At 38.9% G+C, this 72,089-nt stretch overlaps 3 protein-coding genes and 1 long non-coding RNA gene across 7 annotated transcripts in view; 2 read left to right on the forward strand and 2 right to left on the reverse strand.

The window, feature by feature from the left end:
- The first annotated feature begins 5,787 nt into the window (after positions 1-5,787).
- LOC122879875 (protocadherin-20) lies at positions 5,788-10,295 on the forward strand. The gene is made up of 2 exons (XM_044204378.1): positions 5,788-5,960; positions 6,406-10,295. The coding sequence occupies exons 1-2, from the start codon at positions 5,913-5,915 to the stop codon at positions 9,025-9,027; spliced, it is 2,670 nt and encodes an 889-aa protein (XP_044060313.1). The 5' UTR covers positions 5,788-5,912; the 3' UTR covers positions 9,028-10,295.
- A 14,827-nt stretch (positions 10,296-25,122) lies between these two features.
- LOC122875357 lies at positions 25,123-28,743 on the reverse strand. Its single transcript, XR_006377811.1, has 3 exons — positions 28,384-28,743; positions 28,206-28,252; positions 25,123-27,851 (listed from the first exon to the last, which is right to left on the reverse strand). It is a non-coding gene; the product is annotated as an uncharacterized LOC122875357 (long non-coding RNA).
- A 1,598-nt stretch (positions 28,744-30,341) lies between these two features.
- Positions 30,342-46,556, reverse strand: tdrd3 (tudor domain containing 3). 4 transcript variants are annotated; one of them, XR_006378255.1, is made up of 14 exons: positions 46,334-46,556; positions 45,245-45,329; positions 43,902-43,967; positions 42,978-43,138; positions 41,689-41,830; positions 41,439-41,510; positions 37,713-37,862; positions 37,034-37,186; positions 36,094-36,271; positions 33,581-33,706; positions 32,004-32,971; positions 31,385-31,510; positions 31,040-31,213; positions 30,342-30,557 (listed from the first exon to the last, which is right to left on the reverse strand). XR_006378255.1 is itself a non-coding variant. In XM_044198998.1 (14 exons), exons 1-13 carry the CDS (start codon positions 46,369-46,371, stop codon positions 31,063-31,065), a joined length of 2,382 nt encoding a protein of 793 aa, XP_044054933.1. In that variant the 5' UTR covers positions 46,372-46,556; the 3' UTR covers positions 30,342-30,557; positions 31,040-31,062. The 4 variants fall into 4 exon arrangements, 3 of the variants coding, with proteins under 3 accessions (XP_044054933.1, XP_044054942.1, XP_044054949.1); XM_044198998.1 differs by having other exon boundaries at positions 31,040-31,179; XM_044199007.1 differs by having other exon boundaries at positions 30,342-31,179.
- Positions 46,557-53,796: 7,240 nt separating this feature from the next.
- The window catches only part of LOC122875815 (protein diaphanous homolog 3-like), a 183,962-nt gene continuing 165,669 nt past the window's right edge, over positions 53,797-72,089 (forward strand). The window contains exons 1-5 of the mRNA XM_044195365.1: positions 53,797-54,400; positions 61,042-61,074; positions 61,531-61,713; positions 62,425-62,529; positions 71,786-71,916. Coding sequence (XP_044051300.1) covers positions 54,278-54,400; positions 61,042-61,074; positions 61,531-61,713; positions 62,425-62,529; positions 71,786-71,916 — 575 coding nt within the window. The 5' untranslated portion in view covers positions 53,797-54,277. The remainder of the gene's footprint in view (positions 54,401-61,041; positions 61,075-61,530; positions 61,714-62,424; positions 62,530-71,785; positions 71,917-72,089) is intronic.

Consider the following 72,089-nt stretch of genomic DNA (forward strand, 5'->3'; position numbering starts at 1 on the left):
TCCTGGAAATTCCATTGTATACCTTAATTGATGTACTCAAAAACCTCAAATTGAGGCTTTGAAATAGTCACACTGTTAGCAGGCAGAAACAAGAACCTGTTTGTGTGCCAATCGATAGAAACTTCATTACTGGGAAGGCTGGCTAGTAATCTCCTTGGCTGCAGCTGTGAGGGGCATACATTCTACCACAGCACCTGTTCACAGTGATATATCCAGCCTGCACCTGCAGAGGCATAAAAGCTACACTCACACCATACTAAGGTTTAACACTCTTGTACTATCCTACCATCTCTTTCTCTGTCTGCCTATAAAATACAAGCTCACAAGGTTTTCATGTTATTTTATACTTTACCCCTATTTCTGTCTCACCCCTCCAGATGAGCTTTGTCACATTTGTGCCAGGACGCATCTTTAGCAGTTGTCAAGAGCAGAAAGGGAGAAAACTGATGAGAGAAAACAGTGGAGAAGGGGAGCAGCAGGGGAAGTGTGAGGAAGGGGAAAAAGGGAGAGCAGTTGAGTATTTTTTCAGTTAATAGAAATAGACCTTTGGGGTTCAGAAATTGTGTAGTATAATATTATGTTAGGACAGCTCCATTTTACACCAAAATTGGTTCCATGATGGCTAGCCACAGAGACATTTTTAAGCAGTTTTCCTTTGTACCCTCTTTGAGAAAATTGGGTTTCCACAGGAAAAATGACAAATCATCTACTTATCAGGAATAAGTACTCTTACAAGTTTTCAACCCTGGACTCAACTCTCACATTTGTACTAATCGAATCCTGCTGAAGAACAAAAGCCAATGAAAATAAAACTGTAGATTTAGTCCCAAATTGCATTTTGGACCCAACTAGAAAAAGGTAAGAAAAGCTTTATGAGTCTGGACCAGTAGTGTGACTGAAACACTACTTGTGTTTTTTTCTTTTATGTCAACTCAGCCAGTAGATGGCAGTGACAGAGCAAGAACATGCATGACTGGCTTTACAGATTAAAGTAAACCAGTACACACTTTACAAAAAGAAAAGTTAATTATATCTCTACAGAGAAAATAGTTGTCCTGGTTATTTACACTCCATCCCATTTTGCAGAACTAATCAAAAATCTACTCTTCTCTCCCCCTGCTTGCTGATAGCTGCTCACACAGTGGGGAATACTGACGTCTGTCCCCTTGAGACTGACGGATGCAGCTGCAGTGTGGCTGACGCATACTAGAGTGCAACGGGCTGGAAAATGTTGTTCCAAGACAGAAATAAAGAAAGAGGACAGGTTATTTATTGTCTTATACCCTCTCGTATGTGCCCATCTTGGTGCTGAAAGTCAATACTGGGACTTTGTCAAGAGAGAATATCTATATGCTAATATTGCCTATTATACATGCAGGTATTGCAAAGTAGGAATAACCATGAAGACTATCTCCCATGACCAACTCTCAGCTCTGAAATAATATATGAGGACTGAACAGTGGTAGTACTCCATTAAACTGAAATCTGTGTTCAATTTGCAGCACTTATTGTTTTGTTTAACACAAGAAATGCAGGTTTGATTAATTAAATGTTATAAAACAAGTCTTTCTGACTGCAGTGTATAGATTTACCAAGAGGCAATTCTACAGACATTTCATTATAACTAACAACACAGCTGTGATGTATATTTCTGGAACTGTATAATACTATAGAAGCAGCGATTCCAGCTGGCTCAGTAACTGCTCATTAACTAACAAAATTTACTGGCTTCTGGTTTTTGGCATTATTAAAATTACTGTCTAAGGAGAATACAACATTGTTTTTAACCATTTGGTTCATTTGTACTGTGTGAATGTCACATACAATATATCTCACATCAGACTTTTAAAATTTAGGGAACAGTGCAACTCCCTAGTATTCTGAAGCATTTACCCAATTACACCGATTGGCCCAAAGGGAGACTGACCAGGGCAGGTCAAACAATGTGACAGATTTTTCATACAGTGTGTTATGGCCCTAAAGGAAACTTCATTAACTAATCAGTATTTCGTGTTGTATTTTTCTTTTTTTATGTTGTTTTAATACGTCAGTTAGTTCAGATACACACAAGATGTTATTTTTGGAAAGCTGCTCCTGCAGATTGGCAGTGTAAAACATGTATTTTCTAATTTTGAAAATGGTAACTTGCCATAAACAAATATAATGTTTGTAATAATAATGTTTTTAATTTTATTTAAAGACAGTGTGGTTAGACTGGTGTTGCACAGATTGTTTTTAATGCTTCTACACAGATTCCAGACTAAAGTTTTTAAGCTACTGTATCTCCTGACACGACACTTTTGTGTGGTCGTATCCATCTTACTTAACAGCCATGGAGCTGTCTCGTAGCTATCAAGCTAGCTTAGCAGGACTTTGATTAAATGAAAAGACCAAGGTTAACAGGACATCTGTCAGGAAATCTGGGCAGAGATTACCCAGCCTCATCTCACACAGACTCAGAGCAGCAAATGATGTAATTAAAACCAATGTATTACTGCTTCTTGGCTTTATTTAACCTTTGTAGTGCTTTTTTGTCTGGCCACCACAATTTTCACATACTGTTATATTTGAGAATTCCCTAAAAAACAAGAAACCATACAAAGTTTAGTTGACATAATGCACTTGACAAGTTGTGCAGCTGTTACAAGAAAATTTGTACAAATTTTGAAGAGGAACTTATAAACTTATATTAAAACTTATTTAAAAACTACTTAGATTTTTCAGACTATTGTATGACTTTTTTTCTTTATAAGATATAGAAATAGTGGGGTAATAGTTTTATAATAAAGAGGTAATCCCATATAATTACCAAAGTAATAACCAGGTAATAGCTTGGTATTAACAATGGGTATATCTAGGTAATAGTAGACTGAAATGTATGTAACAGGGAAATAAGGGGCCAAAAACAAAGGGTAATAATGAGGAGACACGTTTAAAGAAAGCAATGAAGTCCCTCCCCTTCCAATGTCCCCCATGGGACCTTATTTTGTAAAAAATATGTACGGTAGTCAATGGCGAGAAACAAATCATTTTTTGATCCCGTTTGAATTGTGCCATGAATTACACATATGATGTTTGTCAATTTAAATTGACAGTCACAGTGTGCGGTAGGTTGGCTGTCCCTTGTAACATTAGCTTACCTGATGTGTTTTATCTAGTGACTCCAGATCCTTTTATCAGCCGGGAAGCAAAAGAATGAGCAAGTGTGAGTGTGTGTGTAAATCCGGGACTTTATACATCCATATTGTAGCTTCAGCAGTTCTGGGTAGCTTGTGGAGAGAGAAAGACACAACGCCACTTGTGAGACTTTTAGGTGTGTAGTCTTTCTATTTACAAATTTTCACAGTCTTATACTTCAACAGTTTTATGACAAACTACAACTTTCTTGACATGCAAAATCATCTTTTAAATTGACAAACATCCTCTGTGTAATTCATGGCACAATTCAAACGGGATCAAAAAAATATTTGTCTCTCACCACTGACTACCATACATATTTTTTACAAAATAAGGTCCCATCGTGGTCCACCGGAAGGGGAGGGACTCACAGCTTAGCTAACTAACATTAGGTTATTATTGCTCTTTGTTTTACACTAGGTGCTTGGAAGAGCTGCTCACAAGACAGTGTACATCAGTCATTTTCATTTTTGGCATCTCTTCAAAGCACTGAGGATAAAAACGAGCCTCAAACAGACACAGAGGTCACAGTATCAGGTTGACAGACACAAAGCATCACTGTCTTTTGTGTTACAGCTCCTTGTAATGCAACTGCAACAGAGTAAATAATGTTAAGCCAACAATAGCCTGTAACATATAACATGTTTAAAATGGTATGTTGTCCTAGAAGTGCTCTTTTGTGATCCTTGGGCCTGTTTCAACAGATTTCCAACATCCGAATACATTAGTATCCTCACCTGTTCATTTTGACACATTTAACAAATCAAAACAAACAACATACCTGTGACTAATGCAGGAGATTTTGAATGCCCTGTAGGACTCACATTATCTGAAAGTTGCAAGCCAGAGTCTTTTGTGAAATGTGATGTTGCCACTATTTGTTATGTAAGCATTATTATTGCATTATTGTTGAATACAAAGAAACAGTGTCACTTTTGATTACACAATACCAACTCAATGATCAACAATGATCAAACATCACACATATTGTAATACATTTTATTCTTATGGTCTCTTATGTTAATAGATTTAGTCTACAAAAGAAAAGAAATTAAATGCTGTGAGATGCATCACCTTTGAACACCATCTCAAAATATTAATATGCTGTATTTTTATATGTTGCATTTAATGACTATTTTCCATCAGATTAATTGATCTTATGAAGCTAAATACTTAACTAACAATGTTTCTGTTGTGTCATCTAAGGTAACTGCTCTGGACTGACTCCTCACTGATGATCAACAGCTGAACACCTAAGACCCTCTGCACCCCAAGGCAGCTTTCAAATGACTCTCATGTCCCTGTTATGCTGCTTTCCCATGCTCTAAAGCCTCCCACCTACAGTCTGTGTTTACAGAAATATTTCTGAGCTCAGCACATGGTCCAAAAAAACTGGATGCAAGATGGATTTGTAGATGATCCATATTAAAATACTGTAACTATGTCACTGAAATATACTGTATATTATGCAAAGTGCCTTATAAAACTCCTAGGGATTTGGTTTATTTCTATAATCTCATCAAATAACAAAGGAAATGCATGAAGTTTAGGCCCCAGTATTGTCCATCCACCAGACCCTTATGATGAGAAATGACAGCAAAGACCTTACACAGTATGAGACAAAATGAGTGGCTGTGACTGTCTCAGTCTGCCCTTTTCCAGAGAACTTCAATCACTCAATTTCTCTAAGCAGTATGCTTCCAATCCCAGCAAACAGCTGGCTCGGCATTTAGAACACATGGGGATTAGGGGTTTGATTTAGTTAAAGGCTCAATCCAGAATCAGACCATAGCACCACTTATGATGCTCTCTGCTGGCTTTGTTTATATTTTCATGCTTTTTGTATTGATTTCATGCATATACAGCATATATGTAGAAGCTAAACATAAAATTTCACAGTTTGATTATGGTTGCAATGATTGTAAACTGAGGAACGACCTCTTTTTGAAGTCACACAGATAATTCTATCAATCTATCTATAATTTAGAAAATCAAAAGTCAAAGTTCAGGGGTTGTAAGAAACTCATTATATCATTATACATTTGCTTTAATTCATTCTGTACAGTTCGTACATTAAAGTAATCTCTAGGCTGTGGATATTTTACGTTTTGCTTAGTCCCCCGTGTTGTTATAAGCTTGGTTGGTAATCATATGCTTTCACTCTGCCACAGAAACGTGAGTAAGTAAGTAAAGTTAATTTAGTATAGCACCTTTTACAGAGCAAGGTCACAAAGTGCTTCACAACAGTAAAATTATTAAAAATACGACCATAAAAACAGTAAAAGAAACAACAATTAAACATAGGCAATAGCACCATAAGAAACAATAAAAATAATCCAAAAAAATAAAAACATAAGCAACAACAGACCTTAAAAACACACAAGATTACAAATACTAGACATAAGAGAATACAAGGTATGCAGCTGCTTGTGACAACATGGGTGTGTAGAAAGTGCAGGTGCATGTCAATGTGCTTTGATAGCATGCATGAAAAAGGAATGTGTGAAGTAGATTTCCCAGTGGCCATCGGCTCTCATTGGTTAGGATGGGAGACTGATTTGCATATGGTGGGAGTGTCCTGAGCCAGCACTGGGATGAATGACTTGTTCAAGTCAGATAGCAATAAGGCACAGCACTCAGCAGAGGTCTGCGCTGCTCAACGCTCAAAATGCCTAGGTTACTTAAGATGTTACTCTTCCTGCTATAAGTGGAAAGTGCTGGACTAGGACATAAACATGTTCAACAGCAGACACCCCAGCCTTAGCAAAAGAGGAGGAATATGGGTAAGTTTTATGATCATTCACTTTACAGATAGAAACACAACTACAAGTACTTTTTATGATACTGTGAATACTATTTTATATCATCAAGGCAGAGACATGACTAGGCCCCTCTTCCTCTATACTCTTTTTATTCTCATGTCCTTTAAAAAAATCTTGTTCAAATAAGCCTTAAACTCTTAACAAATCTAATTTATGGATTGATTGGCTAAAATGATAATCATAATGGGAGTTAAGTTAATATGATTACAATATGATTATTATGATCACAGTTCAAATTACAGTTCATTGTTGCAGGTGTCTAAAGAGCTCTGCAACTGCTAATATAACTAAATACTAATGTTCACACTAAACAATAATACTTTAGGAATACCTAATTTTGCAAATATCATTCTATTCTGCAACTCTTTTATTAAATTGTATTATCTTTAATTATCTTGTATTACAGGGATTGTGCATCCTCTTGCTTTACACCAGCCCTCTTTCCTGTTTTGCAAATTTCAGCCACGCAAAAGAGCTCATCTATAAGATAAAGGAGGGATTACCCAGGGGGAGCTTCATAGGAGCCATTGGAGTAGACTTAAATTTGGATTTCACTCTTGAACCCCCCTTTTTATTTAGTCTTCCACAAAAGAAGGTCAGTGAACAGTATGTGAAGCTAAATAATACCACCGGGGAGCTTTACACATCTGCTACAGAGATTGACAGGGAGACCCTTTGTCCTGATAACTCGGAGCGACAAGGATGTGTCCTCTCACTGGATGTGTTTCTTTTGCCTCAGCAATACTTTCAGCTCGTCAAAGTTAAGATCTTTATTGAGGATGTGAACGACAACAGGCCAAAGTTCCCTGTGGATGAGATTTGTATGTCTGTCCCAGAAAACACACCCATCAATGCTCGTTATGCGGTGGAGCAGTCTGCAGTTGACCCGGACCTGGGTCTTCACAGAGTGCAGACCTACTGGCTTGTTAATGACTTTGGCATGTTCACACTGGATGTTGAGGAGAACGAGGGAGGTGAGCTGACACCCTTCCTCATTGTGACAGAGGCTTTGGACAGAGAGACCCAAGCTGAATACATTACAGATATCATTGCAGAGGATGGAGGGACCCCTCCTCTACTCGGCGCGGCTACTTTAAAAATTGTCATCACAGATGTGAACGATAACTGCCCCCAATTCACAGAGACACTAATTAATGTCACTCTGCATGGGAATACCACCAAAGGGGCCCATGTGGCACGTCTGCATGCTTTTGACCCTGACTTTGGTGCTAATGCTCAGATCAGCTATACTTACAGTGAACGTGTGCCAAGGGACACCAGGAGATTGTTCCATTTGGACAGAATCACAGGGGTGATCAAGCTGGCAGAGAAATTAGACACTGGAACAGCCACGTTTTACAAACTCACTATTCTGGCTAATGGACCTGGTTGTATCCCTGCTGTTGCCACTGTTACTGTCCATATCATCAAAGTTGTTACAGGACCCCCTGCTATCATACCCCGGTACATTGCACCAGAAAAGGATGGGGTGGTGACAATAAAGGAGTCTGAGCTAGCATTTTCTCCAATAGCTTTTTTTACAATCAAAAACATTGATGTGAACCAAAGGGTGGACTGTCATTTAGATGGGACTGGTCCTTTCAGGCTTGGCCCCTATCAGCTGTTCAAGAACGAATACCTACTAGAGACTACAGAGCCTTTGGACTATGAGAAGACACAGGAGTATGAGCTAATTGTGGTTGCTAATAATACTCGAGAACTTGTCATCAAGACCTTCCTCAAGGTGCAGGTATTGGATGAGAATGATAACGCACCAGTGTTTCAGCAGTCTTTGGTGAAAATATCTGTGGAGGAGAACAATCCGCCAAATACTTTTCTGACCCAGCTCCAAGCCACAGACCAGGACAGCGAAACCCGAGGGGAAGTCATCTACCTCCTTGGAGGTGACGCCCCAGGGATTTTTGTTGTGGATCGCATGACAGGTATCCTGACTGTGACCACATCGCTAGACCGTGAGGAGAAAGAGACATACCGGTTCATAGTGAGAGCAGTGGACCAGGGGACACCCAGGAGAGAGTCGATTGCAACTGTGGTGGTGACCGTGCAAGACCGTAATGACAACAGTCCACGCTTCATCAATAAGGACTTCACGTTTTTTGTGCCAGAGAACTTCCCGGGGTATGGTGAGATTGGGGTCCTCTCTGTGACAGATGCTGATGCTGGGGAAAATGGTTGGGTGGCCCTTTCCATCCTCAACGGCAGCGACATCTTCATGATCGACACAGGCCGAGGGGTGCTAAGGGCCAAGACATCACTGGACCGTGAGCAACAAGGGACATACCAGCTGTGGATTGAGGCCATCGATGGTGGGGAACCTGCGCTTTCCTGTGTTACTATGGTGACCGTGCTGTTGTTGGATGTAAATGACAACCCACCTATTGTCCTCTTTCCTCAGTCCAATCAGTCTTACATGCTAGTACTACCCAATACACTCCCAGGAACATCAATCACAGAGGTCTACGCTGTGGATAAGGATACAGGTATGAATGCTGTGATCGCCTATAGTATCATTAAGAGGAAAGGTGGCGAGCCAGGGTCATTTGCCATTGACCCAGAAACAGGAAATATCACATTAAAGAGGGAGCTCAGCAACCGGGGCCTCTACAGCCTTCTGGTGAAGGTCACTGATCATGGTCAGCCTGAACCGCTTTACTCAACAGTCATGGTTAACTTTTTTGTCAATGAAACAGTGAGCAACGAGAGCTACATCCAGAGTCTGCTGACCAGAGAGGCTGACATTGAGATAGAGGAGAGGCCCTGGTACATTGGCCAGATGACAGAGGGGCCTGAGAGGTATGCGTTGTTCCCCTGTCAACCTGTCCTCATTGCTCTGTCAGTGGCATGTCTGGGGCTGTTCTTCTCAGTTGTTACACTGACATCTTACATATGCTGTAAGAGATTTAAAAAGCACAGAAAGAAAAGATCAGAAGTAGAGATACCTTTAAAAATGAAGAATGACTCAATGCAAGTACTGAACAGAAAGCGCAGGCAAATCTCAAACAACTGATATTCAGTTGTCCACACATCCAAAACCATCATTGTTTACATGAATGTTTACAAAACTCACTGAGAAGTGAGGTTCTTACATGAAGTTGCTCTTTTTGCTTTTGTCATATGATTGTTGTTACTGCAATATATTGTGATTTGACTTATATGCCATGAGTTTCTGTCATTAAAAAGGGCACCCAGTACCATTCTCGATTCTGCTTTTTATAATTTCTATGAACCACCAAAGTAAGAAATAAATTAGTATTGGTGTCAAAGTAACAACAGCTTTATTACAAAGTAATAAGAGCAACTCGTTGAAGATTACTCATTCTAAGGTCCTATGTAAATATTGTACAAAATGTTTTGCAACTTTATATAAAACTTTTGCATTGCATGAAAAGGCACAACAAATGTTTCTTTCTTCATTATTGTTTTGGAAAAATTGCATCTCTTTACACTACCTGTCACAATTACAAATATCATTGATTACACTTGTAAGTTGGATACATCTGGAATCTAAATCTGTTTATTTTTAAAATTACATTTTTAGCTATATTCATAAAGTAAACACACATTTCTAAATTGATTGATACAGAAAATAATGTCAAAATGTATAACTTTATTTAAGGCATTGTAATCCTGTTATATTTGGAGAGCTCACTGTGTGTCAATATAAATCACATTCTATAGTTGTGTTGTATATATGCTTACACACAAATGGCCTGTCAAAGAATTGCGTGTGATGAGCATGACAATTCATTTTTGAAACTGAAAAAAATTGATTGACCAAAAAAAAAATCTTAACTCAATACCCACTTACCAGTTTCTCCAGAGCTTTCAATTGCATCTCACAGTCATCTTAGCTCAGTTGTAATGGAGTGATATGCATTCCATGATATATACAATGATATATGAGTGATATACCATTAGATGAGGTTGAAAGCTCTGGAAAAAAGCTAGTAAGTGGACCTTGAGTTAAGACTTTTCTCATAAAAATGAGAGCCAGGGTTAACCAGATGCCCTACTTTCTGTGAAGGCTCACAGTAGTTACTGACCATGTATGTAAAACCTTTAAATGCCATCTCAGTATAGCAAAAAGTCACATATTTTCACCACACTGAACAATTTGAATTGTGTCCAAACTTCTTTGTCATAAGACTGCCTCAAGTTGCATACATCACCCTTCTTTATACAATCATCCAATTCTCAATGTGTCTGTGAAAACATGTTAAGTGTTTGTGAAAGAAAATCAAAGTAACTATTAAAGATACTTTATTTTTTATAATACACTGGATTTTCTTCTGTATTGATATCATCTATACCTACATATTTTCAAATGTGTGTGTATAAGAACTCTTTGTGATATATATTATGGTTTAAATGTGCAATCCATTCTATCACTCTCAAATTTATTGGCAGGTCGTTTAATGCACATTGTAACACTAGACAACAGCTAAATATAATTTACACATCTTGCTGTTTAAGTTTTATTTATATCGATTACGTTTGAAAGCACAGCAAGAAAATAGGCCTATACTTTGGATTTTACAAAATTGACACACAAAATGGAGATTTTCCATCTGTGATTCAAACTCTACAATTATGTATGTCAATATTCCTCAAATGTGTGATATATGGTCAAAGCCATACTGATTGGGTAACATCACATGAAAAAATATCAATGAGAACCTCTTTCAGTAGTGTATAAATAATTAAGTGCATTATTAGTCAAATTGAGTCATGTTTAGATCGAAGATTAAGTCTGGTGTATAAATGAACTACTGCATTGTAGGTCAGAGTGAGGTGAAATAGTTAAAGATCAAAAGCCTGACAGTCTGTATTGTTGTTGGCATCACCTGCATAGGTCAGAGCTGGTGAGGTAACACCCAGAGTCACACTTAGAATGAAAAATACTGTGCTGACTTGTAGCTACAGCTGCTCCTGTCTGTGAGGATACACATCGAACATGTGAGGATCAAATCAATTTAGTCCAACTAACAACTGTACACTGTACTCCTAGCACAACCACAACTTTGTGAAATGTCACCCAGGAAATTGTGAAAGTGGTTTTGATGCTTTCTCTTTGACCAGATGAACCCGTAGTGCCTTCTGCTTTAAAAAGCTGATATTGCTTTGCCCTATGCCTGTTTGTGTGTTTGCTATGAAAGCTGTGTAGACAGGAAGGCTTAAGGACTCTTTGTATTCCTGTTAACTATGCACACTCCCAAGTGAGGAACTCAGTTGTTATTATATATAATTTGAAACCTGTTCAGGTATGTCTCTTACAAAAAAGGAAACATGCAAACAAACCTGTGCTGAGGATGTATTGACACATCCAGCGTCTCAAGTTATAATTAGCATTTCAGTACGGAAGCATGTACATCATGTAAGCACAGACCACATCAGGAGCTAGAGACAGCTCAGTGTAATCCTCAGTAATCACCTCTGGTCAAACTGTGCATTACACAAATAGGCTGAAAGATGAAAATCATACATATATATGCACACAGTACATACTTATATGTGCACATGTATTTCAAGACACGCAACAACATAGGTGCTATTAATAATTTAGAATTCATGACAGGAAAGGAAATGCAATTCATCTGTCTTATGTGATAGAACAAGTGTAACTGACTTATGGTGCTGATTGTAAAATCGCTCACGCAAATTTCTTGGAAGAACAGTCGCCCATGCAATATGATTAACATCTTGAACAGGTTCAAAGAGGTTCTTACTTTTCTGTCAAGCTGTTTGAGATCAATAGAACAAACTGTGTTTAGCATGTTCGTACCTATAATATGTGTGTTTGTGTATGCTAGCAAAAGAGAGAGAGAGAGAGAGAGAGAGAGAGAGAAAGAAAAAGAGGGATGCCTTTACTAACAAGGGCAGTGAGCAGAAACAAGTTCAATATGTTAGCACAGCTTGCTGTCTTGCCTTATAAAATTCAACTCTGTGTGGAAAAGACACCTTTATTTTAAGTTTACATTAATCATTTCATCTTATTTAATAGTGCTTTTGTCAGGATAAGCATTTGAGGTGTCCCTGACTAAAGGAATTTGAAACAAATTTGTTCTGAAGGTTTGCCCTCATGTAGCAGCTTGATTCAGTCATATAGATGATTAGATGATTTTTTTGGATTAAGATTGTTCGTCCAAAGATCAAAGCATATTTGTGGATATTCTTGCTATGCCTTCACTGTGCAGGAAAGTATCCAGAAAACTTTGTAAAAAGTTGTAAAAGTTTTTTTTTGTGGCTTGTGGGAACAAGTTCAAATGCTGCACCCTTGGCAAGCCAGGTGCTATGTCATGATCAAACCTCCCCATTTATCAAGCAGAATCAATACTGAATCAATACCTTGGTGATGCATTCCATATCTGCTAACAGTAAATAAGTCAGCTGCCCAGGCAATGGCCGTTTGCAGCCAAGTTAAATATTAACATGGTTTCTGCACAATTTTACATTGTTTTTTTTACACTGAGCAAACAATTACATCATATGATTAATTGCAGTAATAACAATGGAGGTTTTATTTCACTGTATCACCTTTCTCTTTCACCCATTCCGACTCTTTCAATTAGTCATTTTCCCTCAGCAAGCTGGGGCAGGAAACACACAACTGTCATGCAAGCCCTTTAGGCCTGTTATGGCTTCAACCCAGCTGTTATGATGATAGAGTATGCTTCTTCCAATAACAAACAATGGTTCTGGTTATTAAAGGGTAAGGTTTGATCATGACATCACACATCTTCTGCACAGTGTGCAGATACTTTTGCATTAAAATTGCAGTAATAATCCTAAATTCAACAATGAAATAATATGCTATTTGTGCTTTTATGAGTTATTTGGGCCCTTTTTTATTTTGTTGGTTACAAATTTCAGCAGCCGCAAATATGGTTACATTTATTAACATTTATTATTAGTATTTTGATACACATAGGGTGGACAAAATAACAGAACTATACCTTCCTATACACCTTCTGTGTTTGTGCAGTGTTCTGTAGTGGTGTGGTCTACAGCAACACCACAAACTACTTGATGAAAAAATACCCATGAATCAACTGTTTTTAACATGACTAAGAGTCTACCTCAGTCTGCCTGTTAGCAGCTCTGTGACAAAGTACTTGAGCTAAATGTTAGCATGAGCATGCTAGCATGCTAACAATGACAGTGTTAACATGCTGATGTTTAGCAAGTATGTTGACAATGTTTACCATTTTAGTTTAGCGTGTTAGCATCATACCATTTGCTACTTCTGCACTAAACACAAAGTACAGCTGAGGATGATGAGAGCATCATTTGTTTTGCAAGTATTTGCTCTTAAGTCTAATGGAAATATGAGAAATGGACATTTTGACCATATGATGGCCTTAGAAGAAAAATCAGGGGATCACCAAAGTTATTACAAATTGTCCTGATGGAAACATAAATGTCTGTACCAAATTTCATGATAATCCATCTAATAGTTGTTGAGATGTTACGCTCATAACCACACGTCAACTAGATTTGACTGCTGAAATTCAAATCTGATGCTTGTGTCAGCAGCCCTAGCAATTTGTTCTGCAGTCAGTAAGTCAGGATCCTACTGTACAGTATCAAATAGCAATTTGATCTATACATTCCTCTATCCAACATGATCCTCCAAATGACCTTTAACCCAAACGTTAATTGTCTTTAATCTTCAAGAGTGTCATTTAGGGTGAAGGGGGTCACCCAGACAGACACTTCACAGCTTTTCTACATGACTGATCACCTCCTGCTGCAGTAATCTTGCTTCGAATTTGGATTGAAACTAATTTCTATTACTTTTTAGATGCTTAGTTAGAAGGCTGTTGTGGATTTGAGTTTCCAGTGGCTTTATCCAATAGATACAATTTTTTTTTAAATTTTCAATTAAATTGGCTTTATTGGCATGACCTTTTGGATCAAACATGTTGCAGTTACATATAAACAATAGAATATAAATAGTACACACAATACAATAAAAGAAATAGTATCTTACATAGAAATATGTCTTGCAGTAACATATTCTCCTGCCAGTTCTACTGTAGTGCTCTACTCTCCCAGAAGGGTCTGAATTAGTCTGTCTCTTGGAAGGGTAAGAAAGTCTGGGATTTTCTGGTTAAATTTGATGAAGAAATCTCTACTTTCTCTGTATTTTGGACAACTTGTGAGAAAATGAATTTCTGTCTCAACTTCTGTTCCACAATGGATACAAATATTTTTTATTCTTTCTAGCCATTCTCTCTTACGGCGACCAGTTTCAATGGTTTATGGTCACTAAGTCTGTATCTAGTTAGGGTTTGTCTTTTTATAGGATGTTCAGTCAAGTATACCATTCAAGTTTATTTACTGACTGTTTTCCACTGCTAGAAATATCTTAGTTCTTATCTTTGTCTATTTGTTTTACTTGTGTATGTGTATATGACTATGATTTCCTCATTTGTTCCAATCCAGGTTTTTTGTCTGGGTTCAGATAGCTCTGCTGTTCTAAGTCTGATCTGTGTCGGTGTGAATCTGAATCTAACTCTATCAAGTGGTTCCAAAATTGGATTGTTTTTTTTTTTATTTAAATTGAGAGCGGCTCTGCTCTGCACCTGTGGTTTGGCCAGTTTCTATGGACTCTCAGTATGTTTTTACAGAAATTTTAAGCCAAATCTTTACTGGGGGATTTAATTTGAATAGGAATTTTCTTATACTGTTATAAGCTCTATGAGCTTTATCTGCCAATGCACATACAGCATTGACAAAATGCCCTGAAGCAGTGATAGTTAGGCCTAGGTATATATACTCCATTGTATGACTCAATGTTGTCTCTCTCAAAATAAATTGATATTTTTTAGTTTGTGATATAGCTTTTTTTTAACATCATAATTTTTGTTTTATCTAGATTTACTCTGATTGCCCAATTTTCAAAGTAATCATGGAGTATGTTCAAATGGCCTTGCATTCCTTGTTCTGTTTGTTATAGCAGCAATAGGTCATCTACATAAAAAAGTCCTAGGGCTGGAGAGTTTTCAAGTAGTTTTGATAATTGGTCAATGTATATGTTGAAAAGTGTTGGGGATGTATTGCAACCTTGATGGACCCCACAACATTGTTTGAAAAATGTTGTTCTTTTTTGTCCAGTTTTTACAGCACACTCATTTTATAGTATTTACATGTAATCAAGTCATATACTTTGTCTCACATACCATTTTCAGAGTAATTTAATACCAAATTTAGTCATTTTAGTGCAGCCATTTTAAGTTTACTGTTGTTAGTGTGTTTTAACATTTCTGTCCTGATACACTCTCTCTCTCAGTTCAATTCAATTCAATGGGGCTTTATTGGCATGGGAATGCAAACTACACGCCATCTTGGACAGTGTCTCCAAACTACACGCCATCTTGGACAGTGTCTCCCACCCGCTCCATGACGTGCTGGTCAAGCAAAGGAGCACCTTCAGCGGAAGACTCATCCCACCAAAAAGCACCACAGAGCGCCACAGGAAGTCATTCCTGCCTGTGGCCATCAAACTATTTAACTCCTCCCTCTAAGGGTTAGTCTGTTTGACACTAGGTCACTAAACTGGACATTGAGCATTACATCTCCGCCATAATTAATAATAATTGTGCAATATTCTGTTTACTACTCCCGTGCAATATTAGTTTTCCCTTGTTAGTTTTTCTTATTTATTGTTACGGATACTATATACCTCAATTACTCTCGACAGTACATGCACCTCTGCTTATTACTATTATTTATTACATAATTAGTGACATTGTATTTTATACTGTACTTCACCATCAACCAGTAAACCCACTTGGTACTCGACACTTAGTTTATCTTATACTTATACCAACATGATACTTAATTTATTTCTGACCTGTTTATAGTGTTTATAGTGTATCATATCGTTTTCTAGTACTTTCTCCTGTGTGCACTGACGTAAAGGCGAGCTACTGTAACAAAGAGTTTCCCTACGGGGATCAATAAAGTATTTCTGATTCTGATTCTGATTCTGATTCTGAAACAGACGTTAACATTGACAAAGCATGTGTGAAATAAAAACATATACACAATTTCTTTCTCTCTCTCTCTCTCTGTCTCTCTCTCTCTCTCTCTCTCTCTCTCTCTCTCTCTCTCTCTCTCTCTCTCTCTCTCTCTCTCTCTCTCTCCAGGAAAGTATCTGAAATTACATTAAATTCTTAATGGTGTAGACAGCAAGTAATTACCATCAGTCAAAGCCTGATCCCATTTCCAGATTGGCTTTATTGTAATGTCCCTGCCTTGAAATCAAACAAATAAAGACACAATGAGAGGCCCAGGTTGGGTTACACAGGTCTGCTGAATAGGAGAGGCTACATTTCCCAAGTTATGACATCAAATACAACCCCCCCCGCACACACACTTTGTTCGCCATCTTCAATAATGCATCTCCATATTCTCCTGCTGAAAATCACTGCCTTTGATCTAAAACATCTTTCATTTGCTGTGATGCAACAAAATATAATCCAATCGCACTCTTTTGATCCTGCTGTGGATTACGTTACTAATTTGCTTTATTCCTCCATCCCTATTTTTCTTTCAGTTTCATCCGGTTTCATCTCAGCAAAACACAGAGGGGCTTCCAGGGAATTAACTGCAGCAATGTATTTCTGAGCAACTTATTTTTTCCCACAACTGCTAACAATTTAATACCATCCTGTTCTACCACTGTATTTATCCACCCATCCCAACCCTAAGGCAGTTCATGTGGACAATGTTGTTTCAATAGTTTCTGTTCCCCTGATAATTATGCTTCAGGATTAGTGTTTGGGACTATGGTACACACTGAAACAAAGATTTTGTGTTGATCATATGGATTCAGTACTGTACTGTTACTTTTAGTATGCAGTAATAGCACAAGCAAACACTTTGGGGGGTTTCTAACTGCTCATTTGTTTATCGTGTAGTGATATACTACCCAGAATGTACTGATTCCAACCTTCGTGCAGACAGTCTTCACTATACAGCAGCTTCCTGGTAAACAGCCAAATCAAGGCCATAATTAAACGTCTTACGTTCTCATTTACAACATATCCATGCAATCATTTACAACATATCCATGCAATCCATGCAAAGGATGCAATCCATGCAAAGGATTTTTTTCAATCTATTGTGGGCCAGCGACATGATGTCACTCAAGTGTTGGTAATGTGCATTTTGTCTTCTTTTTGGACACTTATATGTATTATGTGAAGCAAGATAACCATCATGTATTTAGATCAGTTATATCCAAAGGAATGTTTTTATAACAGTACTGTGCGGAAATTCACAGGGACAATTTCCAAACCAGTAATAAAGGGTGTCATACATGACTCCCCAGATCAAGAGGAATGTTTGCAGGTGTGTGAGTAGTTCCTCTTCCATTTTCAACACTTGACCATTGCGTGAATGTGTGTGTGTTTGTGCAATTGTGTGACTGAGAAAGAAAGTGTGTGAGTAGTTCCTCTTCCATTTTCAACACTTGACCATTGCATGAATGTTGTGGATTACAGAAGCAGCCCAGCCACACCCACCCCCATCACCCTGTGTGACTCTCCTGTGGACACTGTGGAGTCCTTCCTCTTCCTTGGCACCATCATCACCCAGGAACTCCAGAGGGAGCTGAACATCAGCTCCCTCACCAAGAAAGCCCAGCAGAGTAAGAAGGGAGTGAGTGACCTCACGCCACAAAAACAGTTTCTTTATGTCTGCAGCTGGCCTCATGAATAAGGCCCAGGACCCCCTCTGACACTGACTCTCATGCCGACCAAGAACTGGGAAAATGTGCTTTCTAAAGTTACTTGAGGAATGTGATTATGATGATGAAGCAATCTAGAAATCCCTCCTATAAAAGTTGTGCATGCACAATGTGCCTAAATCACCAGAAAGTCAGGCCAGTTACTTTTAGGGCCTGTCCTTCCATACCCTCATCACCAATAAATCTCCCATCAACATGCACAGACACACTCAAAAACTGATGTGGCTGAAAAGAATACCTTTGCCAGTTATAAATGTCAGAACCTTTTCATAAAGTGACATTAAAACAACAGCTTTACTCTCTCCCTGCCTTTAAATGTTCTTCAGCCCAAAATCACAAGTTTATCCCAGAAGGTTTTACCATCTGTACAGCAAATGTCACGTGTCATGTCTATGGTTAGACCTCAGACTGAAAAAGAGAAACTACCAATTCAACTCTAAGTTTATTTTACAAAATTCTATGTGAATAATATTAGAAAGTTAATATGTTGCCAGCCCTAATAAAGCTGGTTGAAATGTGAGTCAACCTGCCATTCCTTGGAGCTACGATGTTCACTTACACCAACTGTGGAACTGGTTTGCTTCCAAAATGATGTACTTTATGCATGCTTGTGGATGCTTGTGTTTAATTGGAGCGGGAAATATATTTCTAAAAGAGAACTTTAACTAACAAGTAGAGAATTTTTAATGAAATAATATTCTCTGGTTAGTTGACTAAAAGGGCAGCTGGAACATCAGTATTTGTGTTTTCAAAGACCACTGACTCCCCCTCCACTTGCTCTTCTTTATTTACCCAACTCTATTTCTCCGTTGGCTCTCTCCAGGCTGATACAGAACAGAGATACATGGACCCTCAAAGAAACGTCAGCAGAACTGATAAAGGGGAACGTAGTGATCATTTTCAGTTGCAGACTGTGATAGGTCATTTCAAAAGCTTCAAGGCCATGTTTTATTTAACTGCAAACTGATGGACATATTTAACAAACTGTACTTTTTGTCTGTTTATTTTCTTTCTTTATTGGTTTGTTGAACTTAATTTGCTCCCTAAAGGTCAGGATTACTGCTTCTTTCTGTTTTTTGATTCAGCAGTTCTTAGGCCATCTCAGATACACTAAAAACTAGCTGTTGCCAGAGTTCCTCAGATGCCCTTTAACAGGACGTGAGGTGGCACAACTGACATAATTTTCAATTCTTATATTTTAATGTAATTTGGTCAATATTTTTTATGTTATAAGAATGCTATAAGAACAACCCGAATACCAGTGGCAGCTCCATTGTGTACAGGAACTCCCACAGGATTATAAGTGTGACTATTAAGGCGGCTCTAATCCTAGTCTACCTGTCATCCAGTTTGATTTCCTGTTTACTCAGTTATTCGTTATGTACTCCTCTCTGACTGTCAAGATTGGAAATGCTTTGTATATTGATGGAATTAGTGATTATGTGTGGGGTGTCTAGTCTTTGTAGTTTTCAAAAATCTTTAGGTCTGTCACCAGCTTTAACAGAGTTGGCATAATGAAAAGGATAAAATATCCTGTAGAAAATCTCAGATCCGTAGAACATATAGGTAATGCCTGTAAATGTAGGTATTTGGAAGAACCTTTCAGACTGTACTTGCTATTCCTATATTATAATTTTAAACATTTCTCCCATAAATGACTTCAGTTTTCTTCATTTTGTGGAAGTCATGCTGTATAAGTATAAAAGGCTTTAAAGGGAGGTGCCCTACATGGTCTGACTGTCTGGCTGTCTGACTGAGCTGTAGCATCAGACTGAGTTAATGAAGTGCCAGATGAGCACTGCTTGTTAATATCAGCCACTCATGCATTCCAGGAAGCCGTTCTTTCTGTCAAGGGGAACTAAGTCTCCTAACCTAATTTGGTGAAGAAAATGTGTAACAGTTTTTCAAGAGAAAAAAAACTGTGTATCATCATCACTCTCATTTGCCCTCTTTGATTGATGCTGATCACTGACCTGCTACCTATCATAATTGAAAAGGCAAGCTGTGTTTGGAGGTGGGTAGAGCAGAGGCACAAACATGTACTCTGTTTGTGTGATGTGTGAATGCATAATTGCTATACACTAAGCTAATCTGACATACTTAAAATCTCGTGCTAATTTTCTAGAATTTCAGGAGGTACAAAGGCAATAAGAGTTGTTAGTAAGATAGAAAATGTACCTAAGAGAAGAAGGCTAACATACATTACAGATTGAATGGCAATGATAATCGGAAAATAAAAAAGAGAGAGCACATTAATCCCTGTGCACCCTGCTTGTGGTTTCTAACCTCACAGTTGTAGGCAAAGAAACTGAGGAAAAAATGCACAAAAATACAGTTAGAGACAAAAAGACAGGCAGAGAGGCAAGGAAGTATGGTGGGAAGGTTGATTAAAGGACAGAATATGAGCATGTGGGCAGAGAGATAAGTGCCCAGGTCGTGGCTCGTTTGGTCTCAGGTTTTTTCTATTAGTAAGGGACAATGCTCATCTGCCAGGGTTCCTGGCCTAGTTCAGTCAACTCCTAAAGTGTTGTCATAAGGGTTTCATCTTTGTTTCTCATTTGAACACAATTAACTGTCAAACAGAAACCTTTCTCAGTGGTTTTACCTTTTTTATTTCTTTTTTTGGGGGGGTAGTTCCTCTCGAATCCCTGAGGTCACAATCAAACTATTGTGTTCTTCTCTGCACAATTACAAGCTCTTTGATTCAGTGGTTTGTGTTCATGCATGTTCAAAATTGGGGCAGCTATTTACTGTTTGGAATCCCAGGGCTGGAAACAAAAATCTGGTTGCAGAGAATTGAGTGCATATTTTTTTCTTCTCTTCAACAACTACAAACTGATTAGTTAGAAGCAGTAGGCATACTGCTTTGTATGCCAAAACATCCACCCGACGTCCTCCCTAACCCCTTTTTTGGCAGTATACAACAAGTTGATGTTACTTGAGACTTGGCTACTGAGAGAGAACAATCATTACTCACACCACCACAAGAGGTGGTTGTCAGGACAACATAAGTATTTATTAAAACTACCAACACAGTTGTTTCTCTTACAGATTACAGTTACAGATGCACCTATCTGTCTTTAAAATGATCTTATTATTAATACTCATATACACCCATCATTTACATTATATTCAAGTGTTATGGTGGCATGTGACTGTTGATGACACTTGTGACATCTGTGATCTGTGTGACGGCCCATCCTCTGGCTTCCCTCTTGTTACAAGCCTGAGCCAAGTTTGTAACAATCTGTATGACTTGCAGTCCTGGACATGGGTAAACATGAATGCAAATGCTGTGGAACAGTCTGTATGGCATTACAGTACATTAATGTAATTTGAATGGATACAGTTTCCATCCTTTGCCACCTAAGAAACTTGAGTATCAACTGAAAAAGACTGGGTAAAAGCGTGCATGCTTTGTGCATATATTGTTTACTGCGTAAAAGTAGATAGTGACTGATGTGAATACAGCATACATAACAAAAGACAAAAGGCATTCACAATAGTATAGGTAGATGCAAACACTTAATTTCAAAAGAACTGCAGGTAATATAAACTTGTTTTACCCCTGAAGGTGGAACACAGTAGGCAGACAGACAACACAACTTAACTGAGATTCATTTCAATATATCATCCTGTTGCAGATCGCTCATAAATAAAACATTCTTATCAACTTTTAGTGCAAAGTATCATGTCATTTTTTACTGGTAACTAAGGGCAATAAGTGAGTACGTGAGTAGCATTGCACTCATTTTCACCTTGTATCTCTGTGTTGGCAATTTTACACATCTCTGATTAGCAAAGAGTGCCAAGTTATTCCTGAGCAGACATGAGCATAAACACATGCAATAGGCCTGAAGGACACCAAACAGCTTTAAGCTTTGCTGTTGTTTTCACAATTGGGTGCTCTGCCAGACTGGATGAGATACTACAGCAAAAAAAAAAAAAAAGAAATCTATGTCAATAGCTCATAAAGCCATTTGGATAGCAGTAATTACTGTTATGCATTTTAAATGTATAGATATTGCCTTGGTATAATTTAACTAAATACTGTCAGTGTTATGGATGAAAAGATGTTAGATCCATCAGTTGCTTTTATTCACCTGTATGTTTTTGTCACACAGGAAATGTCTTTTAGGCCTTAAAAAATATCTGAATATTTTTTATGCCTCTGCCAAAAAATATTTACAGTTGGATCCCATTTTCATCTACAGTATGTGATTCTTGTCTTTAAGAAGTGCTTTACTTTTTCATTAGAAATATTGTAATATTGTAAAATTTTCTATTATTTTGCCCACCAGAGAAACCTTTGCCCTTCACCACATGCTTCATAATAGTACTGTAAAATCCATATAACCAGACACAGGAAGAAATAAATAACCCTCCATAATTTATAAGCCTCTTACGGAAAGAGACGCCTTATGGCTCTCATCATCTCTGCTGATCATGGGTGTGTGGCTGCAATGCAAATCTCTATTGTCCACAGGTTTATCCTGGGATTTAAGGGATTTTAGGTACTTCATTGGACAAATTCAGCTGTGATGAGCACAGATGACACATTGGACCCTAATTTATGACTGAGCCTTTATGCTGGTGAGGTGGTTTTTCAACCCAGCAACCATTAAGTGTTTAGGTGACTCACTTGGGAGGACGAATTAGAGCCAAAAGAATTTTTTAGGTGTCAAAGACTCCAACTTGCCAGCACCATCCACGTGCTGAGACTAAATAAATTGCACAAAGTACAGTTGTGATAGTGTAGTCCCTCATTCGTCCAGGAGTGTTCTATCGTAGTAAAGGTTTCAGTCGTAGTCATCTGGACACTGTTTTCAGAATCAAGACGTTTCGGCTGCCATCCGGAAGTCATGGGAGTTCTCGGACCATTTTTCGAAACAATATATTAATGTAAGGCAAATGCAATACAACAGCCCTCCATTTCTTGCAGGGCTATTGTACTACCCTCCTTCAAGTGTTGACATTTTGAGACTTACATTGTGTTTTTGCATATTAATGCATTATATATTCCATTATATCGGAAGGTGTTTCAAATAGTTTGTCCACCTCATTTACATACAGTGTATGTATGTAGAAGCAAAAATATTCAAAAAACATATTGGAAACATTACACATATAAAAATACCACAAAACCATAAAATAGTGGCTAAAAAGTATAATAGAGTTTAATCAACACCTCTATGACACAATGCCAACAACAATTAATATTTATTACAGGACTGTTACATTAGATTGCATGGCGGTATCTTTCTGGTCACTTAAAGTATCACATCCCTGCTGTCCTCACTGCTTACAGGATCAAATTCAATATTCTGTTAATCATGTACAAAGTTATTTATAATCAAGTCCCAGCTTAGTTTCATGATCTCCAAACTCCATACTGTACAAGTAGGACAAGGCTAACAAAGCTTTTGCAGTTCAGCCTTCAGGATCTGTAACACCCCTGCTAGGTTGGTTTGGTCAGCAATGTGGACCATTTTTAAGTGTCTGAAATCCTATTTGTAAATACAGGCCTTTTATTGATGTCTTGGTGTCTCTTTATTGATTGAAGTATGCCTATGTCATTTATTTTGCTTCATTGACTTGTGAAGCACTTTTGACTCCACAACAGTACAACATACAGTACATAAACTTAACCTCAACATAAATAAAGCTTGATTGATTGATTATTCTCCTTGGATGTATTAAAGAATCCTGAGGCCAAGACACATTGTAATTTAAATAAGAAGGGGCAAGATATCACTACATTGGCACAAAGCTCATAGAACTTGGCTTATTGTTTTTGAGTTGATAAGGGTCACTGCTGCATCCCATAACCTGAATAATTTCAAACCTCTTTAGTATGATTCTGTAAATGTTGTTTTAAACAGCATCCTTCTAAAAATTAAATGTATATCAATTAAAATAATATTCAGATGAAGTGCAGGTCAGGAACTATTTCTAAAAAAGGAGTCAAATAGTCCCCTCGTCCTCTGGGTCAAAAGGAGATCAGTGTTCACAATTCACTACCTCCACAACATACAGTAATCGCCTAATTAGGAGAGTCATGGAACCAGAGGCTGAAGACATAACACAAGGCCTAGTGGCTGTTTTGTCATCTGACCAGCCTGACAGACTGGGATCTTTAAATCTTTTTCTGTTACACAGTAAATATGGCAATTGTTTCATATCTCTTCATATTAGAGTCTAATGTCAAGGACAACTGAGTTACATTAATCATATTGAGCTTATGTTTAAATAAATACCATGAAGTTTTGAGTTGGCCCTGAGCTAAGTTTTTTTGGTGTGTGGCAAGACCTTCCTTCATTTTCTATTCTTTTGCATTGCTGCTAACAAAATTTTACAGCTGTGTAGAAGATTTCTGCTTGTGCCCATTGTTCTTGTTTCTTCTTTCTTTTAATTGATCACAATGTTAATGAAGTAAGAGTATGGGTGGAGAGGGGAATACACCTACCTAACTTTAGACTAAGACTTAAGCTCATAAATCTTTGCAACGATTGATGATTGACCATGCTTTGATGGAAATAAAATGTTTTTGACATTTTCTCATACTTTTTTTCTCATTCATTAACTTCATAAAGAAGTTAAAGAAAAAAATTAATTAATTTTTTTTATGTGGATGTCCAGTCAGTGTTGATGGTAAATTTAGTCAACTGAAGCAATACATTCGAGTTCTTCCTGCATCCAATGATGTCATTTGACATCATTGGAGGCAAGCAAGAACTACAGGTTACTTCAGCTTGGATTTCTAGTCTCTGCCTGCGGTGGGAAAGTTTAGAAGAGGTTATTGTGGTGATATCCACGGTAGAAGTGCAGCTAGACTAGGTTAGTTTTGTTGTTATACGGAAGCTCACTGGGTGAGTGTGGCCGTCAGAAGCACAATGCATCCTAGTACATGTAGGCACTGACAGCACAGCTCAGCCAGCAGTGCCGCTGAGGAGAACTCAGTTCTCTCTGTCAATATAGCACTCACTGAGGAATTTACAACACTGACTGGACATCCACACAAAAAATGCAGAATTTTCCCTTTAAGCCAAATGCATCCTTTCAATAATGCAAAATCTAAATGCAGTGATTACTTTTTGTGTGTTGTTATGGGAGCTTGTCCTCTTGTATATCAATGATACCATTAGCAGGAGAGACAATGAAGTGAAACAATTTTGCTCAGTTTCACAAAGTGCTTAAAAAATTCTTCCTCTTTGAATTTGTAGTTTATTTTCATTGTGTTGTTACATTATGGCGTATTGTCATTATGCAGCAACAAAGAGATAGAAATAGACAAATAGAATTGAAAATCTTCCTTTAATACCAACAGCATTTACAAATGTACAATTAAATACCTAATTTTAAGAACAGCTGGTTAACATCTTGCCATCTTGCTGTAGGGGTAATCACTTCATTGGGGTCATCAGGTGGGCACCCTTCTTCACTGGTGTTAGGCCCATGACACCTCCAGAGGGCTCAACAGCAACACCTGGCACCCCAGGTCTCTTCAACCATAGCCAGTTGCTGCTACACTCGGCAGCCTCTGATAATGACCTGGTAGCTTGCCGAAGGGCCCGCCCTCAAACTCCCATCTCTTTCAGGAGCCTGGTGGTTGGTTTTGGCCACAAAACCTCTGCAACCCACCTCCACTGGTAGCACTCATGCTCTCCAGCCCCGCTGCCCTGCTTCATATGCTATGTGTGCATATTTCAACCTTTTCCATTCATATGCTTCACCCACTGAAGCCTCCCAAGGCACAGTAAGCTACACAATGCACAGGGAGCTCTGTGAGGGAGATTACAGGTCTGGCCTGAGATTTGTTGTCATAATCTCTGACAGAAAGATGAGCTTCTGGTCTAGATCTATCTGCATCTTCCAGTCACAGGTTGTGTCAAGCAGGACTATGGACAGGACTATGGACAGCATAACCAGCTCTATTAGCAACAGATGATGTGAGCAGCAACCTGGCCAAAGTGTTACGCCGAGACATGGGTGGATAGATGCACACAGATAGCATCACTACAGTTGTTTACGCCTGCAGATACAGTTTTATCCTGTAATAACTGGCTTCACAGCCCACTTTAGTAAAAGAGAAAATACTTGACTACCACAGTATGAGTAGTTTTGTTTGAAAATGCATAGGTTCAGTGACATAATGAAAATATGACACTGCAGGTCTTGTTTGTAAGTGGCAATACTAGCTGGATGCAACAGTTCTTCATGTGGTGTGTAGCCATTAGGTGGAGCTGGACAGGGTCCATAAAAGTGACTGAGAGGTACTTTACTCCATGTTTGTTCTGCTGCGTAGACCCATATGTGGTAATGGTAAAGATCAATATCCAGCTGTTGATTCATTATTCACCCTTAGTCCATACTGTCTTTGGTTAAGCTAACTGGCCCCATTTGACCATTATATTGTCATGTGTTATGAGTAACACAAGGGGTGCTTGGCAACAAATGTTGGCAGGATGTTTGAAGAATGGCTCTTGTAGGTCATGGTCTGCTGCACACTGAAAACAGCCATTACCACTGACAAGCAGCACCTATCTTGCTCATTAAGTGTTGAGCTTCTCAACTGCAGTTCAAGCAATAACACTGATGTTTGAGACTTGGCCAATTCTTTTTTATTTTTTTTATAAGGATGGTTGCATGAATGTGTCAGCTAAATTGATCAAATGAGCAGTATTACCGGTCACAAAAAAGTAATAATATTTGGTACCAGTGGTTTAAGAAAAGCAACTAGAATTTCAGATGGCTTTTCCCACTGATCATTCAACAACAACAGTGAGTAAATAGGCATTCCGCAGTGAAAAGCATGGCATTATGTAGAGTATATATTACCTGCATACAACAACCAAAAAAAATCCAAATTTTCCATAGCTTATAAACACAAAGTCTAGCATGCCTAAAATTTAGATCCAATATACCACCCCACTCTGTTTCAAGCAACAGGGTGGTAGATCATATGCAAAGGCTGGAAGTGTCTTTTCCAACACTATGGCTGTTAAAATTTCACCCATATGAGTAAGTGTTTTGCAATACAAATTACATTTGCCTAGAGATCTCAACAAAGCATACACATGAAGGCATCTGTTTTGCATGTTAGTGGTGTAGCCATCTACCAGATGGTGGTTTGACTTTAAATTCTTTGATTCACATGCAAACAACAACCCTAAGCCTTCCACAACTGAGAAAAAAAGAATAACCAGAGACAACCAACAGACAATTCTAGAGACTGGAACCCCTTCAATATCCTGTGTTGACAGTTTCCTGGGATTTTAATCTTTTCATGAGTAGTTAAAGCTGCCATTTCCTTCTTTTGTGTTTTCTTTGTACAAGGCAACCAAGCACTGGAATTAAGGGAGTTTTGGTTTCAAATCTGACTTTTTGAGGAGAAAAGGTCTGATGTTATTATATGGCTAAAATGCACATATGTAGCTGCCTATTTCAAGGATCATATTCTCTTTACTCACTGCATATTTTCTTTTTAAATAGAAACAATCAGACTTGCTGTTCTTCCATTCACTCAAGGTGTAACATTTCTCATCGCAAAACATAACATATGCAGAGTCTTTGAATTAACCTGTAATTTCACTAGCTGATACATCCAATACAAAAGCCCTTTCTTATAAAGGTAGTGCACTAAATCCTGCTGCGCCCCGTCTCTTTGTTTCACCAGGTACTAAATATGCTAGCAAGGAAATTCGCTCTCTGCCCAGTCAAGTTCATGTAACCTCCTTTCAGGTCTCCTTTTTCCCCATCTACAAGGGAAGAAAGGATTGGGTTGTTGAGGCCGATGTTGAAATTATGTAAGAAAGGACACTTTTAACAGAATCACAGGGTTCAGATGTCACTGCCACAAAGGTACCATGGTGGAGAGATGGAGGGTGAGGGGTCAGGTAAGCAGAATGATAATGGATAACAGCTGTGAATGGGGATACGAGGAGAGGCAAGCAGGTGGGAACTGAAGGGGTAGAGCAAAGGGGATGTTAATGTGGGAAAGAAGGTTGTTCCCTCTTGAGGCGATAAAAGCATTCCTCCTGTTGCTGAAGGTTATCGGGTTGCAGGTTGAGAGAAGCCTGGAAAAGGAAATGCAGAAACGAGCAAGCTCGTTTTCAATGCTTCAATAACAATACTTTTTAAATATGTTAGTGGCATGGCTCTCTGGATGTCAGTCGGTCAGTTGGTTGGTGCACAACTTCGGTCCAGACTGAACTACCTCAACAACTATTGGATGGACTGCCATGAAATTTGGTAGACATTCATGTCCCCCTCAAACTGGCTTTTCATCCAACCTTATCAGGTCAAATTTTCAACTGTCCATATCTACATAGTTGCAAAACTAATGTCATTCTCAGCCTCTGCTGTACTTTGTGTTTTGTGCTAATTAGCTAAAGTATCTTACTGTAGATCAAAATAAAACATCTACTTACCATATTCATGCATACAGGACAACTGAACGGTCTCGGATTTCAGTAACCTTGGATATAGAAAATGGATGTATGCATGCACTTGTTAGACATCTTTCAAGTTTCGTAGGTAAATATAATCATAATGGGCAAAGTGGCAAATGACTATAAATAAAAAGAAAAAATAATTGCATAACTTTACCATTAACCACTTTCATGTGTTGGGATGTTGAAATGCTGCATGGTAGGCTGGTCATAATCTCTTTAGTGCTCATGACCTTAGGGTATTTGTGGTAGTGTATTTGTGGGGTACACTCTGGACAGGTCTGATGTCTGTTACACGGCTAAAATAAGGAGGGACACACTCACATTATTCTACAGTCACCAGATGCCTTTGGACTACAGGAAGAATATGCTTGTCGGATTTGAACCCAGGAACTTTTTGCTGTGAGGTGACAGTGCTAACGACTGAGCAATTGTGCCACCCTCTCATAATCCAATATAAATTAAAATACAATCAAACTGAAGCTGACTGTACTGAAAACCTGTCAAGCCCAAACATTAAAACATGAGTTGCTGCCCCAATACATTTCACTCCCACTAAATCCTTTCATGTAAAATCCAATCATAATCTAAGATTGTTTGTAGAATACTGGATAATTGAGATTATACCTAACCCTAGAGGGTCTATCTGTCACAGAAAAAACATGCACAGTAATTGAAGCTTTAGACTTACTCTGATCACTGCATCAACAAGATTGCATCAACTGTGCAGTTACATAAACATGAAAAACAAGATGTAATCTAATCTGTCATGCCAGCTTTCATACTCTTTCACTTTCTTTGGTCTAACAGGTTCTTTATAAAAGGAACAAAACAGCATGTCACACTAACATTACACTTACATTAGATAACTTGTTCAGTGTTAATTGTGGCTTCATAAATATCATAACCCACACAATGAGTATCCACTCACATCTTTAAAACTGTTTTAGATAGGTTTTCCTCAGAAACCCACTGCAATAGCATTTTAACAATGCTAATACACAGTAAATGCTTATTATTCATTTACTTACATAACTTGTTCCAAGCCCCCTGTTTAAGTCTTACTGTTGTTACCAAGCTACATGAGGCTTTTCTATTTGATAAAAATCAGTACACTTGTCAAGTAATAACAGTGACAAAAAACTGACCCTATAATCCACAGCATCAAGATTTGCACATATATAAACCTTATATTTATTGAGTCTAATGACTAAGTGACCACAGGGCTTCTGCCTAATATTTGTCTTGCCTGACATTTCACAGAGCCAAGAGAAAACTATTCAATATGAAATGGGCTTTATTACGCTACCAAAATATCACTGTAAAATAATCCTTTATGATTATATGGCCAGTGTGTCATGTTCAGTTCCCAAGAACACTTTCAAGAGCTACACTTTCAGTTCCTTCCTAACAGGTAGGTTTCCATATTACCAGCCGTTAATTATTCATCTATGCTTGCTTGGCATCTCAGTTGGAAAATAAAGCAAATCCTTTGGACCAATGATACAGAATAGCACGGTGACCTCTCTGCTGAACCCTTGTGCATTGTCCATTTGTCTCCTACTGTTGGTACGAGTGAAATTGGAGCCAAGGTGGACATTATTTCTTGATGTGTAAAACCTGTCTCTCACACAGCACAAGTCCATAAACAGCCAGCTCAGTGGTGTGTGTGCAGTGCTTGGTGAGCTAGGTACAGTCCCTTTTGTAATGTGCAAAATGATATCTCTGCAATGTAACCGTCTCTATTACAGGGGGGGAAGAGATTGTCTTACCCTTTGGATTTGCTTCACAGAACAAGACAAATGAGCTTGAGCTGCTTGCTATGGATTCGTAGTGCCTATGCCTATCCACAAGGAAAAATGACAGAGGTATGCTATAAGACAAGTAGCAAATTTGGTAGAGCAGGTTTTATAACATTACCATGTCAATGTCAGTTAAGATTAACTCTGATTAACTTAGTGATAAACTTTAAACTGATAATGATAACTACTGTCATGAGATTAAAAATAAAACCAAGGACCCCTGAGAGGTTTCTATTTCCGCTCTGAATTAGTTTATTCATTTGAATTGGAAAATTAAAAATTAAAAACACATTAAAACAACAAATCCGCTACATACTATATTAATTGTTTATTTTAATGCATCCATTTAACAAATCTTCACAACATATATACAACAGATATGTCCTTAAAGAAATCAACAGTTGCAATGTCAGTTTTTATTTTATTTTTGCATTATGTCCAAGCCCTTTGAAAAGTTCTGTATGTCCTGACGATGTGGACTTAAAAATTCAGGAAGCACTCTGGATTGTTGCAGAAAGTGACATAATCTCTGTCATGAAAGGATGTGGGACAAGCACACAGAGGGATGGAGGAAAAGAAAATTACTAAATAAATTTTACAAAATTAACCATGTTTGCATTTTGATGGAATCTGGGCATCTTATAACATCACAACTGCTCCAGACCTTGTGAAACAGTTTTTACATGCATTACAACAGCACAAGCAATGAAAGTTGAAATGATATAAAATCCATTTCCACATAAAAATGAGAGCATAAGAGTGTTTTAGCTGTGGTTGGCAACAGTTTCTATTAGATAAGGTTACAGAAATGCCTACAAATGACTTTTGCACAGTCAATACTTTAACGTTTATTATTATATAATTCAAGACTCCCACTACAATGAAAAGAGGGATGTTATTAATACAAAATTTCCATATAAAAATAGGAACATTGTTTACACACTGTACACACGCACTGATGTTTGAAGTTTAATTATTAATGGAAAAAAATCCAATTGCATATTTATTTACCTGCGAGTGTAAACGCAGACACATCAATCTCGTGCCCTGGGTGGCTGGTAATACTGCTGTGTGGGTCTCGTGCGTCTAGGCTGTCCATCTCCCCCACGGCGAAACTCTAGTGAACTGTCGTAGTAACCATCATCTTCCTCCTGCCATTGCACATTTGATATGGTTGTGATGTTACTGTGGGTAATCAGATTAGATGTCATTCATATTTCATCACCTTTCATCAACTCACTTGAATACAGTTTAATTAGATGATTCCACTTAGTACTGACCAACAATTCTGACAACATTCTTATCTTAATAATGATTAATGATAAATTATATTATTAATGTTTTCTTTCTCCTTACCAGTACATCAGCAGTAACAGGTTTGATGTTATGCAGCAGGACCTCTTCGCAGTTTCCATAATCACTAAATACAACCACAGCCGTGGAGCCTGATGGATGCACAGCATCTATTCTGGCATGGTAGAACTTCACGCGTGCACACACACAACCACAGACAGAAACAAACAGAAATCTGATTATTTTAATACAAACATTTCCACATCAAGACGAGACAGCTTTATGTCAATTAATTACAACATGACAAACAAATCTAAGACAATGTCAACACTGTGACTGCGATTAGTCACAATAGTACAAATTATTGTTTGACGTCATTTAACATGTTAAGTGTCAAATAAGCTGTCAGGCAAAGAAAAAATATATTTGACTGTTCTAGAATCCCATAATGTCTGTCAGTGAATTGTCACTAACAGATTTAGTTGTTAATATTGTCACAAATTTGGGTCCCAATTTGTAGTAGTTACGGTAGACAGTTTACATATGAGCTCGTTTGTCTATGTATGTTATTGTTTTTTATTTCAGTGTACTTTCTCTAATGTGACACGCAGTAAGTTTAATGCAAACATATTTCAACAATCAGCTATTGTGCTACTATGTTACTAGTCGAGGAATGACATACCTTGCCGTCTTCCCAGTACAGTGCCAGGCACTGGTCTCCAGGTTTCCAAGCCTGTTCCACAAAATGAATTTTCTCTGGTCCTCGAAGACCTTGACCTTTGCCTTGTCCTGACCTTCTTTTAGGTCCTGGGTTATTAGAAATGTTTTTCTTGGAGGGCGGCTCCTTGTTGGGGGGACACGATGAGTTTGTTGGCTTGATTGGCCCAGTTCTTTTGTGTTCCATATCTCCATTTTGGAAATGAGAAGGATCCCCTTTCATGTTTCGACAATCCCGTGATAACCCCACTTCTTGGGACGTCCCTGAGCTTCCTCCCCTGAAGTTAAAGTTTGGTGGCCCACTATCCCTTTGTCGGTCAAGGTGGTCTGCGTTTGGCAGGTCAGTCTTCCCTTTCCTCCTGCTGTTGTTGGGTTCTTCAGTTCTGTCTGTACGTTTATTATTTCCTTTTCCATCCAGCTCACTGACAGCAGAATGAGTCAGTTTAGATGTGGGTACATTGTCTTTTACCCCTCTCCTTTGAGATGGTCCAGCCATGTTCCCACCACCACCACCACCACCACCATCTCCATTTCTGGATCGTTGGTGGTAAGATCCACTAAACTCCATCTGCTGCTGGGGTTCTTTTGAACGTGTGAAAGTAGTTGTAAAGGATGAAGGAAAAACCTGCTCATCTCGCATCTCCCTCCTGTCATTTTGCGATCTGTCTGATGTGCCTCGTGACCATCTCTCCTGGCTCTTCCACTGCTGGGCTTGAGCTGATGTTTGGGAGGTTGCACAGTTAGAGTGAGGCTCCTGACCAGGTTTGGGAAAATCAGTGTCCTTGTGGAAGCGAGGTGGTCTGTCATGCCTCTGTTGCCTATGGTCATTATGAGAAGAGAACTTGGTCTGAGATGTGTCTTTGGAGTAATAGTCTGAGTTGGAGAAATTCGCTTTACTCTCATGATGTCTCTGAGGTGCCTGGCTCTTTGGCTCTGAGAAAACAAAGCAAAAAAAGAGCAGTGTAAAGCAGTGTAAAAATAATGGGATAAATAATAGAAGGAATATTGACAAGACCACATTACAAAGTGCCACACACTGTTATTCAAATAAGATTAAATATCCCTAAAACACTAAACAAAAGCATGAAGGGAAAAGTAGTAAATAAATGACCAAAATATCATTAATGGAATCACCAAACCATATCATCCGTGGTGTAACACAATCAAATATCTAAATATACAGCATATAAAAAGTGTGTTCATGCCCACTTTCAACTACAGCCCAGTGCTGCATTGGTAATCCACACCAGCACAGATTTCAGGCATTTAGAGAACATGTCTTAATTCCCCTCAGCTCATGATAGCAAGAAAGCCATCTGTCTGAATCTAATCGTAACTCTGTCCATGTTGACGTACTGTTATTAAATACTACATTCGTACCAAAGAACTGGCTTGAAAAAGCATACAAACATCACCCTAATTTAAAATCATGAAATGTGTTTAATTCTAAAATAAATCAAGTAGAAAGTTAAAGCATGATGGTTATGGACCTGGGAGAGGTACCAAGGCAGTTTAGAATGGAATTCGGACCAGTTCACCCACCATCAATGGAAAAAACTCCCATCTTGGATTCCAGAAAGTCAAACAGAGTGCTTGGTCCAGATGGCCTTCCCCCTGGTCCCTCCTCCTCATCTTCATTTCTGGACCTGCCTCTTCCCCTTCCTCTGGCTGAGAACCCAAAAATAAGATTATGTAGATCCAATTAAGAACAGCTTAGATCAATGAAACTGGATGTTTGAATGTGTGCACCTTCTAGCCCTGGGTGTCTGCATTTAAAGTATGTGTGACATGGCTGTGTGTTTGGGTGTGTCCATATATATGTGTGTGTGTGTTTGCGTGTCTTGTGTTCTTTTTAAAACGTTAACCCAACTGAATCAGATATTTCACTTGTGAGTAGTAATATAGGAAAAAAAGCTTTAAAAACAGTCCCTTCTCACAGTTGCTGTACCACATGATGAAACGATTTTTTTTTTAGAAATGGGACAGTTCACCCCGAAATCAAAAACACGTATTTTTCCTCTTACCTGTAGTGCTATTTATCCATTTATTTTGGCTTCAGTTGCCGAGTTTTGAAGATATTGGCCGTAGAGATATCTGCATTTTTTGAATATAATTAACTATATGGCAATCGGCTTGCTGTGCTCGAAGCGCCAAAAAAATACATTGAAAAACTCAACAGCAATGTCTCTTTCCAGAAATCATGACCAGGGTCAGTTTCTGAGATGTAGGTAGCCCAAGTGTATAACTGAATTATCCTGATTGTTTTCACATATTTAGATATATATTTTTATATGTCCAAAAAATACAGAGCCATAAGAGTATATAAAAAGCAGTAATAATCCCAGAAAAAAACTTGACGTTGCTTCAAACTCCTCATATCTTGACATTTTCAGTGTGCATTCTTCTGGGGGAAAGTAAGGAGCACGAGTTATTATGAAAAAATTCTGCTTGAGTTGCCAAACACGCCCTGTTTATGCTAATGCGCACAAACTTCAATTAAGTTGACACCGAATTAACTAACCAATATCTTATTCACTGTTTTAGTACCATTTAACACCAATCTAGACATTGATAGCCGAAAGAGACATTGCTGTTAAGTTTTTCAAATGTATTTTTTGGCGCTTTGAGCACCACAAGCAAAGTGCCATCTAGTTCTATAATATTCAAATATAATATTCAAAAAAGGCAGATATCTCCAAAACTCACCAACTCACACCAAAACAATCCAGCTGGATAAATAGCACTACAGATAAGAGGAAAAATATGTGTTTTTGATTTCGGGGTGAACTGTCCCTTTACAGGGGCAATATGTAAGAATTGAGACTACTCTCCACCTGTCGAATTCATACAAAACAATAGGGGGCAGCATATCACATATCAGGTCATAACTGCTGCTAACTGCTCTTAGCTAGTTAGCTCAGTTAGCTGTGCAGCTAACTTAGCGGTCCCAATAGCTGACTGAGCACCAGAACCGGAGTCGGGTGAGCGGGCAACGGAAACAGGATCAGCAGCCTCCCAGTGAAAACAGCCAGACCGGGACCTAAAACAGCCTCCAAGACCGATGGAGGCCAGTTTGACGACAGTGAATACAACTGTACCGAGGTAATTTAAGCGGCTCCGACCAGGACTGACTCCGGGGCCCACGGTGGGTGGGTGGGTTCAGGCGTAGAACCAGAATATTTTTCCCATCTAATTCGGTCGATTAAGGATTTATTTCGACCAAACCACCAAAGTTGGTGATTGTTGGAACAGTTTTAAGACTAACCAAGACGGTTTTGGTGAGTTTTATTTTGTTTGAATGAAGTGTGTTTTATGATGAGTTAACAAGGCTATTAAGCTGGTCTTAGTTCGGTGAAAGAGAGAAAAGTGAATTCAGAAGCTGTACGGTTGTATTTTTCTGTTTGATAAGGAAAATAGGTTTAAGAATATTTCCTTCTCCCAGCTGGAACTACCTGAGCTCGGAATATCGCCTCTCGGGGGCACAAGTGACATTACAACACAGGACAGGCCGTGGCTAGCTGGTTAGCATGCTAATTTCTGTAGATATCTCTGCAACACAATACATAGACGTCTTTGACATGATATCATAACTGTTACTTCTCCACATTCTGTTGATAAGGTTAGTTCATTTTTTTTTTTTAGAACTAAAATTCTAACCAAATCTTACATATTGGCCCTTTTAACAAAACAAAAGGCAGCAAGTTGTTCAGTGTGATGTGTTTCAAGTTGCTGCAAGTTGATTTTCAGTACTAAAACAAATACAAAACAATGACTGCAGGTGAAGTAGAATATCCATCTGAAACCTTGCGGTGTGCTTGGGAAAATAGTTGGCAGTAAAGTGTGTATACAATTTGTGGTAAATGGACTAAAACAAGCAAAACCGGCGCTGTGGACATTTAACTAGGCTGTAGGTGATTTTCGCTGCATTTAGAGGACCTCCACACCACTCTCCCAATCTCACTCCTACTCTGTAGAAACATTAAGTGTTTCAGGCTATGGGGCATTTTTTCAAGATAAAGCGGCTAGCATGCGTGCGCGTGTGTGCATGTGTGAACCTCTGGGTTGGGGCCTGTTACATTCAGCTACCACAGGGCCAGGTCTGCTACCAGTAGATCCAGTCAGTAGGCTGTTTAGTGCCACTTCAAGGTTGTTGTTATTATCCATTAGAGCCTGCCGAGCAGCCTCCCTGTTAAAGCCCATCTCCATGATGTCTCTCAGAGCACGTTCATCCACCTACACACAGGACATAATGAGAGAAAGAACAAAAAGAAGAAAAGATTGTATGGAGAAGGTATAAAATGTATAGGTAAAGGGGGGAAAGACATGTGGTTAGATCATGGTTGCTTGGTAATATTAGACACACAACTAATCTAACCTAAAACAAAACTCTAAGTGACTCCCATGCCTGGCCCACTTAAAAGGGGAAGTTGTTTCTGGATCTTTTTTCTTTCTCCACTGTCCATCCAATTCATTTTTTTCTGTCACAACGAAAAAATGGTTTATTGTGACAGAAAAACGCCCTCCCCTTTTAAGTGGGCCAGACATGGGTATCACTTAAGAGTTTTATTTTAGGTTAGATTAGTGTGCATTCAAGTTTCAAATATCATCAAGACAGTCCCAAGCCAAACACTGTAATATCCTGTTCCATCCTATTTATGTGTTTAGCCCAAAGCTGGCTGACTTCTGCATAGAAACTGGCAGGTCACAACACAAAGCTAGACAAATGGAGTGCCACTTGATTGAAAAACCTGACCAAGCCTCCAATTCATTTAGATTTCTACAATATCATAATCAATGCCTCACCCAGTCTATGAGCCATGAAATAAGACTTCAATCCAGACCAAAGAAAGCAAAGAAGGATGGAGAACAAGTTATAACCTTTGAATTGCTTTGTTAAAGTGAATGCAGGCTTCAGTAATGTGAGGTAAAATCATCATTTCAACACAGGTGTCTTTCACATTGTTTTACAGGTCTGGACCAAGTTTGTCTTCTCACCAGTTCTCGATAGTTTCCATCTTGTCTGCTTTCAGGTCTTTCGACCCTGTCTTCTCGTCTCCTCTGCTGGTATGAGTCTCTGCTCCGGAAGGAGGAAGCAGCACTGGATAAATTACTGCCTGCATTTCCTCCACCACCAAACGTACGGGGACCCTAATAAGTAAAAGAACATAAAGATCAATAGAGCTGCAGGGTTGGACAAAACAATAAAGCCAACACAACAAACGGAACTTTGTAGTTGAAAATGTAATTATGATTTTTAATTTGAAGAGCTACTCGAATGTCAATGGCAAACAAGGTTAAGATGAATGTCAATAAGGAGCATGTAATTTTAAAATTGAGGCCAAATGAAAATTTCCAAATCGATAAGAGAAACAGCAAAATTAGTTTTAAAAGGAGTGGTCCTGAAAATCAAATGTCCAACATTAAAGGTAGGAAATTATAGTTTAACTCAAGATATTATTATATATTATATTATTACAATTTGCCGCCTAAGACAATTACAGCATAGTATGATAGATTGAGCGTATAATACACAATATATTGTGAAACAAAGCTAACAAATGTGTATTACAAAATGTTGAAGTAGCTCTGTAAAGTTATTAAGTACCCTGTTGTTACCCCAACCATCTCCATAAGATGTAATAAAGACACATACCCATGATAAGGGTTTACATACCTCTTTGGTCTTGGCCACCTCAGCAATGGCTGCCAGCCGCTGTTTTTCAAACTCATCATTGTCATCAGTACTTTTGAGCACACTTTGAGTCTTGAGGGTCTTCCTCTGGTCTAGTTCTCTGCTGTCTACTTCCTCCTTCCTTTCACACTTCTACAGGGAGAAAATAGAGAGAGAGTAAGAACATGTTCTCCTCAATCATTTATAGTTCCTTAAGAAAAGAATCAATGCCCTTGACAATTTCAACATTTCATGGGTTTACATTAGAACTATAATTAAGTTGAAGTTGAAGATTTGTTGCAGCAATCAACAGCAATCCAAATCCCAAAGCCTCCCAGCTCACAGTTAATGTTTTGAAACTCAACTGTGAACTGTATTGTTTCAAAAATATCAACAGTGCCTTGGGAGGAATGATGATGGAAACTCAACACTTCCTGCAGCTGTTACATAACTGTAGGAAGTGATGATTAAGTCAGAGAGTCAGCATCTGACTGGAGCAATGACCTTTGCTTATGAGTAGGATCACCATATTTTTGTTGCATTGACAGTCGCAGCATGGTAAGCAATAGGCGGCACAATTAGAAAGCCAGATGTCACTTATCTGAAGAGAAGGAAAGTGGGCAGCTGATACATAAGATTATACTGATGACCTGTTAGGTAGCAAGAGTAATGAAGGGAATGAAAGTAAAAGTAATGAAGTGGAAAACGTATTAGCGATGACATGCCAAATGTATTATAAGTTAAGAGGTAAGGTCACCCAAATTACAAAAAAAAAAGACATTGGGCCCTATTTTGGTGGTGTAATGACCAGCGCAAGCAGCACTCCGACCGTTTGGTATTTTCCTGACACTGAAATTCTCTTTGTCCATTCTGTGTAGTATTTTGGTGCCAAGTGCACAGTGTACAGTACACAGGTGGGAGGTTCATTCAAATGGAGACAGCACAAAGAGTTGTTGGTAGTTTGGTGAAAACTGGGTCTTAAGACTTTGCCCCAACAATAAATGTCTCAGAACCACTTCTGTTTCTGGCACGTCTCTTTGCTGCCAGTCTGGTGATTTTATCAACAAGAGAAAACAAAAAACTTGCAGCAAATGCACAGCAATAATGGAATAATGCTTAAAATGTAAATAAACAAAATTAATTAAACACTACCCAGGTAATAGACGCTGCGCTTCTGATGAAAAGCTTCTCCTTCAGTTCATTAAATCCTTGCAGCCAGGCAGCAGGACAGATATGCTGATAATTCTGCAGTCTCTGCTTTCAGAAATGCTACACCAGAGCGCAGTGCCATTACGCATGACCGACCACCATGTTTAACTTCATTAAATCTTGTGCAAATGACACCAGGCTGTTACAGAAGAACCACACACACCTCCATGCACATCACACAGGTCCGTTATGATTAGGTACTTTGCCTGTTTCACGAGAGACATTGGATTACCGGAGCTACCTAATCCTGTGCGTCACAGCCTGCCTTCTAACTTTAAAAAAAAAAAAAAAAATTTCAGTGGTTCATTATTTTATTCTTGAAATGCATTACAGTGCAAACACTGCTGTATCACATTTTAAGATATGATGGCAATTTATAACGTGAGATACAGTAGAATTATGACTGAAATAGTGTCAGGTTTGCAGCCATATAAACGGCTTTCCCAAACAATTTTTCCATTATTTGTTTCTATCATGATTGTACTAATTAAATGTTAAAAAAAAAAACCCACACCATCTGCCTTTGGCTGCAGATTTGTGGTGCTGTGTGTTCACATTGTGCGGTTCTACACCATCCAGACAATATGATTTCCTGGAGAAAACATTTCTTTATTTGTTGAGTTGCTGTTGTCATGCGTCGATGTGACTGACACAGCTGTTTAAGAGTGATAAGACCCGTGATGTGACTGGCTGAGAGTGAATGTATTAATCACCACACCCTCTAATCTATACTCCATTCAGCCCTTTTGCACTTTGTGCTGCTGCACCTACATGAAAATAGCAGGTGCACTTGGAGACGCACACACATGCACCCAAGACCTACCACTGCACATGGTGATGCGTATGCACAATTAAAATAGGGCCCTTTATCTTAATTACGCATGGTGGTACCTAGCTACGTAGATTGTTTGGCTTTTACTTTTCCATCAATGAAATTTCTACCGCCATTCCAATTCATAGGGGGAGAATGGGATTATTTTTGTGGTCCTAAAAGCTTTGAAAAATTATTCAGGAAAACCTCAAAAGCAATGTCTCTTTCCAGAGACAATGTCCTTGTTACTCTGAATAAGTCACAGCCTTCACTGTGGACAGTTTACTATTTTTTATATTCGGTAAAAACACTTCCCAAAGATAAATGCCTGTGAGCTCTGTAGATTAGCCAGGCTAACCAAGGCTCTGGGACTGAGCAAATCGATTCTTGAGGGACAAGGCAGATTAAACCAAACCTATCTGCTCGCCTAGATCTCATTAAGGTTAAGCTGTAACTGATGTAAATATGATGACTTAAAATGGACTCAGAGCATGAGTCAAATAATTCTATTGTCTGATGAGATGTAAATTAAATCAAAATCTTCAGGGGAAACAAAATGTCCGGTGAAAACCCACCAACTCATTTCACTTTCAAAAACATTCTTGCTGTGAAGCATGGTGGTGGCAGCCTCACACTGTGAGAATGCTTGTGAGTAGCAGCAACTGGGAGAAGTCGAACTGATTGACTGATTCTCTGCAGCCACAGAGAATCTGTTTCAGAGTGCCAATTACCTTGGAATAGGATAATATTTATATAACCTTAAGCAGACATCCAATCAACACTAAGTCCTGAGTGACCCAGCAGTAGAAATACATTTACACTGAAAATCTAGAGAATGTTGAATGATAATTCCCAAATGCCCCTCATCCAGCTTTACACAATTTGAGAACATCTGGAATGAAGTGTGGGTGAAAATCCCAAAATCCAAGTGTCAAGCTGATACAGATGTATGCCACTGTGAACCTGTGAGGGAGTATTAGGCTCAGCAGTTTTTAAATGAGAAATGTTTTGAATGAATTTAATTTTCTGTAAATAGGGGTGGTGGAAAATGTAAGGTGGGTCAACAATTGCTGAAGGCACTGGGAACTGAGCAGTTATTCTTTTCAAAATCTAATACTGTGTATAGATACCAATTGTTTCACAATGTGATGGAAGTAATTTGGAACACAAGATTTATGCACTTAAGAGGCCTGCTTATCATCTTTGAAACATGTTTCTCTTCTCACCTTTTCTACCATTTGCCACAGCATTTCATTTTAATACAAACACAACACTTACACCATGTATATTTTTGGAAAGGTAAATCTGTCATTGCACTGTTATGCATTATGTGTTGTAGGACAACAAAGCAGAATTAAAATTCAGTCATGCATTTTAAAGATTCATGAAGACTCTCACAATCAGTTCAAAAAGATGAGAGAGAGAACACTGCCAAGAAAAGGGACATCAAGGTCCACTCCTGGAGCCAGGCCTAGGTCTGGCCCCTCAAATACATTTTTTAGAGGTTATTGTTATTCAACAGTACCTCTGACTTCTGCTGAAATCTCATTTTCATAAACTTGCATTTTCCTGATTGTATTATTTTTGTTAGTTTGCTATTTTATATTCCTGTTTCTAGTTTATTTTATTTTATTCTGGTGTTTATGTCAGAGACACACTTTATAACTGTATTTTGAAAAGTGCTCTATTATAATTATTATTATCCTCACCTGACCAAATGGCACAAAGGGAGGAGGTCCACCTTCTGCTCCAATGTTACTCCTGCTGTGTTTGGCCAGACTCTGCAGGTTGAATGGTAAAGGGAGATCATTCTTAAAGACTAAGAAAAAATACAATCCTAGCAAGAGTAATGAGAGACTGGGGGTGGCCTTTAATGCACAATTGAAATGATTACCAACATATGAATTCCATATTTTTTAACAAAAGTATTTGAGCCATCATTACAAAATTGACTCTCACCCTTTGTAGTTCCCATTTCTCCACCATGTGATCAACCTCTCCTCCAAGGACGGAGATTTTTGAGTCATCGAGCAGCAAAAAACCATTTTTAACCTGGACTGTACCAAGGAGCTTTACCTTTGTTCCAGGGGGGGTATTAAGACTGCAAAACAAAAACAAAACAATAAAAATGTATGTATGAAAGTATGCTTCATATATAAGTTGTTTAACCAACTGTTAAATGTTAAACACTTCAAGGTTTTAAGATATTAAAACTGCATATACCAAACCCACACTATTGCCGTACCCATACCACTTTATAAATGACATGGAGCAGTGCCAGAGGATGGGTAGCGAGGCTAGGAGAGACTATTAATAATCCCAGCTGCTCACCCATCCTCATGGTAAATTAAAAGCCCCTCTATCTCATCAGGCCTGATAAGGCCTCTGCCTCTCTCATTAAGAAAGCACAGGGACTTAGAGGGATTTCCAGCTACTGATGCCGGATGCCAAAGCAACAATTAGGGATTTCACTCCAAACCTCTGGGATAGATGCTGTTCTCATGATAGCGGCCAATGCACAAGTGAGGCACTCTCTATCCTCAATTCAATACACAATCTTACTAACACACTATTCACCCTCTGATCAATGTTGCTACTTAATGCTTAATTGTCATCCCTCTATATTACTGTATCCCACACTGAACTGTAATGTCTGTAATCCATCTCATCCTTCTTTGCCACTCATTTATGGCCTCACGCACACTAAAGCGGATACTTTCATAAGAAACACTAACTACCGCTGTTGGTAGCCAGTGTGTGTGGCGCTCATAAAGAGGGGATTTGTTCTGTTCTCTCCTCTCTTCCCATCAGGAAGTCAAGGCCCACATTCTGGCCACTCCACCTGTACAGACTGGCTAGTCACCATGGCAGCAGTCACCAAGGCCACCGTTGCCGGGATGAAGATGTAATTAAGGCTGGGCATTGTTAGATAGCTGCCACTACGTGGAAATTGCAGATAAAGGGAAAATTGAGGCATGTGGTGGGGTGAGAGTGTTGACAAGGAGATGAAGGAGAAGGGTGTGTGCAGAATCTTACACATTTGCTTCGAATATATGAGGAATATATGACACCCTGTTTTGCATACTAGAAATATGTTTTTTTTACAATTCTTTATTTTCATTTAACTAATGTTATTTCTTACCGGTAATAAACGGTGTTATTAACTTCCCAGACTATTAAAATATACTACATATAATTGCACTAAACATAACATATTCCTGAATGCAACAAAACTGTTGTTAAGGTACCTGATCTTAGACAGGTGTTTAAACTCCAATCCAACACAGGTGGTATGCCCATCTGTCATTTGTAGGCGCAGTAATCGCGGCGCGCCCTGGGACTCCTCATGGTTTTTAGGAGCGGAGACGTTCCTCACCTTCTGCACCTGGAGAACACATGGACCCTCCAACTGGCCATGTGCAAGAGACAACAAAAGAATTATGGCTTAAAAGGCAAATCAGCAGCATGCGAGGGAGGATTGCAACAGCAAAATATGAGAAAAAACTCAATACACAAAACAATTTGAGTATTTATCGATGGTTACACTAAATCATTTCTATGGCATAATAAAATGAACTCTTTTCATTTAGCATACCTGTGTCAGCAAAGGTTTATTAATTCCTCACAACTGCTTCATGGCTTACATTAAGATTCAGAGTGACCATTTTATTTAAAACCATTTATCAAATCTCTCCTCTCAAATAATGACTTCTATTTCTGTGAGAAGAAATGTGTAACGTGTGAATGCAATCTACAAGCAATACTGCAATCTGTATGTAGTGTAATGTAATTATAGATGCTCAGATGGCATTCATATTGTTAGACATATACACTGCACAAAGCAGAGTGTAGGACCAGTGTGACATGAGGGGAAGGGAGCAGAGGTTAAGATCACATAGAATTACATGTTTTAATCCTCTGGCAATAGTTGGAACATGTTTTGTTCTCTCCAATTGCTCAACTCAAGTTTCACAGCTAAAGAAGCAGTTCTTGGATCCTTGTTTGGCAGTGTGTTAGGGCCATCTAGTGGCACTCATGAGAACTGCATTTCAGCTGAAAACTTGAACCTGCACTTTTAGCTGTAAAAAATACTAACGGTAGCACATCATTTCCCATTAAGTTTCAAAAATGTAGCATTGCAATGGCTGTATAAGAATTTCTGTACCACTCACCTTCTCAGTTCTTCCACTATTGATATCAGATGGTAGAACTTTTCTCCCAATAGGCCTAAGATCACTCTGCAAAAGAGATACTACTTAATTAAAAAGAAATAACAAATTATGTGCCAGTCATAATGAAATAACTAAATACATTCCAAAAATGTGTTTACCTACACTGTACTGTGCCTCAAAATAAAAATAATCGGCCTAATGCTATTCATTCGCATGTTAGGGAGGGGTCCTTTCACTTGTCCCATCAGCGCCAGAAATTGATATCATGGAGCCAATTCGCAGCAGACCAGTAATCATGCCTGTGAACTATTAGGCAAATCTGCAGTACTGTTTGCAGTTTTTCTCCATATTGCAAACATCTGTCAGACTTCTGCTGGCTGCACCAAGGCACCAATTCCAAATGGGTTGGTAAACCATCCTTTTTACAATCCTGTTTTACCGCAGCTGACAATATCTCTAAACGTAGGAAACCTAAAAAAGTAATCGCTTCTTTATACTGGTGTCTCAATAAATTTCTCTATACACAATTACGTTATAATTATTTCAAAATGCTGAATCAAGACTTGTAACAGGGACGAGGAAATGGGACTATCACTGTTTTGTTAGCAAAGCAGAAACTGCTCCCAATTAATTTTAGAGCTACTTTAGAGTTTTTAAGGCCCAGCAAGCTCTCGCCCAAAGTTACTACATGTTGGTTCAACCAGGTATGCAGTAATAAGTCAAAGCTGAGTCTGAGATCTTTTTGCAGCACTTCAGGCCAAAACTTAAAGGTCAAGGCTTTTGCAGTAAATATAGCTACTGTAGGCTTTGTACTTCTCTGCTACTGCAGGTCAGAAAAGCAGTAAAATTGTCTTATTTTCAATCCTGTTCTACATTTCTAGCATTCCCAACTATTTCTGGTTCTTCTTTACTTATTACTGTTTGTGTTTATGTATTGTCTAGTCTATTGTCTATCTATATTATGTTTTTTAAATGTACAAAATAATAATAATATAATTAGCTAATCATAATGGCTGCATTATATATTTTTGGTATCATGTTCATTTCTGATATCTTGTTAGGAGGTAGGCAATGGACTGAACACATTGAACCTTCACAGAGTAGAGAATTTAACACCCTGTTTAAAATTGTGTGTGTTTCATTAGTGTGTATGGTGGCTGTGTGCATCAGTATACACCTGAAAAGCAATGAATACCAAATACATTTCCACAATATTTCTCACAACAGTTCACAGAGCAAACCCATTGTTGAATATACTATCTGCATACTGCTACATAAATACAGAGGAGACTGCTGTTACGCTGGAAAAATGTACATGTGAAACTTGCAAGATTAAAACTTACATCAAGTGCAATACGAATAATGTCATTGTGTGTTATTTTCTCAGCAGATCCTTTCAGTTCTGCTATGCCTTCATCACTGAGGTACCTGTAAGATGACAGACAAGATGGAGAGGGAAGATGATGAAGTTGGCAGAGGTTTCAAGTAGTAGGTGAGCATGTCTAACCACAATGTTAAAACATTTAAAAGCTTCTAGGGAGCATGTACCCAAGGCACTTAAATCACAAGTCCATCAATATATTGGTAGACTTCTGATTTAAGTGCCCTGGGTAATTCTCAAAACAGAATTCAGTTAACCACGAAACGAGACAACGTTTTAACAATGTTAAAAAGATTTTTATTTTTATCTTTTCAAGAATTGTATATAAATGTGTTTCACCACGTGATAAAACTGAAATGTGTATCATTAATGCTATGTTTTAAGGCGGGAGGAACGGTGATGCAAATTTCAGCGTCTTTGGTCAAATTATAACATGTGCCACAAACAGGACAACTTTAGAAGCATCGTTAAATGTATGAATTTAGAAGGCGCATCTGTACAATAGCATTACTTAATGACTGGGTTAAATATTATTAGCCTCGTTGAAATATGGCAACACTGCAGTAGGGACCATCAACCATTAACAAAGTCAGCATTTTATCACAGCTGTACAGTAATGCCTGCTGCCGGGAAGTTCTGACTTTCAAAAGCACTGCAAGTTTCTGAATTTAGCTGAGGTCGGCGCTCTTTGACCACTCCACCATGTAACGTTATTACTGCTTATCGGTTAACACAAACTGTAGCGTCAACAGTTTACGTTACGTTAATAGCATGCCAAGTGTGTATTAGCTATGTTAGCTAATGTTATTTATCTCGCTAACGTTAGCTCTTAATTAGGTAGCCTTAGTTTCGCTTCAGACAAACTAATAAACGTTGCCACGATCCGCACAACCTAAAGTGGTTGTGTGTACATCGGAAACCTTCCTGCTCTCGAAAAACTATAATGTAAAGAAGATAGAATAATTAGTTAGTGTTATAAATCAACACCAATCTGGCACCTCAGTGACTTAACGTTAGCTAGCTCACTGACGTCAGCTACCATGCTACCTACCAGCCCTCTTTGGTCAGGGAATCTGTCAAATCGGTCATTTTCGTCTGTCAGCTGTAACTGTTAGATGTGTAAATAACGACACCAGTAAGTTTAAAGTGAACACCCTTCAATAACCACTATCTGATTCTATAATACATATTCTTCTTCTAACAATGCTACAGCTTGCTAATGTGAGTATTGAACGGCTCTACGTATCATACGTCACCGACCGAGACGCGTTCTACAAGTATGGAGTGCCGAGAGTGTCAAAATACTTTTTTAAATTTCTTTTTCGGGTTTTTTCTTCTCTCATGTATAGTTAAAATGTGTCTGTGGGAAAGGCTGTGTGACATCCAGTGTTAAAGGACACCCTTTTCTTACTGGAAGAATTTCTGAACTCGTGGCGAATTCAGTTGTCCTCATAATATTGGCGCAACTGCATCTATTTTGTTCACCCCTAGTTGTTGGGCTCATTTGGGACAAGCCAATCACAGTCCAAATCTTGTAGCCCAACAAAGTTATTTCGCCCCTAAAAAAGATTTAAATGATTCCCTTTTCTATGTATGTAAAAATGTTTATGCATTTTTCAGAAATCAACTGATGCCCGTTGGATTCCCAAACTAAAACCTCTTTTATCCTAATGACATAAGATAAGATAAGATAAATATTTATTGATCCCCAGCTGGGTAATTTGGTTGTTGTAGCAGCACAAGGACAGCAATAAGTACAGATAAATAGATAAATTAAAATAAGGTATATAACATGGAGACAAAATTAGGGTAATTAAGGTAAAGTGACAATGGTGTGGTTAAAGTGACAGCAGTGTGATTAATTGCAGCAGAGTTAGCAAGTCTATGTAAACAGTGTATACCAGACTACTATATGATATGATTAAGTAATGGTACTTAGTGTTTTTCAGTGTTAATATAGAGATATAATATATAATATAGAATATAGTGCAAAAGTCAATGTAACATTAACATAATATAGTATGATATGGTACATTCGAAGATGAAGAAGGAGAGGAGGAAGGTGTGTTCATAGGCAGAGAGAGAAGAGGAAAGCTAAGAATGTAGGACTGACAGTAGGGACTTTGAATGTTGGGACTATGACAGGGAAGGCTAGAGAGTTGATTGACATGATGCAGAGAAGGAAGGTGGACATACTGTGTGTCCAGGAGACCAGGTGGAAAGGTAGCAAGGCTAGAAGCTTAGGAGCAGGGTTCAAGTTGTTCTACCATGGGTCAGATGGGAAGAGAAACGGAGTAGGAGTTATCCTGAAAGAAGAGTTTGTGAGGAATGTTCTAGAGGTGAAAAGAGTATCAGACAGGTTGATGAGTCTGAAGCTGGAAATTGAAGGGGTGATGTTCAATGTTGTGAGTGGTTATGCCCCACAGTTAGGATGTGAGTTAGAAGAGAAGGAGAAATTCTGGAGTGAGTTAGATGAAGTGATGCAGAGCATCCCCAGAGGTGAGAGAGTGGTGATTGGTGCAGATTTCAATGGGCATGTAGGTGAAGGGAACAGAGGTGAAGAGAATGTGATGGGCAGGTTTGGTCTTCAGGACAGGAACGCAGAAGGACAGATGATGGTAGACTTTGCAAAGAGGATGGAAATGGCTGTAGTGAACACTTTCTTCCAGAAGAGGCAGGAACATAGGGTGACATATAAGAGCGGAGGTAGAAGCACTCAGGTGGACTACATCAGACGTTGTAATCTGAAAGAGACCAGTGACTGTAGTGGTAGGGGAGAGTGTAGAAAGACAACACAGGATGGTAGTGTGTAAAATGACTCTGGTGGTGAGGAAGATGAAGAGGACAAAGGCAGAGCAGAGGACGGAGTGGTGGAAGTTGAAAAATCAAGAATGTTGTGTAGTTTTCAGGGAGGAACTGAGACAGACTCTCGGTGGTCAGGAAGTGCTCCCAGATGACTGGACCACTACAGCTAATGTGATCAGGGAGACAGGTAGGAGGGTACTCGGTGTGTCATCTGGAAAGAGGAAAGTGGACAAGGAGACTTGGTGGTGGAACGAGGAAGTTCAGGAGCGTATACAGAGAAAGAGGTTAGCTAAGAAGAAGTGGGACACTGAGAGGACTGAAGAGAGTAGACAGGAGTACAGGGAGATGCAGCGTAAGGTGAAGGTAGAGGTCGCAAAGGCCAAACAAAGAGCATATGAGGACTTGTACGCTAGGCTGGACACTAAAGAGGGAGAGGTGGATTTGTACAGGTTGGCCAGACAAAGAGATAGAGGAGTGAAGAATGTGCAGCAGGTTAGGGTGATTAAAGATAAGGATGGAAATGTATTGACAGGTGCCAGGAGTGTGATGGGAAGATGGAAGGAGTACTTTGAAGAGTTGATGAATGAGGAAAATGAAAGGGAACGAAGAGTAGAAGAGGTGACTGGTGTAGAGCAGGAAGTAGCAAAGATTAGCAAGAGTGAAGTGAGGAGGACGTTGAAGAGGATGAAGAGTGGAAAAGCAGTTGGTCCTGATGACATACCTGTGGAGGTATGGAAGTGTCTAGGAGAGGTGGCAGTAGAGTTTGTGACCTTGGAGAGTGAGAGGATGCCCGAGGAATGGAGGAGAAGTGTACTGGTGCCAATTTTTAAGAACAAGGGAGATGTGCAGAGCTGTGGCAACTACAGAGGAATAAAGCTGATGAGCCATACAATGAAGTTGTGGGAAAGAGTAGTGGAAGCTAGGCTTAGGGCAGAGGTGAGCATTTGTGAGCAGCAATATGGTTTCATGCCTAGAAAGAGTACAACAGATGCAGTATTTGCGCTGAGGATGCTGATGGAGAAGTACAGAGAAGGTCATAGGGAGTTGCATTGTGTCTTCGTAGATTTAGAGAAAGCGTATGACAGGGTGCCGAGAGAGGAGCTGTGGTATTGTATGAGGAAGTCTGGAGTGGCAGAGAAGTATGTCAGAGTGGTGCAGGACATGTATGAGAGCTCTAAGACCGTGGTGAGGTGTGCTGTAGGTGTTACAGAGGAGTTCAAGGTGGAGGTGGGTCTGCATCAAGGATTGGCTCTGAGCCCCTTCTTGTTTGCTCTGGTGATGGACGGGCTGACAGATGAGGTTAGACAGGAATCTCCATGGACTATAATGTTTGTGGATGACATTGTGGTTTGTAGTGAGAGCAGGGAGCAGGTGGAGGAAAATCTAGAGAGATGGAGGTCTGCTCTGGAAAACAGAGGAATGAAGCTTAGCTGCAGTAAGACAGAATACATGTGCGTCAATGAGAGGGACCCAGGTGGAACGAGAGGTTACAGGGAGCAGAGGTGAAGAAGGTGCAGGACTTTAAGTACTCAGGGTCAACGGTTCAGAGCAATGGAGACTGTGGAAAAGAGGTGAAGAGGCGAGTGCAAGCAGGTTGGAACGGGTGGAGAAAAGTGTCAGGTGTGTTGTGTGATAAAAGAGCAAATCAGCAAGAATGAAAGGAAAGGTGTTCAAGACGGTGGTGAGACCAGCGGTGTTGTACAGCTTAGAGACAGTGGCACTGAAGAAAAGACAAAGGCAGAGCTGGAGGTAGCAGAGCTTAAGATGGTGAGGTTCTCTTTGGGAGTGACACGGATGGACAGGATCAGGAATGAGTACATCAGAGGGACAGTTCATGTTAGATGTTTCGGAGAAAGTCAGAGAGGCCAGATTGAGGTGGTTTGGACATGTTCAGAGGAGAGACTGTGAATATATTGGTAGAAGGATGCTGAGGTTGGAGCTGCCAGGCAGGAGGTCTAGAGGAAGACCAAAGAGGAGATTTATGGATGTAGTGAGAGAGGACATGAAGTTAATTGGTGTGAGTGAAGAGGATGCAGAGGACAGGGTTAGATGGAGGCACATGATTCGCTGTGGCGACCCCTGAAAGGGAACAGCCGAAAAGAAAAGAAGGAGTATGATATGGTACATTATAATATGGTATGGGATATGACATATAGTATAATGTGAAATGTAGTAATATAGTGTAATGACAAGAACAAACGGACTCTCTGATATAATAACATACAGATGCTATACATAATTGTTTGACATCAATACATGATCTGTGTATGATTGTTTGGACTGCGTGATGAGAACAGTACACTGATGATGATGATATGGAACTACAAAACATCCTACTGACTGTTATGTCCAGACTTCAGGGACACTCTTCTCCCCGGGCTGAGGAGCCTGACCCTGAAGACTGGATAAATAACTGATGCTCCTTTCCCTCTGTACCCATTCAGAGCAGATTATACTGATGTATGTTTTGCTGCTGTGAGTAGGTCTGCAGACACTTGAAGTAAACCTACGGAAAGACAAGTGGTATATTTATGGGTAGATTTTATACATATAAATAAAAAAAGAGATATTTTAAAGTGCATGTGGGACAAAATTTTTCTGAACTGGTGTGTCGTGCGTTCCACATTATTAACTTACAAAACATACACTGAACCAAGGTGATTTAAATGTTTTTATTAGTGTTTTATGATGGTTCTGGTGATGAAAACAATTGAATGTTTCTAATGGTGATAACAATTTGCTTTCTTATTATTTCTGGAAAGCATACTCATGCATCCATTTCAGAATGGTCATGCATTTTTAAAGCACTACTGTACAGGATTTGTGAAGTACAAATGGCACTGTGCACTGTATGAGATTTGTGAAAAAAAACACTTGGCATGGTTTAGTTATCAGTGATACAAAACCCAAAATTCTGACGTAGTGATATAATTTTAATTGAAACCACAAGGTGGCAGTATATGCACACTGAAATGTTGAAACAGTGCCTACTCTCCATATGCAAGTTTCACAAGCTATAAAGCTGTTTTTACGCAGAAGCCGCGGCACTACAAATGGACCAGTCCAGTAATAAACCTTCATTGAGAGAATAACATTTCCCTTCTTGTGTCAAAGCCTTTAAGTTTCATTTTGACCCTCTTGTCTCATGGCCTAGCTAAAGAGAAGAAGTCAAGATTTTATATTCTCAAATGATTAGAATCAGAATCAGAATCAGAATCAGAAATACTTTATTGATCCCCGTAGGGAAACTCTTTGTTCCAGTAGTTCTTCTTTACGTCAGTGCACACAGGAGAAAACGATAATTTAAACTATAAACAGGTCAGAAATAAATTAAGTAACATGTTGGTATAAGTATAAGATAAACTAAGTGTCGAGTACCAAGTGGGTTTACTGGTAGATGGTGAAGTACAGTATAAATACAATGTCACTAATTATGTAATAAGTAATTAGTGATTGTTCTATACAAAACAGACAGTATTCAACATTGTTTTATTAAAAACGAAAAAGAAAGTTAAAAAAGAAACATTTAAACTGTGTTGTTGTCTATGAATTGAGTGACTTTAAGACAGAATACTGTATATAGACAAACACGTCTAATTATCCTTGATAATCTAATTTTAACTTCTCTATTTTTATGAATTGTACCTTTTTCTATTTGTTTATGCTATGACAATTTTATCTTGAAATACACATGCTAATAAAGCACACAAAATTAAATCAGAAAAAAACATTCAAACTCACTTAGATGGATTTTGTATATGTTAAATAGCAAAGATCAATGTCATTATCAGTACAAGAACATTTTTATTTCTATTATTTGGCCTTTGGGGTTTTTGATTGTATATCCCTGTGGCAATTCTTTGACTGATTTGCAAGGGTAGATCTCTCATTGTCTGAGAGGATTAGCAAGGCACAAGGCTTCTGTTTGGCTAGACAAAGAGTGTTAACACACTGCTGGCAGCCATGCAGACAGCCTTTCAGATACTCAAGGAATAAAGGTCTTTAAAGATAACAAGATTTCAAGAGGTTGAATTCAGAGAAAGTAAAATTTGATTTTATAGCTGAAAGTTTCATTCATTTGTGACATTTGACTTCAAGCTTTGCTTTGAAAATAACAAAACAAACACAAACCATCATTTTTCATTCAAAATGTGCATGCCAAATATGTTTTCAGCAATTCACATACAAGCCATACTTGTACAAATTTCCATCTGTATGTCAATTCCTATGTAACAGTACTATTTTTGCAGATTGACATAGTAATAGTGGAAGCATTATACTGACTTACTGCTCCACTTGTAAAAGATTGATGCTCGAAATGTGACAGTTCAGCAAATTACATGAGCTAAGAGCCAGCTGAAATCTACGACCTGTTGCTTGTTTGCCAAGTGCATGCAGTAGGCTTCTTGGTATTGCTAATGGCAAGGATATCTTCAGTCAAAATCACAACCAACATTCATTAGGCTACACATATCTAATTATCATTTTACTCCAGTGCTGAGGTTTTGGGAAGGATTGGCATGTTCCAGTTGTGTGGAAGCATAAAGGTAGTGGAAAGGTTAATACTACTTCTGGCTTTTTATCCTATTGCCATCATTAGATGTAAACTTTATTGTCCTCAAAAGGAAAGTTCTGCATGATCAAGCATCTGCTGAAAAACAACATCAACTGTAGAAATAGCTCACAAAGCATCCACCAAGAACAATCACTAATATTATATGATTTACTGTCAATATTTCTCACATTTAATATATTCTCCTATAATTCATGAGTTTCACTAACAGGTGCACAAGTGTTTCATACTGGTTGGCTTTACATTAAAGAACTCTCTCTGATACTGTATGTCTTGGGGGAGCAAATACTGTTTTGAGAAGAGCACAATGATCTCACAAAGGTTTCTGTTTGTTGCATCACATCAGCTCATTGCTGTTTGCATCAGAAAAGGTATTAGGGATTTTACTCTAGCTTTAAGCTTACTTTTAAATTGCCCAACAAAGCTGAAAACCAACAGTGCAGCACTTTGAATATAACAGCCTAATAAAAAATAAAAGGGAAACATCAACTTATGTTCCACCCCAAGTTTCACATGAAAGCCTACATGAGAAGTAAAGGGTTGGATCATTGAAATGTGGCAGGGCAGTATGGGGAGAAGGACAAAGCTTTTTCTAAAATATACAGAACATTATCTGTATATCTGACAAGTGAGTATGACTGTGCATACTAGTAGGCCTATTATGACTATAAACTTGATTGAAAGTTTAAACACGCAAAAACTATTTAATACTTTAAACTATGTACAGGAGACTCCTCAATAACTCTATTACTATTACTGTAGTAATAGATTGGAGTAAATGTTGCGTTTGTATTTGGCAGCTTACATGGTTGGTAATTTGTATTTATTAAAATGTGCCCTGTGGGTTAATCTACATTAACGCTGTTAAAGCTGCAATTTGTATCATTTCTATATGGCATGACATGAATGACTGCAGACAAACTGTAAACATTACTGCAACCAAGGTAGACCCAGGCTACATAAACCATCACACCTACGGAAGACCCAGGCTGAATAAAACGAACAGTCCTAATATGAAGTAGGGCCGATTGACAGCTTACTGCAGCCAATCAAATGCCTTTTCAACTGTAAACAGAGGGGGCTGTACCAATGATAATTACATTTTTGTGGCTCCGTGTATGCTATTGGATGGATTAAACACGCGGAACTGACATCATCTTTGCGCGGGTCTGTCAAAAAAATATCTGCCACATAAATTTATCCAGCCAACGCTTCAGATAGCTACTGCTATATAATATAGGTTTCAATTAATGGCCGGATAAAATTTGTCAATGGAGAAAAGCGTTAAGTTGTATGCCGCATTCCTTCTCTTAGCGGAAACTCAAGCGTTACGTGACAGTTCATAAATTGGATTAGTGCTAAGTAAAGCCACCAGTGAATGATAGTTTAGCAAACTTGCTAGCTAGCTAAACAGACTACTGGGAGTGACGTCTGGAAAATATACGTGTGGACGTTAGCTGTCCGGCTAATTCAAGACACGAACGAATGGTAATATAACTAGACAATTTCGCATGTGTCGTTCTTCACCATTTTAGGGTGTGTGCTAACATTGCATACATTACAAGGTTAACGTCTTTAGTAGCTATTAGCTCGTGTAGAAGTCATTAGGTTAACAACATGGATAGTTACAGTCAGCGGTTTGAATCTACTACCGGACGAGACAGTAAATCTCAAAAGAAGAAGGGTTCTTCCAACCACAGCACGTCGTGTTACGATGAAGGAGACCGCAAACCAAAGTTTGTAAGTATGGCAGACTAAACACTTGTTGTAATTTAGCTCTATGACAACATTTTATAGACTTGAGTGTACAAACACATTGGGGGGATCATTTCATTTTTCCAAATGAGTCAATCCCTATTAAAATTTGTCCATTATCTCTTATCTCTGTTACTACCCATGGACACCACATACACACAGGAAAGAGCAAAACCCACAAGGAAAATGTGGCTACAAGAACGTTTTTCATATATTATATTTATTTGCGTTTTTTCACATATTACATATTTTTACGTTTTTTTCACATGAGTAGATGCATGACTCTACCTTAAAAGATATTTGAAAATGACCTTTGATTAATTCACTCTATTTTCAATTACTTTATATTTTGACTTGCTTAGTACTTCTATTCCTTCTATTCTCAAGTGTACACTGACGTGATAGTGAGCAGCTGTAACAAAAGAGTTTCCCCTCGGGGATCAATAAAGTATTTCTGATTCTGATTAAATTATTTCAAAACAAAAACAAACAATTTCAGTTTAATCGTACTTTAGGAAACATAGGCGAGCAATAGAACCGTGGTGGAGATATGTTATGCCTATGTAATGTATTTACTTGACACATTCTGTTATGTCTATTGCTGAGAAAATGCCTCTCACAGTTAAGAAAGTTCATACACAATGCAATATTTGCATGTCAGAGTTTTTTTGTGAACAGTGACCTTGACTGCTCGTTGACTTACTTTGCATGTAGGAAATCAAAAGGTTATAATTAGCGCAGGGTTTAGCCCTTACACTAATCCATGTGCTTCCTACTACTACAAACCAACCGACATTCTGCCTACCTGGTATTTGTCTGCTGTATTCTTCTGGAAGATATGGGGACTTACTATTGGACAAACATTGCCATTATTGGGGTTCTCAATTAGGGGTCTCATTTTCCAAGCAGTCAGGCTTCTTCTTCTTCTGTGGTCATACACAGATCTACTTAATGCACTCTCAACCCGCATTTGACCCCATTCTTATGAGAGTGCTACAACAAGTTAATTCCTTGTGATTCTAGTCTACAGTCGTAGTAAAGGTCTGTGCAGGAATAGTTTTTCAATCCAGACTGTTATTATCCACTCCCACTGATAAGCTGTTGGCTAAATGTCAAACATTTACTAGCCCTTATAGAAACACCTGTTCACCTACTAAGATGAGTGTTCAGTGCTGGTTGAAAGCGGGGTTGTCAAGTCAGGTTGGTTGATGTGTTAAACCATTCAAATTGACTGCCAATGCAGGTTTAACCTGTATCATTGCACTGTGTCTGTCTGAAAGGGGGTGATGCAGATATATGCAATACTGTATATACAGTGTCTAAAAATAAAAACTTTTTAACTGTTGGGCAGACAAATTAAGCAATATCAAGGAAGGAATTATACCACAGCCCCGTGTATACCACGGCCCCGTGTATGCCCTGGAGTGTGTGCGCAATGCCCCCTTCGAAAATTAACTACCCACGTGGCCAGTTTGGCATGCCCTGTTTTGAACTGGCCATCGTACCCTTAAAAGAAAGTTGCTAATTTCCTAATTACATGCGACTTAGCAAATAAACTTGCATTTCCCAGTGTCTCCGTCTTCACGCTGGACATCAACAGTAACACGGGATTTCTCCCACTCCTGCAAATATAGCTGTGTTAACGTAAACAATAAACATTAACAGCTAACCCGCTAGCTAACATTAGCTAACAATTAACATTACGTGATAAGCACAGACAGTTAAACACTGTACAGTGTAAGTATTAATACAGGTGTGTTTTAAAGTTTATCAGGCTATTGCTGCATAGTGTTAGGTAAGTTAACTACGAATGTACATAGAACTTGTGAGATCTGACGGGGTGCTACTTTTTCAGCACCATGCCATGAAAGTAGCGCACATGGTATTTTTTTCCCCTGATAATGCTAATGTTAACTTACATTGTGAACAACAAATCCGTGTTGAAATCATAGAAATAAACAAAATAAACCTCGCTGTCAAAAAACTTTTTTCATACAGTGTGGCACATACATCTCTAAAGCACCACACAGGAAGGACTTTATAGACTTTATTTTATCATTAAAATAAAACAGTAACAATTGATCACATTGATGGAGTTTGCACAGTTGTCATCACGTAACCTACAGTAAGTATGGAACTTAAAAGGTGGTTGTATGTTGTGGGAGATCATAACCCCTCTCTCTTTTGAAGGATGGTTTTTGGTGTGGATGGAGGCCATTCACATATTGCCAAAGACCATCCTCATCCATATACAGACTAACTTCTGACATTGGTGGCACTGATGCACCTAACTTTTTCATTAAGATCATAATTTAGGTCATAATTTAGGGCTGGGCGGTATGGCCTAAAAATTATTTCATGGTATAATTTGAAACACGAACAGTAACGGTATATATCACGGTATATTTTTAGAATTTCAATATCAATGCTTCTGAAGCGATAAAGCACTGGTATGGTAACTGCATGGCAGCTATTACTGTACTCTTAACTGTATTACGAGGACATATTTCACATAGTACAGAGGTATTTTAACATTTATTGTGCAAAACTGCAATAATAAATAGAAAAGAATACAAAACCTTTATATTTGTCTATTGAAAATATTGTATTCACACACACATTACCCTTTTTCTAGTAGGTTATTTCATCATAATTCTACTCAATTCTCCACCTTATTTTAGTCTTTACTTACAAACCCTTAAGTTCCCTATGTAAGTTCTCTTTTCCCCTCACACACACACACACACACACACACACACACACACCCCTACACCTCTGTCTCTTACTGCACACATACCGGCTTGCCCCACCTCTTTCTGTTTCTCTCTCTCTGTATGTGTCTGTTCTGTTGTCTTTCTTTGTAAGTAGTATGTTTTATAAAGTCGCCCAAAAAACAACTCGCGTTTTGTTTTTCACCTGCTATTCCATTTTCATGGCTGCAGGTGAGCATGTGGAGGAGGCTTGTTGTTAATGATGTAGCCTATAAGGCTACTTAGGACAGGGTAGACAGGTGGAACGGTTACCTCCGCTGATGATGTCGGGTCTGGGCTGGGCCTTTCAGGCCCAGGGATTGGTGGAACAGCCACTGCAGCATTTTCTTGAGGAAAACAGAATCAGCAGTTCTCTTCACTCTGAATTATGTTTTACGGCTGTGATGTTGCTCACGATTTCTCTTGTTCGTGCGCAAGGAATGCGGTGCGAGTGTGGGAGGAGTACAGGGCGAGATGTCACACATGCACACACACAGAGACATGCACGGCTCATGCAGATCTGCTAAATTCATCCCATATATGACCACCTATTATCTCTTGACTATGATGACAACGGAGCTATCTCTATGACAACTAAGCAAACTCCATCTGTTGATGATGACTGAGATGTAGTTGAAAGCCCTGGGGAAAAAACTAGTAAGTGGACCTCACCCAAGACTTTGTGTGTGGCTACTTCAAAAAGCAATACAAGCTTTTACTGTGAAAAGCATAGGAAGTGTTGTGTTTGCACTGAAAACATACTGAGATTGCTTTTTGTGCTGTTGACTTACTCTTGGCAGCACTTTTTCACTGTTGTCAATAAGAGTAAAAAGCATCCTTACGTGAGCTAAACTACACATTTTCACTTAGGCTGTCAAAGGTGTTAGTTATTTTTCTGGTTTCTTTTAATATACTAAGCAGCTAAAAAGTACACTAAGGCCATGTTGCCTTTAACTGTCAGAAATACACAACCAAAGAACATCTTGTTACTTGTTCCCACTAAAAGATACATGCATGGAGCTATGATAGTACAGCTTAGTCTTGAAATGCTTAGAGGGAGAGAGAGGGATTTCAGATTGGTCTGTCTAACAACATTAATAACGTATAACTATTATTATAACAAATAACTGAAAAACATTGTAAATATTTTTCACAGTAAACATCATTGATTTATTTAGTTACCTGTCATCTCAATAGGTGGCACTGCGATACCACAATATTTACTGTAATTGGTAGAAAGTAGATTTGCCATTAAAGGCCACTTGATGTGAGGTGGTCTTTTTTCAAGCAGAGCAAAGAAAGAAATGGAATGGACACGTTAATTCAATGTGTTAATGTTCTTTTGAGATGCTGTTTTTGGCCTTCTTAAGTGTAGGGTAAAAAAAGGATGAGAAAGACTGTTCATTGTTACTTCCAAAATCAGTAGGTTGTCAGTTGAAGCTCTGAAAAGGTTTTATGGTCTCATTAATGTATTGGATGTTCAATATCTTTTCTCTGTATCACTTAAAAAAAAAAAAGTAACCTTTATTTATTGGGGGAGATGGACATGGAAGCTGTCCAGTACAATAACTGATAATTGATCAGTGTTGGTAATGAGGGAGGGGCAAGCACTAAATGTTGGATAGTGTTTTTAGTGTTAATGGGCAATATTACTGAATTTCGGTGCTCAAATAAGCAACTGTGAATTAATTTAGCATAACTGAGACACTTAATTTACCTACAATGCCAGTTTAAAAAAAAATTAAGAATAACGCTTTCATCTCCAAATAAGCCAGAAAAACAAAATGAATAAATGATGAATAAAATACACAAGTATTTGGGTATCTGTCATTTTAGAGCTGAAATTTGAGATTGTAAAATTTTATCAGCATTTATTGTGGTTGACAGTGCATCTGATACTCTCTGGGAGGTAATGCTGAAATGGTAAGGAGATTAATCAATTAGTCAATCGACAGAAAGTTACGTTTTTAGAAAGAAACTCCTCACTAAATCTTGTGTGGACGAAAACCCTTGTGAGTGATAGGTTCAAGTCTGTTGTACTACTAACCTGTGTGTTCTATCCACTTGTGTTATTCTTGTGGGGATTTCTGCAGGAAATGTTCATTTAAAAAAAAAAGGCATAGCAGAAATCATGACTTAAAAGGCCATAGTTGTAAAAGTTTGCTTTTTTAATATCGGTAATTAGGATGGTGCAGCACCTTCATTCCATTTGTTGGCGAGAGCCCTGCATATTAGTCTGTTTGCCTTGTGATAAGTATTTTTAAGTTTTGTTAATGAAGGGTTCAAAGATTATGTTCATTTTTGCTTTTCCCTGACCTCCATGAAGCATTCCCTTTCTGTAGTTACCTCTCTTTTCTGTTGTGGATTGCATGTGCAGTGTTTTACAAATCAACGTTATCTCTACTAGTGGGGAGTAACTTGTCTCAGTTAATTGAAAAAGATGTTATCAGAGTTTAATTAAATGAACAGTGTGATAGTGGAAAGTAGAATGAATTCACTGAAATTTTAAAATTACTGTCGTCAGGCCATCCTATTTTTTCCATTAAAACAAAAGTTTTGCAATAGTGAGATCTTGAAAAACTTAGAAAACACAAAGCATTGCTGGTTAACCAGCAAACACTTTTTTTCTGTGGGAGGATCCCTGGATCCCCGATTTATTGTGTCCCCCCACTTTTCAAACCAATGTTACACCCTTCTGCCTACTTTGCTGTAGTTTGTCAAGATGTGGGCATGTGAGGCAAAAGTTTGACTGCTGTTTCCAATTAGTTTGACCAATCGTCAACCAATTTGTCTCAAATTGGAGACAAAATAATTCCTACAGTAGGCATATGGTGAGTCATTTTATTATTACTCTCTCATGTCAATTTTAAGTCTGTTTCTTTTCTAGCACATGCAAACATGTATGATGTTAATCTTGGAACACTCATTAGGGGGATGCCTCATTGACAGGTTGTCATTTTATTCCAGGCAATTTTATATTAATTAAACACTGGTGTGTATTGATTTATTTCTCTGAGGTTATGTACGATCTGCTGTTGCTTGAGGGAGACTTAACCTTTCATCAGTTTTTCATTCAGCATTTCATTATGACAACATTTTGAAATGTAATGTTTTCTGTTCATGTATTGACTTCTCATTCCTTATTAGGATTATTCCTTTGGCATTTTTGACACTGTTACACCTGTTCGAAGTACAGATGGATCCTTCATAATTTGCAGACAGGGCTTGTTAGAGAAGCACTTTTTAGGCAGCATTTTTTGTTTAAATGACTAGTGTCATTGATGTTGATTAACATGACACTTGGGTTTAGACATTTCGACTAAACTGCACAGCTGGGTGACCCAAAAGCATTTTCTTTTTGTAGGGAGTTTGGCACCCACCCATTGTACTTGATGATAATTGTACAGGATCCTGGAGACTGCAGTAGTTTGGGCTTCATTCAGCTGGCATACACTGGGTCCATTAATACCTGTGGAGCAAAGCCTTGATAGCCACTGCATACCTTAACGTTATAGCAGATCCAACTATTCATGGCAATCTAAAGGATGACTGGTGACATTATGTTTCTTTTTGAATTTCAAGATCAGTGTAATGGAGTAGAGACAAAAAAGCAGCAACATTTTACTGTCACTGTATCTTTCTCTCCCTTAATGCAGAAATGAACTCCACAAATTGAACTTTTGAATTCTCTAATGCAGAATATAAAGAACCAAAACTTTTAACTTGGTTACTTGGTTAGCAATCAAAGGCTCCAGGCTGCTGTAGGTCTAAAAATATATATTTTTTAATTATATTTATATAGATAGATAGATAAAATGTGTATATTTGATGCAGCTTTATGCATCCTGATTTGTTTTTTCTTTTCCCCACCTGTAGCACTTACCCTTTAGAAACATCACAGATGATGTGGTAAGATTTGAGAAATAGTTTTGCTTTCTCTTCTCTTGGTTGTCAATCTCTGCAACATCTAACATCACTAAAAGTAATCTAATCTGTTTATTTTCTGTGGCAATGAAATTGGTCTTCATTGCCAGACACCAGAATTCATTAACATTACAAAGCATTGACTGCTTTTCTCACTAACTAATGTCTTTTGTTGACCACATGTTATCTAGATAGTGCTTTGCTCAACATATGTTAAACAGATGTTCTGTGTATGTGCTTTGTTCATGCAGTTCACACTAATAGCATTGTTTTTCTAACTCATTAATAGGCTAATTGTTTTGTCTATTCTATTCTCTATTCTATTCTAGTATTAACCATTTAAATATGCTCATAATCTAACACATTGTTTATCTGTCTCAATTTGGCATTGTGTACTCATTACTACCTATTTTAATTGTGTTTTCTCTGTTGTCTGTACAGCTGGACAGATTCGCCAGTATTCGGATTCCGGGTAGTAAAAAGGAGCGGCCACCCTTGTCACACTCTAAACACAATACTAATGATTGGTCCATTTCTTCATCATCCACCTCACATCAGTTCGAGGAGCTTTCATCAAAGATCACCTCAGAAAAAGAGATCTTGGCTCTGTTTGAAAAGATGATGGTATGTTGTTTTATCATTGTACAATATTGTGTACATTGTACACACTTTCCTTTTTTTTATTTTTAGAAGTGGTCAGTTTCATAAACCAAGACTATTTGGGCTCGCTATTTTCTGAGAGGACATACTACAACCCCATATTGTTTGGCTGCTTGATATGTGACTGTGTCTGCCGTAAAGATGTTGGGAGATGACTTCCACTTGTTTTCACTCGTTATGAATTTAGGTCTGGGGCTGACTACCTCCAGACATACTTTATGTAGATGGAATGGTAGACACTCCAAACACCCATTAATGCAATATTCTTATAGTAACAGGCTTTCTTTGGAACACAAGAAATTGTCACTACATTTAAAAGTTCTGCTGTTGTGAATACAATAATGTCTAATCCTCTAATATAATATGATCCCCAATTTTTCAAACATAATTTCCAGAAATAAAACACTGTCTCATTTCTTCGCCAATATGGCGAACTGATAACAAAATCTAAGCTAAAGAGGTAATGGGACAAAATAAATATGGTAGAAATAAATAAGCTGTCTACACTAACACTTTGGACTTGAAGCTAATATTGCTAAAGTATTGTATGATTGATACACTGGGGAAAAACCAAAGCAAGTCCTGTTGCTAGAGTTGTTTCTAAAATCTAAAAAAAAACAAGAATATTGCACATTAAAGATTTGTCTGTTTCTGTTTTTTTTTTTTTCTTTTCAGGAGGACATGAACTTGAGTGAGGAAAAAAAGACTCCATTGAGAGACAAAGACCTCAACACAAAGAGAGAAATGGTCATTCAGTATGTTTTTACTGCCTCTAAAACTGTAAGTTTTTGAATGCATGAATATTTTTTGACTTAATTTCACTTCCTATGTTTTGAAATTGTGAACATTAATAAAAAAAGCGCTATTAGAATATATACGGATAAGTAAGATAATGTAGTAATAATAATACATATTGACTAGCTGTTAAAAATACAAGTGAAAACAACATAAATATTGCAACATTTTTTTATGTGTGTGTGTGTGGTGTCTAGGTCATTCACAGTCCCTCAGGTTGTGGCATTTTGATACATACTGGGCAGCAAGCTATGCCCTGTCTCCCCCTCCTAGGAGTATTTTTAATTTTGAGAGGTCATTTAGCTCTTTGAAATCTGAGATTACAGAGTTGAACTTGTTAAATGTTCCTTATTTCATTGAATGTTTTACATTGTAGGAGGAAATGCATCTCTGTCTCAACCTCGCCTGTCTTGTGTGAACAGTGACACACTGTTTTCTTTTGGTTGCTAGGATTTTTTGTGTCTTCCTTTTGTGATTGCCAGTTTGTGGTCACTGAGCCTGTACTTGGTTAGGATCTGTCTCTGCTTTCTAGCTCTGACAGTAGAGAGATATTCTGCCAATTCATAATATCTTTTTAGGGCCAGATAACAATCTGATCGACTTTAGCTTTTAGTTTCTTCTCTACAATGTTCCAAATAGGTTTCTTTTCTCTCTTTCTCTTTGTCACTCTCTCTCTCTGTCATTCTCTCTCTCTCTCTGTGTCTCTCTGTTTTTCTCTCCCTCTGTCTGTCTCTCTGTCGCTCGCTCTCTCTGTCTCTCTGTTTCTCTCTATCTGTCTCTGTCTGTCTCTGTCTGTCTCTCGCTCTGTCGCTCTCTGTCTCTCTGTTTCTCTCTCTCTCTGTCTGTATCTCTCTCTCTCTCCCTCTGTCTCTGTCTGTCTCTCTGTCGCTCTCTCTCTGTCTGTCTCTCTGTTTCTCTCTCGCTGTGTCTCTCTATCTGTCTCTGTCTGTCTCTCGCTCTGTCTCTGTCTCTATGTCTGTCTCTGTCTCTCTCTCTGTGTCTGTCTCTGTCTCTCTCTCTGTGTCTGTCTCTGCCTCTCTCTGTGTCTCTCTGTTTTTCTCTCTCTCTGTCTGTCTGTATCTCTCTCTCTCTCCCTCTGTCTGTCTCTCTGTCGCTCTCTCTCTCTCTGTCTCTCTGTTTCTCTCTCTCTGTGTCTCTCTGTCTCTCTCTATCTGTCTCTGTCTGTCTCTGTCTGTCTCTCGCTCTGTCGCTCTCTGTCTCTCTGTTTCTCTCTCTCTCTGTCTGTATCTCTCTCTCTCTCCCTCTGTCTCTGTCTGTCTCTCTGTCGCTCTCTCTCTCTGTCTGTCTCTCTGTTTCTCTCTCTCTCTGTGTCTCTCTGTCTCTCTCTATCTGTCTCTGTCTGTCTCTCGCTCTGTCTCTCTCTCTGTCTCTGTCTCTATGTCTGTCTCTGTCTCTGTCTCTCTCTCTGTGTCTGTGTCTGTCTCTCTCTGTGTGTGGTTTGCTTCCCCTCTTCCAAAAGGTGATCAAAATAGATTTTCAGCATTAATAATTTCTCTTGCTTTTGGGTGGTAGTGCATCACAACACAAATGAGTGAGGTTTAGTATTCATTCTTAATAACATTTTTGAGTACTGGAAGATAATTGATTAGATTTTGTGTATTTGAGTTTGTTACCATGGTTGATTGGTCCTCCTTCAAGTTTCAGCAATGAGCCCTAAGCTTTTCCTTTACTCCTTCTCAAAGCAGACAGATGGATCTTGATAGAGGGTGATAAAACTGTCAGTGTTCAGAGGAAAACGATTAAATCTCCAAAGAAATAGAAACTATGGATCATTCTTTCTCTCCCAGACCAAAAAAAGGCAAATGCTTTATATTGATTTCTCTTACCCTTAAGAATAGAATCCTATTGAAAGACCACAATTTGCAGGTGATACTCCATTAAATATCTACCCCAGAGCATGTTCATAGTTAATATGGGTTCAGTCTGTGATACTTAGTTTAAATAATAATGAAAATACAGCTTACCTGGGGCGTTGTTGATTTCATATTAACATAAGCTTAAGAACCTCTTTCTGAGGGCACCTTCTAACTTAAATCAACTGTTGTAACAAATATCACAGATATTAACCAATGATCAAGTTACCTCACATTGTATTACAGACCGCTCAGAATTTCCTTTGCATGTTTTTTAAAATTTATTTAAAGGTTTTCTGGTTAAGTTGGCTTGATGTATTGCAAAGAAGTGTTGCATTTATTATATTTGCTATAACCAGACATCCCACCAAAGTTGCCTTAGGCTATCCATCTCTACTTACCATGGGGACCAGCCTATTTATATGCCTGCATTTGTTTACTGGCATATCATATCGTTGAATTGTTGATATAATGATGTCGTACTGTTATGCAGAGCAACAACAAGGATGGCTGAAAGCGAAAGTAATTTATTATTTAATTCATTATTTTACGAGGCAGGCCAGGCTTTAGAATTTACCCCCTCAGACCAAAACCAGGTCCTTAAACAGTAAAACCCTCAAGGTTATGCTATACTGTAGTGATGGGCAGGTGAAGACTTATGAAGCTTTTGGGCTTTCTTTCTATTTGTGCCAAAAAAAGATTTGAAGATTTGGGGCTTCAAATGCAGCAAGCACAGTGACATCTGGTGGTTTGTAGAACTTATAGCAGCCTTTCACGACTGGTGCCAAAGCAGTACAACACCTTGTACCTAACAACCCTATTGTGTTTGTGCTGTCTTATTATTATTATTATTATTATTATTATTATTTGTCTTATGCCACATCTTAAATTGCTATGAGCTGGAATGAGCTAGAAACACGAAACATGGCCCAATAACTGGAAATGATGTGCATGTGCTTCCATAGAAAGATGAGCCCAATCGGCCACATGGCGGCGCTGTAATTAAGGCCCAAAAATGCAGTTTTGAACAGGCCACACCCCTCACACTGTAAGGGGTCCGAATGACTTGAAATTTCTCTCAAGTCCAGCTCAATGTGCTCTACAAAAAACCCTCTTGGACCACTAAAGTCCGCCTAACAAAATTTTCCGCCATTTCGAATAAAAAAAAAAAAAAAGACATTTTTGACATCTCCTCCTTAACCGTAGGTCCGATTGCTACCAAATTTTTGGTGGATCATCATTGGACGACTAGGGGGCACTACGAGGGCATAAAATGTGTGTGGCATAACACAAATCAGACTATGAATCAGAAAGATTTGTGAAAATGCAAAAAAGTGCACTTCTGTGCCACATTTGACCAGGTCCAGATCAAAATCTTTAAACTTCTAACAGTCTGTGTTGGCTTGAACCCAGGAATTGCTGCTTGCGGCTTTATTTTCAATTGTTTTAGTCTCATATGTGTGTGGTAAAAGTCCAAGAAGCCTGCATGTTATGATTAGATCTGTAATGCTTTTGTTCAGAGGTGCTGCAGTAAATATAGATGTTATTGTGCAATATGTTACAATAAGATAATTAATAAATGCATTAGCCCAAAAAGCCTAGCTATAAAATATTTTTGCTGACATGAAATATGAATGTATCTCAGTGGTGTAGTTTAGGCCCAGTGTCCGCTGTGGGCTCCTGCATTTTAACTTAATGGTGATTAGAGAAAGATATTCATTAAATTAGCCCATTTTTATTAAATTAATACCGTCAGGTGCAAATGTTCTCATACTTATGATTATGCCTTTCTAGTGTTCAAAGCCGTATTTCTCAATTATTCTTCTCTTTTCTTATCCCCTTAATGTGCCTACCACATAGTTTAGCTGCATAACTTTCAAAAATGTCAAACTGAATGAAGCTCTTTCTGATGCATGACGTTTGAAGGTTTGGGCGTCATCAGTCATGTGGTATTCTTCATTTGACACAAGCTCTGACAAAAAGTATTGAAACAGTGCGCTTCACAGGAGGGAAACAAGTTTCGGTGCTTCAGTATCATCTGCCCATCTCTACTATACTGTATCAGAGCACTTACTCTGCACAACCAAAGTTCTAAGAGTGAGTGTGCAGTGAGACACAGGGATCGAGGCACTGCAGCCACGCTCCATTTCTGTGTGCTGTTGTGAAAAGAGGAGGGCCGCAATGGAAAAGGTGGCTGAGATGGGGAAGTGATGGGGAGGAAAAAGCTGCTCCATTACCATAATTGTTCTATGCACAGTTATTTGAGAAAGAAGTGGGGAGTTGCGGGTTGACGTGATGAGAGAGGACAGTGATGTGTGGAGATTCATACTTGTTTGAAGTTAAATTTGACCGTATCTCACTGCTGTTGACCACACCACTCTTACTGGTGCAGTGAAAGGTTTTTGTTTTTTATATATATATATAGCATGGAATTGATATCAAGTTGAAAAATGTCCTTAATTGAAAGTGAAGAGCAAGAAGGGTCACACGGATACTCCCTGGGCTGCTTCTGCAGCAGATGATGTGGATGGGGCTGGAGTTGCAGGTGGGTCCATAGCTCCTCTGATGCCAGTGGGCAAACAGGCTGTAACTAATGCTCCTTTAACAAGAAAGGCCCAGCCAGACGTGCCTATTGCTGCCATGAGCAGCACTCATGGTTCTCTGACTGCTGAAGGCCTTAGAGATCCTGAAAAACAAACAGGCTGGTCATCATCATGTCTCTCCAGGACGGGAGAGGCGTTTGATCACTGGGCCAGAAGACGAAAAGGTAGGAGGACAGACACTTATTGTGTCCTTGATGGGTTGGTGTGCAGCCAGGGAGTGGGTGGTATTGGTGAAATTGGAGCCACTGTTCCAGTTACTCACGACAGAGCAAGAGACATACGGGCAGGAGTTGGCCTAGGCTGATGATGCTAAGAAAGAGTTGCAATCGTTTTAGCCATGATGAACAACACTAGAGGGTGTTGTTGCTGAAGAGTGCTAGATTCATAGGACTGCTACCTGATTGGGAGGTGAGTGCATTGATGGGGGAGCACATACCAAATAGAATCACTTTTCCCAGCGGTTCAAACTGGATACCAAGCTATTCAGTACTCACTATCACAGGAGAGCTGAAGCCATAATGATGCTTTTGCTTTCCCAGCTCTCATTCAACATGCATGTATGGATTTGACTCTGCCTATAAGGGTGATCAATTTCCCTTTCTAAGGCTACAGTCGTTGATGACTCAAAATAAGTGGGTTTTTTGAGTGAGATTTTGACAGAAATTTTAATTTGTATTATATTGAGGAGAATATCATAGACTGGGGCTTGAGGTGTGTGTGTGTGTGTGTGTGTGGGGGGGGGGGGGGGGGTTAGATTCTGTGCCCCTTTGAAAATGTGCTATCTCGGAAACTTGTCATTTTGGTGTGAAATATTCGGAGGTTTGAAAACTAATTAATAGACTTGATTTACCGTCCTATTAAAGAGACCTGGAGAATAAGCATGTGGGTTTATCCATAACCCTGGACTCGCTTAAGGATGTTGCCCGGAAAAATTAGGTGGTCAAAAAACATGTTGTCATTTTTACTTCAAATTCTAATTTAAAATGTCACTGCTGAGGGTGTTTTTATACTGGGAATTTGAACTTAAAAAAATGTTAATGTTTCCATGTTAGTTAAGAAAATATTTTACAGATACAGGTATGAACAAAATAGTGGAGTAAAAGTATGGTTCTCATAACATTTTTAAACTATGTTTTTCAAATTAAAAGAAAGATACAGTTGACATTAACAGTTTTTGCTTGACTTAATAATGGTACACCCACACCAGGAACACCACGCCTATGGTAAGGGCACAGTAGTTGAGAGTCTGGGTATTGATCAGATTACTTTTTTTCAGTGGTTTACAACCCTTAAACTAAAGGCCACATTCTACTTACTGTATAAAAGCCACTTACATCACTTTCACATGTCCACCCAGAGGCAGACTTACACCTATGCTAATATATAGTTGATGCACAGTGATGCTGTCATGTTTTATTGATTTTACCAGCACTATTGCAGTATACTATTATAGCTACTATAATAGCTACTATTGATTGATTAGCATTGTGTTTGAGAAACAGTAAATATAACATTATGCTATTTAATGGTAAAGCAACATGCTATTATGCTATTTAATGGTATACCATTATGCTATTTAATTTGTAGTAGACAAATTCGCATCCAATTGTATGGCTTTTGCAGATACTGATTTGCATGTATTTCCATGATGAGTGAAGTTAGTTTCTACTTGCGCATGAGATAAAATATGTATTTGAACCTTAAATATACTCTCTTTGATCTATGCAATTTCTTTGTCTGTTTAATGATTTTCCAACAGATGTGTGAATATAAAATAGCTGCCTGACATTTGCTTGAAAATTATGTCATTTTGTCTTCTTCTTCTTCTTTTCCTTTCGACTGTTCCCTTTCAGGGGTCGCCACAGCGAATCATGTGCCTCCATATAACCCTGTCCTCTGCATCCTCTTCACTCACACCAATTAACTTCATGTCCTCTCTCACTACATCCATAAATCTCCTCTTTGGTCTTCCTCTAGACCTCCTGCCTGGCAGCTCCAACCTCAGCATCCTTCTACCAATATATTCACAGTCTCGCCTCTGAACATGTCCAAACCACCTCAATCTGGCCTCTCTGACTTTCTCCGAAACATCTAACACGAGCTGTCCCTCTGATGTACTCATTCCTGATCCTGTCCATCCGTGTCACTCCCAAAGAGAACCTCAACATCTTAAGCTCTGCTACCTCCAGCTCTGCCTCTTGTCTTTTCTTCAGTGCCACTGTCTCTAAGCTGTACAACACCGCTGGTCTCACCACCGTCTTGAACACCTTTCCTTTCATTCTTGCTGATACTCTTTTATCACACAACACACCTGACACTTTTCTCCACCCGTTCCAACCTGCTTGCACTCGCCTCTTCACCTCTTTCCCACAGTCTCCATTACTCTGAACCGTTGACCCTAAGTAGTTAAAGTCCTGCACCTTCTTCACCTCTGCTCCCTGTAACCTCACCTTTCCACCTGGGTCCCTCTCATTGACGCACATGTATTCTGTCTTACTGCGGCTAAGCTTCATTCCTCTGTTTTCCAGAGCAGACCTCCATCTCTCTAGATTTTCCTCCACCTGCTCCCTGCTCTCAGTACAAATCACAATGTCATCCGCAAACATCATAGTCCATGGAGATTCCTGTCTAACCTCATCTGTCAGCCCGTCCATCACCAGAGCAAACAAGAAGGGGCTCAGAGCCGATCCTTGATGCAGACCCACCTCCACCTTGAACTCCTCTGTCACACCTACAGCACACCTCACCACGGTCTTAGAGCTCTCATACATGTTCTGCACCACTCTAACATACTTCTCTGCCACTCCAGACTTCCTCATACAATACCACAGCTCCTCTCTCGGCACCCTGTCATACGCTTTCACTAAATCTACGAAGACACAATGCAACTCCCTATGACCTTCTCTGTACTTCTCCATCAGCATCCTCAGCGCAAATACTGCATCTGTTGTACTCTTTCTAGGCATGAAACCATATTGCTGCTCACAAATGCTCACCTCTGCCCTAAGCCTAGCTTCCACTATTCTTTCCCACAACTTCATTGTATGGCTCATCAGCTTTATTCCTCTGTAGTTGCCACAGCTCTGCACATCTCCCTTGTTCTTAAAAATTGGCACCAGTACACTTCTCCTCCATTCCTCGGGCATCCTCTCACTCTCCAAGGTCACAAACTCTACTGCCACCTCTCCTAGACACTTCCATACCTCCACAGGTATGTCATCAGGACCAACTGCCTTTCCACTCTTCATCCTCTTCAACATCCTTCTCACTTCACTCTTGCTAATCTTTGCTACTTCCTGCTCCACACCAGTCACCTCTTCTACTCTTCGTTCCCTTTCATTTTCCTCATTCATCAACTCTTCAAAGTACTCTTCCTCACCACCAGTCATTTTACACACTACCATCCTGTGTTGTCTGGCTACACTCTCCCCTACCACTTCTTTACAGTCACTGGTCTCTTTCAGATTACAACGTCTACACAAGATGTAGTCCACCTGAGTGCTTCTACCTCTTATATGTCACCCTATGTTCCTGCCTCTTCTGGAAGAAAGTGTTCACTACAGCCATTTCCATCCTCTTTGCAAAGTCTACCACCATCTGACCTTCTGCGTTCCTGTCCTCAAGTCCAAACCTGCCCATCACATTCTCTTCACCTCTGTTCCCTTCACCTACATGCCCATTGAAATCTGCACCAATCACCACTCTCTCACCTCTGGGGATGCTCTGCATCACTTCATCTAACTCACTCCAGAATTTCTCCTTCTCTTCTAACTCACATCCTACCTGTGGGGCATAACCACTCACAGCATCACCCCTTCAATTTCCAGCTTCAGACTCATCAACCTGTCTGATACTCTTTTCACCTCTAGAACATTCCTCACAAACTCTTCTTTCAGGATAACTCCTACTCCGTTTCTCTTCCTATCTGACCCATGGTAGAACAACTTGAACCCTGCTCCTAAGCTTCTAGCCTTGCTACCTTTCCACCTGGTCTCCTGGACACACAGTATGTCCACCTTCCTTCTCTGCATCATGTCAATCAACTGTCTAGTTTTCCCTGTCATAGTCCCAACATTCAAAGTCCCTACTGTCAGTCCTATATTCTTAGCTTTCCTCTTCTATCTCTGCCTATGAACACACCTTCCTCCTCTCCTTCTTTGTCTTTGAGCAACAGTAGTCCAATTTCCACCGGTACCCTGTAGGTCAACAGCACCGGTGGCGGTCGTTGTTAACCCGGGCCCGACCGATCCGGTATGGAAGTCATTGTCACGATTCGCATTTTTAATTTGGCATGTGTTTTACTTTGGATGCCCTTCCTGACACAACCCTCTGCATTTATCCAGACTTGGGACTGGCACACGAAGACACTGGCTTGTGCCCCCTTGCAGTTGCATTTAAAATGATGTCATTTTGTGACGTGATTAAATGCCCAGTACGTTCTACAATATCTTATATCCAGCTTATTCAAATAAGATATAATAGATTCGAACTGGACGAGTGACTGACCAATATTTCCATGCTGTGGGCTATTTTTTGGGATGGCAAGGGTAAACATTCATACAGATATTGTAGACAAAGGTGGCTTTTGTAACCATTGCATAGTGCCGGCGAAGGTATGTGTTCTTTTGAGTGCCATTTAGTTAAAACATTGACATGGGGTCTTTCTGTCAGTGTACTGACTCTTCAGACTTTTTGGCCTCATGTTGTTTTGATCACTTTCCCCTCTGGCTACGCTAAATAGATTTCTTCCTCTCTTTCTTCCAGGGTAACTTGAGAAGCAGCCATCAGATATCTCCCCAGGAATTCCTGGGAGAGCTGAAGTCCGGGGTGATGGACGCACGTCTGTTTGCCTGTCTAGACTCATTGCGAGTGTCCCTTACCAGCAACCCTGTCAGGTACAGTACAAGATTATGACAGTGTATTTGCTCTCTTCAGTTTAAGTGCCCTCACTATTGTCTCTTTTGTAATTATTTCTGTCAATAATTGCACAGTATAAAGACATTTTGTTGGGTTCACATCATATGCCATGTTTTATTAAATATTTGTGTATATAAATTATACCCTTTTT

Source organism: Siniperca chuatsi, linkage group LG1 (assembly GCF_020085105.1).
Source record: "Siniperca chuatsi isolate FFG_IHB_CAS linkage group LG1, ASM2008510v1, whole genome shotgun sequence".
Lineage (NCBI taxonomy): Eukaryota > Metazoa > Chordata > Actinopteri > Centrarchiformes > Sinipercidae > Siniperca > Siniperca chuatsi.

What these genes read in the sequence shown, in the direction of transcription:
- LOC122879875 (XM_044204378.1), top strand. Translation starts at nt 5,913, where the DNA reads ATGTTCAACAGCAGACACCCCAGCCTTAGCAAAAGAGGAGGAATATGG. An exon ending in GCAAAAGAGGAGGAATATGG is followed by an intron (nt 5,961 to 6,405) that starts GTAAGTTTTATG and finishes CTTGTATTACAG; the next exon opens with GGATTGTGCATCCTCTTGCT.
- tdrd3 (XM_044198998.1), bottom strand. Translation starts at nt 46,371, where the DNA reads ATGACCGATTTGACAGATTCCCTGACCAAAGAGGGCTG. An exon ending in ATGGAAACTATCGAGAACTG is followed by an intron (nt 36,272 to 37,033) that starts GTGAGAAGACAA and finishes TCCTGTGTGTAG; the next exon opens with GTGGATGAACGTGCTCTGAG. An exon ending in TGTACTGGGAAGACGGCAAG is followed by an intron (nt 31,511 to 32,003) that starts GTATGTCATTCC and finishes GCACGCGTGAAG; the next exon opens with TTCTACCATGCCAGAATAGA.